This window comes from Camelus ferus, chromosome 6, assembly GCF_009834535.1.
Source record: "Camelus ferus isolate YT-003-E chromosome 6, BCGSAC_Cfer_1.0, whole genome shotgun sequence".
NCBI classification, from domain to species: domain Eukaryota; kingdom Metazoa; phylum Chordata; class Mammalia; order Artiodactyla; family Camelidae; genus Camelus; species Camelus ferus.
The window spans coordinates 15,577,656-15,649,744 of NC_045701.1; the positions used below are offsets into that span (position 1 = coordinate 15,577,656).

Genomic DNA, 72,089 nt, shown 5'->3' on the forward strand with positions numbered 1-72,089 from the left:
TTTAGAATCAGAAGGAACCTTGGGAGTGATGTAGCCTGTCACTCTCCTTTGACAGTGGAGGACACCCATGACTCACTGAAGAGATTAAGTAACCTGACCAAGATCACATAGTTAAATTAGGGTCAGTACACGGACCTGGAACAAAGGTCTATGGAACCCTCTTCTCAAACTAAGGCATATTACTCAGTATAGAGCCTCTGATGTTATCTGGAGCTTTAAGAAAGATGTACTAGAAATATAGCCCTGCTTATAATTAGTGTGTGTATTTTGGAGGAAGGGCTTCGTAGAGGTGAGCAAGGTAAGGTGCATGAAGGTGATGTTCCCAGTCTCCTGATTTTGAGATTTTTGTCCTCTCTCCAAAACTGCAAACAAAACATAATACCATACTTGGGGCAAGTGAAAAGTTATCACTTGCAATAACTGAGTGCCTGCTAAGTATCAGTCTCTAGAGCTTGCTGTTTACATATGTGTCATTTTATCCTCACGACAATCTCGTGAGATAGGTATTACCTGTAACCCATTTTACAGATAAAGGAACCAAGGCTCAGGTACACTGGACATTGCCCAATGCCAGTCCGCGAAGTGGTAGAGCTAGGATTTGAACTCAGACCCTCTCCACTATAGTATGACAACTGTACTGCTCTGCCTCCATGAAAAATTAAATTGGAAAGTACAACTTTAACTTGCTAATTGAGAGGTCACTGATGTAGCAACTGCAACTATCTAGAACATGACTGAGAACAGAGACAAATAAGTAAAAAAATCTGGATATAATCATCACAAAACACATGTACTTCATTTATATAAGACTAACTCTCAAAGAATAGGTGGTGGAGTTACATACATGTACTCGTGTAGCTTAGAACAATTCAAGCATTCCTGTTTGAAAAAGAATAAATAGTGTGGTAAAATTATACTATTTTACATAGACTATTATTTAAAAAAAAGAATCTCTGCTCTCACGGAGTGTACAGCTTCACAGAAGCAGGACATCTGTACAGAGGGAAATTGATGATCATAATGTAATGGACCGTCAGCTATACGTACATATTACACTGTGTTGCTCTGTGCGCTCTGGGGAGACAGCACCCACGCCAACTGGAAGGCCTGTGTTGGCCGGTCAGCCCACCTCCCCTTGAACAGTGCTACAGTGATGCTGAGTGACACCTTTCCTGTTAGCTGCTTATTTACAGACTTCATGCAGCTCCACCAGCTGTAATGACAAAGTAATTATTTTCAAAAAGTTAAAACACAAAGAGAGGACTCTGGCTCTCTTTCTAGGGGGCTTTGCAGTCAGCTTCCCCTGAAGGCCTGACCTGACTTCTTAGATAGAGGCTTGGAAAACTCCAGCACACTGGTGCCGAGCTCACCTCTCGTTCTGTAGCAGGGCCCCCCTAAATGCTTGTGGAGCTGATGCATGAACAAGCAACATATTTAACAGCTCCTCTCTTAGGAACGGTCACAGCATCTGACTAATCTGATCCATCTTTATTCTGATGCTCGTTAGCTTCCATTGCAGATGCTGACATTTCCTAGTTTTACCCCCAAATTATTTTGGTGCTTGTAGCATTCTATGTGCTCATCATATGTTCCCACATAATACGCTTGAAATCAGAGACCTAGTGAATGATTTACATGGATATGAGCGTATTTTAAAAAATATCTGTTTTTACTTTCAAATGATTTGAACAGATGTTTTTATGGGCACAATTTCTGACCCTTTTAAAAGAAAAATCAGTTTTTAGAGTTGATTATCTGTCACAGGTAATGGCTTATTTTTGTTTCCATATATGCAAACTCGGGTCTTGAGAAGATGGTGCCCGTGCCTCTAGCCATCTTGATGAAGCTGTGGTTCCTGGCCTGAATCACGGAGGTTTGGGGAAGCAGGAGACTGAGGAAGCCATCAGGCTGGGAGGGAGAGTTTCTGAGTTTCTAACTGGGAAGTCTAAGATGGGTGTCCGAGGTAGTACAGGCCCCAGCAGGCTTTGTTTACTGGAACTCTGATATTCTGGCTAATGATGTAAGTGCTGACTTTTCCCCTGAAAAGATAACCCTTGTGACACAGAATAACATCACTGCTTTAACACAATCTCAGCTTACTTCCCGATTCACTTGAACAAGACTCCAAGAAACACAATTGTACAATGTTGTACTCTCAAAAAAAAAAAAAAAAAAAAAAAGGCTGTGCTATCTCCTATCACCTGGGTTGCAATTCTCATAGGGAGATTAATGAAGCAAAGGCAAGAGATACCTAGAATTTTGCAAAAATTCCCAAATGCTGACCCACAAGCAACAACCATTCTAAATTATTGGCAAAATTCACCAAGATGCAGTGATATCCAGAGTTTTCCTGAGGCCATCCCTGAGCCCTTTATGCAAATTAAGTGCTCAGGAAATGTTAATTGTTGGCCATAATGAGCAGGGGCAGGGATTCTCCTTATGAGTCTTTTTAGGAGTCACCTAAAAGAATGGAGTTTAAAAACTATTTCTAGTAGTGTCTTGGGGTTGGGGAAGACCACCGTTCTCATCATAGGTCATCGAGGACCCCTGGATATGTTTGCCTGGGGCTTTTGGGGAACACAGTTGAGGGAGAATTAGGGCTCCTTTCCAGCTCCTGGTCATCTGAGGGTGTCCTCTTTTTGGGAGGCTGGGGTGAATTTGAGTCACACTTTCTGGATGTGGGCTTAGTGACCATGATGCTGCGCCTGTGGCCTAGGACAAGCTCTAGGAAGGAACACGTCGTCTGGAGGGCCACCACCAAGGACCTGCTCCTGGAACTCTGCGTGTAACTGACCCACACAGAGCTCATGGGGTCCTGCTCAGGAAGGGTGGCAGCTGAGTGGAAGGACAAAGAGCCTGTCTGAGAGAGCCCCGCAGACTCCCCAGGCCTCCGGTGCCACACCAAAGGCCCTGCTGTCTGGCCAGAGCCTGGCTGTGGAGTGAACCCGGCTCAGGCCTGAGGAGCAGGTGGGACTGAGGGTGCTAGCTGGACAGCTGGGACTTCTCTGGTGCACAGATACATTTTGTTTGAGGTGCATGGAAATTATCAAAAAATTGAGACTTTCCATGTGAAAAATTGGGAGAGTCACATAAGTATCTGGATTTCTGTTTTCTGAATAATCAGATGATCTCAGAAGTACCTGGACTACATAGCCACATGACAGTAGTCAGCTGACTGAAGCTGTGTAGTGGCTGTCCCCAAGTTTTCCACATTCATTTGTGATCTGCTTTTCTCAGCCACATTACCAACATGAATCCTGAAAACACTTGAGTTTGCAACCCTTGATATAGCTAAAAAATATTTACTGAACACCTTTTATATATCTAACTCTGAACTCTAGACTTAGGCTCCTTCAAAGACTACAGATGGCATTATCACTTGTTGGATAATGCCGTCTGTAGACGCTGGGCAGGATGCTTTTAGGTGGGGAGGGTTGGCCTTACACTGGAGCTGAATTTCCATTGGGTTGTTCATTGGTGACCTATACCCCCTCACCTCCCAACTCTTTGCCATTATCATTATAAGTGGGACACCTGTGAAAAGTTACCAGTGAGGCTGTCAGCCTCAGGGTTTGCATTTTGAATCAAGTCAGGAAAAAGACAGTGTCGTCTCATATGCTGGTGTTCATCTATTTTATTTCATATTTAAAAACATAATGTCCTTCCCCAAACAAGCTTAGTTTGCAAATACAAACAGTAGGTACAAACTGAAAAATAATTATCTCTACATCTTTTTCACTTGCAAAGATTCAGGTGTCATTTTTTTAAAGTCTCCCTTACTGGTATGCATAAAAAACCTACACCTCACAATCTTCAATCAGATTAAAGTTGGATTATATCAAGTGGCGGTTACTAGGTCCATTCGGTTTCTTTCTGGAAATACATTATAAGTTATCCTCCTGGGGATATTTAGAGTTTCAGAGTTTTATTATTTATGGCGTTGTAAATGTCCTCAGTCATAGGCACATACATTTCTGCTTTGTCATCCAAGAAATACAAGGCATCTTTGATAACGGCAGGGTTAAATCCCTCCTCTACGAGGGTCACTTTTCGGTGTTTAAAAGTTCCAGTGATCTCAATGGCGTCCTGAAAAACACCAGACAATCCACATTGTTGTGGCATTTTGCAAATGCATTAGGGTGCAGGGCAAGGGGTAGGTGTGGGGCTGCGGGACTGGCAACCCACTGGCATCTCTGGCTCATTTGAGAGCTGTTGGAAAGCAAGTTCTGTGAAACCAACACATGCTGTTCTCAAAATTTCCACTAGGGGGCCCTTTGTGGAAATATTTTCCATCCCTAGACATGAGATCCCCTGCAGGATGAGAGGGGCTGCTGACAGTGGAATACGGAGAAGAGTATGTTGCCTGGTGAGTTTCAGGTATTCCTGGAAAATCCTGATTGATGGTGGTGTGGGGCTACACACAGACAACTTTTTTTTTCAGGCTGTTTGTTCATTCAACTAAAGACTTGTTTCTTCTTCAATTAATAGGTGATAATCTGAGGATATTTCAATTTTCGTGTCTCTCAACCATCTCACAGTAAAGCAAATGTCGGTGCCTGATGGACATCAACAGAAATAACCCTATAACCTCAGCAATATCTGGTAATGTAACATCTATTTTATCAGGTCTTTAGCTACAGAATCACAGAGCTCAAAGCCCAAAATTGAGCATGTTAAACTAAGGAGTTGATGCTTCAGAAGGAAAAACAAAAATCCCTCTAGTGGTGATAGCTGAGCCTTTTGTGGTTCTTACTGGCTAATGATGCCCAATTAAATTTCATGCCATCGAAAGGTGCAGGACTTCAGTGGATTTTTCCATTCTTTAAGACTGGAAACAACAAGTAAGAGGGTCGGAGCATTTCTAATTTATGTGTCTGTTATACCTCATTAAACAGACTTTGTGAGTTATTTGCTAACACTGTTGCTGAATGAACTGCCTGTCATTTTATGGAGAAAGGAATTAGGATTTGGTTTTAGTTAGCTATATTTTCTGATATTTCTGCTTCCCTATTGAGCTACCTGAAAACGGTACTGAAAATTTGACTCATGTGGTTGCTGTGGTAGAAGGAGTGTTGTTCCCTAAAAGGCAGGGATCTTGGAGAGAGGATAACTGAGCTTGATAACGAGAGGTCTCACCTGTATTCTTAGAAACCGGGGTCTTGCATAACTGGGCAGGTAATCAGCCACATGCTTAAAGAGTTTCCTTCCATCAAATTCATGACCTTCCTTCATCTTGATTGAGGCCATGCCAATTCGACCCTCGTGACCTAGAGATCAAGTGAGAAAAAAAATTAGATGTGTTGTAGCTATTTATTTATGATACTTTGCTAGTTCAAAGAACAGTGAACTGGGACAATATTTCGGCATGGGTTTCTTTTGGATAGCTGGAATTTCTATTTTAAATAAATGTTGAAGTTATTCTAGAGTGAGTATGACCACAACAACACAACAGCAGTTTTAGGCTAGTGAATCTTTTTTATACGCCAGGCCCTTAACTAATTGTGTTTTTTTTTCCCGTGCTATCTCATTTAACCCTCACAACGACCTTATGAAGAGGTACAAATGTTATCTCCATTTTACAGATGATGAAACTGAGGCTTAGAGACGCTAAAAGACTGGTTCAAGTTCAAGCAGCAGATACTAGGTGGGGATAGAAACGGAAGCGAAGCAGGCTGGCTGCAGGTCCTGTGTATGTCGCTATCATCCTTCTTGGCAGCCTAGCTGTAAATACCCGAATGGGAAACAGGTTGAACTTGTGGGTAAAGGGAAAAAAAATTTTTTTTTTACTTCAGTGAACCATCCTTGATCCACTGTCACAAATAACTGACCTTAGGTTGTTCTTTGGGCTGCTGTGTTAGGTCTGTTGCACTTCCAGGCAGAAACATCACCTTTGAGACTTTCTTATTTAATCATGGTTCCTAGTAGCTTTGCCTCGCTGCATTTCAGAGAAGCTGCGTGACGGGAGGGTGCAGGCGAGATCTGGGGTGAGCTGTGTGTGCCCTCCCCAGCTGGTCCCGAGAGGTTGTGCTCTCCACACAGAAAACATCCTAACAGCCATTTCCTCCCCAGCAGGCAGGGCTGTAAGTGGAGATGTGCTTAGGACAATTACCATTGTTTTCTTGTGGGGACAGTGGTAATTACGTGTATCAATATAGCTTCTACCTGATCTAACAGACCCAGTGGGAGTCCAGGTCTACTTCCCTGACCTACTTAACTGTAATCAGAGATGGGGAAGGAGCCGCCCGTTGTCACCTGGGCCCCAGCTTTCAAAATCTCTCCCATGGTGATTGTGTGTTTACCCATAACTTTAAAGGCAGCAGAAAACAAGAGGAAACATTTTAAGAAAGGAAAGCTGTCCTCATTTGATTTGCCTCTTAGCTGAAGGAGTTGGGGTAGGGCACCAACCCTCTTTCTCTAGGGGCCCCTGGTAGCTGTCTCAGGGGCACCTGTCTCAGGAATCGTGAATGTCTCCAATAAGCTCCTTTTGGAGTTAAGGCAGTGGCTGATGCAACAGAAATCTTTGGCATCAACTGGCTCCTTGCTTCTCGCTCTGGCAGAGGCAATGCCCAGCTGAGAGGCGAATGGGGCTGTTGGGTCTCAGGCCCTTGCCCTGGCTCCCAGAGGTTGGTTTGGGGGTAGCTCAGCTCCTGGGGGAAGGTTTCTGTCTGCAGCAGTTCCAGCCAGGGGTTCTCCAGACCTGCAGTGTCCAGTAGGGTGGCCAACCAATCACGTGTAACTATTAAAATTAATTATAATTAAATAAAATGAAAAATTCAATTTCTCAGTCGGACTATCCACATTTTGAGTGCTCAGTAGCCATATGGTGGCTATCAGTTACCCTACTGGAGAATGCAGATACAGAACATTTCCATCACTGCGGATAGTTCTATTGATAATATAAAATTCTACAGAGTGGTTGGGCAGTTCTGGTGTGACACCCAGAAAAAGTCATCTCTATTCTAGGCCCAAACCTAGAAGTTCCCTCTTGGCCCAAAGCTGAGATCTGTGAAGACCTTGCTCAGCTCTCTGGAACTGAGAATCACCCCAGTGCACTGACGCCTTATTCCAGGTAGACTTGCTGCGCTTCTAGGCTGAAATGGGTCTGGTCTCTGGGCATGGGAAGCTAGCCATCAGTAAGTGTGCCACTGAGAGTCACAGAACCTGAAAGCTAGGAGAGACTTTACAGTGCGTCTCTTCAAGAATTCTCACAAGGTCCTAGGTGGACATCCAGCCTCTGTACACGCCCCAGTCGGTGGGACATTGTCTGCCTCAGGAGACAGCTCATTCTGTTGTTGGTCCCTCTGGTTACAGGGGAGTTCTCAGGCTAACATTTGCAACTTGGTCATTTCAACCATTCCGTTTTCATTCTGCTCACTAGAGCGACATGAGCACGCCTGCTCCCTGTTCTACCTGACAGTCTTCCAATCATCTGAAACTCATTAATCTCTTCTTCTTTGTTCTGTATCAGTGGCTCCTAAACTTTACTGGTTGTTAGATCCACTTGGAAATTTAAAAAAACCCACAAAGATTGAGTCCCAAACCCCAGAGGTTCTGATCCACTAGAACCATCTGGGCTTTAAAAAGTTTCCCAGAAGATTCTGATAGTTGGCTAGATTTTCAGAACCACTAGGCCTCCGTGCTTCTCAAACTATAGTGTTTTTAAAAAATTGTGGCAAAACATGCAATTCATCATTTCAACTGTTTTAAAGTGTACAATTCAGTGGCATTCACAGTGTTGTGCAACTATCACCACTATTTAGTTCAAGAACATTTTCATCACCAGCAAACCAGACTTCAGTGTTTTTAAGAATCATTGGAGGGCTTGTTAACAGCTCCCTGGGCTCCTACCCCAGAAGATTCTGATTTTGTTGGTCTGGGGTGGGCATTTCTAACAGAAAAATACCAAATTTTTAACAAGCTCCCAGGGGATGATGCCAGTGCTGGTGCAGGGGCCCCAGTTTGAACAGCACTGGATTAGGTCTTTCCATTCCATCTCCCAGATTCTCTTACCTTCTCCTACGCATTCTTTTGTATTGTTACCTGTTTAAAATTTAGAAGTGCACTGCACATTCTAAGTGGGGTCTGTGAGAGCCCATCATGGCGCGATGGCTGACAGCCACGACAAGGTTCTGCCTAAGTCCAACATGAGAAGTATTCTGCACCCCTCAGACTCAGACCTGAGATGTGGCTACACTGCCTCTCCTGTCATGGTCACAGGGTGGGAGAGGAAGAAGCCTCAAATAGTCTTTAAAAAAACAAAAGGACAGCACATGGTCATCTGAAATCATCATAGCTCACAACAAAGAGACTTTTGGATTTCCATTTTGAATATAGATGAGAATCCCAGATGCTGAGTTCTCGGGAATGTTAACATCCCTAGTAACTTATATTTGGACAGTGATTTGTGGGTTTTAATCCTCTCTGGCATCTCTAATTAAAATGATTTCTTTTCAGGACAACCCTCATGTCTATATCTGGTAACTATACACTTAGCACTTATGTAATGAAAATGAATTCGTTCTCTTGACAATCTTCACTGCAGGGTGAAGTGAGTGACTCGCTAACTGAGTGACTTGCCTGAAGTCAAACAGCCAGCAGATGCTGGAGCCAGTACCCAAAGTCAGACCTCACGCTCTGCACTCTGCTGGCAGGAGCAGATCTGCAGATGAAGGCTGGATGCCATCTCTCTGTGGGATGATTCTGAAACTCAGCGTGGTGTGCTAGGGTCAGGGAGCTGCTTTAAAAGAAGAGTCTGGAAAAAATCAGCTCCTTCCTGGCTTTTTCTCCTAGCAACTGCACCAGCTCTTAATGGTGCCTCCCAGTTCAGAGGCCAGGATACCATTTCCAAGCTACCAAGTGTGACAAATCTTTCCTTGAGGCATGCCAAACGCAGCATGGACCCTGCATCTCAGAGAGATCTGGCTTGCTTGAGAGCCCCAAACAGCTGGAGAACTGAACCACAGAGGAAGGCCGGGTTCAGATGTACTGACTTGGCTAATTTATAATGGCACACAGACCAGACATAAGCCCCTTGCTCCCAGGTGGCTGGGAAAGAGTGGTTTGCTTTTCCAGCTGGCAGGAGAAAGCGATGACAAACTTTGCCTTGCGGTTGAAATTCTGTTCGGTTACCATGTGAGTTTTGGCACTGATTTATAATATCTTGTGCATACCTGGCACTGACACTCCATAAACATTCACTTCTTCCACAAAATCAACCAGTCCTACTATGTCAGCGACTTCAGTGGTGGCCACATTTTCCCCTTTCCACCTAGAAGAAAAGGCAAGGTTAGCAGAGGTCACTGGTGGTCTCTGGCCCAGGCTGTACTGACTGCAGATATTTCCTCCAGAAATTTCCTCTATCGCGTGGCTGCACTCTGCTTCCTTACTTTTGGCCCCCAAACTCTCCAACTTAGTCATGGGAGAGGCATCCTGCTTGAGGCATAAAAGACAAAGGCATGGACCTAAATAATATGTGGAATTTTAATCTCACTATGTGAAACATCATACACAAAGTGATGTTTGAAATACAGGCTTGGCCTAAGAAAGGCACTGGAAATCAAAAATACATCTCAATGACTTTTTGCTGTGTTTAGGTCTCTCACTTCCCTCATTCACTAACTTTGGTTGCTATTTAATTCAGTTAGTGAATTTCTATTAAATAGAACTTCATACTTGTATTTCAGGGTCTCAGGGCAAGGAAAAAACTTTAAATCAAAAAATACTATACTTTATTTGCAGGGAAACTAATGTCAGTGTCCAACTAGGTGATACTTTTCCACTTAATAGTGTTAAATTTTGTGTTACATTGACAATTTTTTTTAGATCTCCCAGAAGTATCTTTTCAGTAACATGAAGGTGGCATAAAATAATGATATGGATCCTGAGTCATGAAATATTAGAGTTGGAAGGAACCCTGAGGGTCATCGGGACCCATAGTTTCATGGGTGAAGGGATAGAGGTGGAAAAAGGGTACCTGCCTTGGTAACACAGCGGCTTAAGGGGAGAGGCTGGCCTGGGAGCTCAGTTCTCACATTCATATCTATGCTTTTTCTACTACAGCCAGACAACTTCCATCCTTCCATCTCTTCCTTGCTCATGCACGCCAAAAGCACTCCTGTGCGTCAGGCACCGTGCTAGGTGCTGGAGGGGGCGGTGAACAGCAGACACAGGGCCTGGCCTCGGGGAGTTTACAAGGAAGGAAGCTGATTAAACAAAAGGTCATGAGGCTAGATGACCCTGCTGTTGCTGAGAATTAATTTCACGGTCTTTTGCAATGGCTTTCAAACTCCATTGTGCTGACGTGGGAGTGCTGTGGGGAACCATCTGGCTGGGGATGGAGAATGGGAGGGAGGGGAGCAGGTGGGGCTCAGAACCCCTCGCCTCCTCTTCAACTAGATCAGTTTCACATTAATTTGCATTTGATTTTATCTGAAGAAAAGCCTCATGATTGGAAGCAGTGTGAAAATCCCTGGCTGTCCTGAATGACGGCTACTAACTGAAGGTAAATGAGAGGAATTGGACAGACTGAGTTACGGAGGTGCCCCAAATCAGGCACAGGGTTTCTCTCCTGTTCTCATCTGGTATTGTTCAACCAAGTTAACTGTGCATTGCCGAGTGACACCCCATGTATTTGGCTCCTTATTTTCTGGGAATACAGGAGGTTGAATTGACATGCCAAATAGAGAGAAGGAATGGAGCACCATAACTAAAGTGGAATGAGATTCTAATTTAGGAGTAAGCCAAATTGTGCATGTGTTTGTTTTTGGCTCAGTAATTCAGAGAAACCAACCGGAATGTATCTCCAACTCTGTCGTGGAAGTAGACAAAATTTTCATGGTCAATTATTAAGAGGTCTCCAGTGTTGAAATAGATGTCTCCTTTCTCAAAGACATCTCTCAGTTTTTTCTTCTCTGTCTGAGTCTTTCCTCCAGCATAGCCAGCAAATGGTGTAAGTTGTGTGATTTTGCAGACCAGGAGTCCGGCTTCCCCTATGACAGAAGAAGGTAAATTGTTATTTTATGTGCTAGAAGTAGACAGATTTTTTTGTTAACCTTCCTTAAAACGGATGCCATACAACCGACTGGCAACAAGCTGGCTGCAGGAAGTGTCATTTTCATGCATATGTACATGTATTTCTATATACATTTCATATATATACACACACATATATACACCATGCACACACACGGTACATTATTCTCTATGACCGCACATTTGTAATTCTTTTAGTACTAATCTTTTACTGAATAATGGTTTAGACACAAAATTAGACAAATGCGTAGTAGTTTAAGCTTAAAGGTAAAGACCCTTGATGGCTAACTACAGTTTTGCAACTATAATTACACATCCCTTTCTGTATAATGCTTACCTCCCAATCAAGAAGTTGTTAAGTTAGGTTTCAAATGATAATTATATTACATGCAGTGGTAAATTATTACCTCTTGGGATTTCTGTAACTATTTCCAAGAGTGAGATAATAAACTTCTCCCCACACACCACACCTACCCTCCACCCCGCACTCTGATCAACTGTACCATGTGTTCACTTTAGCAATGATATGCTAGTTCTTAAGAGTCATTTTGTCAGGGTAAGAAAAGGGACAGGCTAACTGAACAAAAATCCACTGTACCTTTTGGAACTTTGATACAATATCCATTTCCATCTCGGACGGGCTCATCTTTCTCCACATCATATTTAATTAGTTCATACGTTATGATTTTCTAGCAAAATTAAAATAGATCATTGTGAGCACACATTCTTTCACAAATTTTTCTTTTTTGTTATGGTGTAGCATTCATACAGTATATAAAGTGCACATATCTTAAGTGTACAGCTTGATGAATTTTTACACACACATATGCCTAGGTAACTACTCTCCAGATCAAGACGTTAGACATTTTTATTACCTTAAGAAGACTCCTTTTGTCCCTTTCTGTCAAGTTAACCAGTATTCTGACTTTTGTCACCATCAAGTAGCCTTAAGCATCAAATAAATGAAATACATACATGCCTTTGTATCTGTTGCTTTCACTCAGCATAATGTCTGTGATCTCCTTTCCCTCCACGTTGGTGCTTGTGTCAGTGGTTTACTTTAGATTGCTGCTTAACTTTCCTGGCATGCATATACCATGGTTTATTTATCTACTCTCCTATTCATGGACATTTGGATTGTTTCTCGTTTTAGACTTAAAAATAAAGCTGTTACGCATGTTCTCATACATGGCAGAGGCATCATGGGTTGTGATTAATAGAAGTTAAGATTTTAAAAGTAGAGGACCCTGTCATTTTTAGGTCGCTGTCATAGAGAATGAGCAAAACCTCTCTCAGCGATATGGCCGGTCCATGGCTCTGAGGCAGCTTGAAATTCTGATAATGACATCATCAGGATATAGCTTTTAAGAAATCTGCAAAGCTGGCCAAGGTGCCCTCATTTTGAATGTACTTACTCTCTGAAGGTAGTTTACTCTTCCAATAGCACCAATTTTTCTCGTGTAATTTATAAATCCGATATTGCCTTCAGTGGAAGCATAGAACTCATACACATGGATGTCTCCAAACCTCTTGATGAATTCTCTCCACACATCTCCTCGCAAGCCATTCCCCAATGCCGCTCTCACTTTATGGTCACGATCGTTTGGTCTCTGTAGCAGGAGGGAGAAGAGACCAAATTGAAACATCTTGGGAGCCCGTACTTACGTATTAACAATGTCCTTTATGTTTCTACGTATTTATGTTGGTGATGATTTCACCTTAGTGCATGCCTTTTCTGTCACCCACACACATCCCGACACACACAATATGGGCTGACAGCAGGAACTCTGATCTAACAGCTGAAAGACTTGGATTCTCCCATTTTGAATTTTAAGAGGCAAGGTGAGACAGTTTGATGGAACTCAGTGACGCCAACATTGACTCCATAGCCAGCCTGAAGCTTGAATCATGTATTGTTTTCTTGATGAGGCTGGTGCATCCGAGTGAGTTGCCAGAAAGGAGGGCCCCACAGGAAAGTCTGTCAGAGACTGTGCAATTGGAAGTAACCATCTTCCTTTGACAATGAACAGGAAAATGGGATCACAGTCCAGGGAGAGAGAGAGAATCATTTTCCACAGCGTCACTGAAGAGCATTCACATTAGGGCCTGGCGGGACTGGGGAAGAAGACTCTGGATCACGCATTCATTTAACAGACAGACCCAGAGGCCACAAGACCAGGGAGAACTGTCCCAGTGGGCTGGGAGGGGGAAGAGAGGGAGGAAGCTGACTCCCAGTTGCCTCAGGTGGCCTGGGAGGACTATGCTTTGCTATAAATAAAAATCACAAAGGAAAAACTGTTTTGAGTAGAAGAACTGAAAGGAGAGCTCATATCACCAAGAGAGGTGGATGAGGACCGGCCACTTTCCATTCAACCACATTTATGAGGCCCTACCTATACGTCCAAATATGTCCAAACCTAGGGTGATTTTAACAATATTTTATATTAATAAGGCAATTGATGTGACGTTAGGAGGTCACAGCCTGGTGGGAGGTGCAGGTAAATAAGTATAATTTTAACTCGCAAAATCTGTGCCTTGATGACCTTTACTCTAACAGAAGACAGGAACGGGGTAGAGGTGCCAGGTAACTAGGAATTGCCTCTCCTGGGAAATGTGAATTTTTTTTTTTTTTTTTTTTTTTTTGCTGGAATAGCAATTTGCTTAAAAAAACAAATGCTCTAAATAACATTTTCTACATTGTTTCCTACTCTGTGAAATCACTGTGAAGTGATCTTGGAGTAAGTGATTTTGGAAAAGCAACAGCAGCAAGAAAACAACTGAGTTTCAGAGAAAGGCTGGCGGTTCTCTGACAAGGGGAGGACCTTTGATACTGTAGTTAAAGACCAAACCAAACAAGCCTTGACTCGCTTTCCAAGTGGGAGGAGCCAAGAGGGGTGGACAGTGTGTATGCATTTATTTTTAAGATTTTGAAGTAGCTCCTTGGTCAAAACTGAGATAGTGACGTTCTTTCAGGAGTCTGAACCAGAGGGGTGGACAGATATTTATCACTAGGAAAAACTGCCCCTTCTGCAAGTCTTTTTGAGGAAAAAATGTGTAGAGAGAGAGAATAGGGGCTTCATGCCAATGGTTCTTAACCAGAGTGCTCGGGAGACTTATCTGAGAAGCCTTTCTGACCTGCATGAACCTATTCATTCTGAGTGGGAACCTATTTATCAGCTTCGTCGGTTGTTAGGTCGCTGAATCGATTCCCTTTTATGATTACCAAATACCTATAGGTCAGGAGACCATATAGCTGCTTTGCCTGGGCTGGTCCTGGTTTATGCCCTTTGGCCTGATGTGCTTATTAACTACACTTCTTTCACTCTCAAATGTCTCTGTTTGGATAATGATTTAAAGGGTCATGCTGTCCACAAGACACTGCTCTCCTTAGCAAGGATTGTCGGCTTTCTAGAGATCATCCTCGCCCTAACACTGCTGTCCCTCACTGCCACTCTGAGAATAAAACATCACGAGTATTTGTGGAATGATTACTCTTGCTTAAAAGCAACCCAGGGCTAACCTTTCTCAGGCCTGCATGTGAAGCTCTGAAGAGCATTCCAGTGCGTAAACCCAAGACCTTGCCTCTTCTATACACAGCCTGTAATTACCCTCTCAGTTCATTTACTGGTCTAATGGGTGCTGAACATCTGTCTCTCCCATTAGACTATAAACTCTTTGAGGCCACATCTCTCTCTGTATCATCCACGGTGCCTGGACCTGTGCTTTACATAGAGTGCAAACCCTGCACTAAGAGAAGAAATAACTTCCACCAGGAAACCATCAATGTCCTGGTTCAACCGTTAATGGCCAGCACATCAACAGCAGCGCAGGACTCTAGGGTGAAGGAGGCTGCAGTGCCCTGGGTGTGTGGGAGGCGGGCCAGCCTCACAGGTGCAGCTGTCACCTGTGGGTGGCAGGGAGCTGGGCTCAGAGTTATGATATCATTGGCTCAGTTTTCATCATGAACTGAGGGATCTTATTATACCAGCAGAAGGGATTAAGGCTCTAGGCTGGAAATGTTTCTGGACACAAACTGGGAGATCCTGGAGCCTTCTGAGATGTCTGGTTCTCACCTAAGCTTTTGCTCACCAGAGGCTGAAAGTACTGGTGTTTTCCAAAAGGAAAAACAGTGTTTCCTCCTCATCAAAGCCACTCCTCAAAGGAGCTGTATTTTAGGTCAAGGGTGACCTGCTCAGTTTTCTTTAACAAAGATCGAACATTCTATTCCACATTAGAGGTGAGGTGCAATATGCAAACACACCTAGGGGACTTTAATCCACACCAGGACTGAAGGACTGATGAAGGGTGAGAGGTCAGGGTGTCCAGAGAGGGTACAGGGCACCAGCTAATCAGAGTCAGCAGAAGGACTTTTATTGAGGGCTTTGCTGTATCAGGCAATTGCCTTGCATTATCTTACTTAAGGTCCTAAGGAACCCTACCAAAATGTGAGAGGTAATCAGTTGAGGAAACAGAGCCTTGAGAGGCTTGAAATAATTTATCCAAGATCACAGGTAGCAACACAGCGGCTCCAGAATTCAAATCCAAATCTACGTGACTTCAGAGAGCACATTTTTCTTTAGTTAAAAAGATGACACATGCAGTTTAAGAATCAAATAGTCCTGAAAGCTTTTAAATGACGAAAGCTGTTATTCCACGTATTTGTCTACATCCTTTGCCTCCAGCCTACCACCCGAGGCAGACACTTAACCCTTGCAGCTGTTTCTTCTTATCTATTTCTCAATTAAATGCTTATATCACTATCTTTTGATTAATCATTTTTAGACATTATTTATTAATTTCCTGTTGTGCTGGCTAGGGATTAAGCTCTTTTCCATTTTCCCAACATCACAATTTTTGGTTAAGCCAACATTCTGTGTTCACATTATTTTGCACCTAATCCCCCACTAATGAGCTAAGTAATATACTATGAACAAATTCTTGAACAATTGTTTGTTTTTCTTGGGATCAACTGCCTCCCTGGCCATTTGCTTCATTTTCATAGTTTCTATTTGCAGTTCTTTCCTCACCTTCCGACGGCCTCTAAATACAATGTTCCTCATGGTGAAATTTGTCGGGTGGTATAATTTCCTTTTTTCATTTTTCTTCCTTATATCCTTTTGCTCCAGTCTGGACTGTTTGTTCTCCAGGCCTGGAAATACCCTTCACTTCTCTTTCCTGGATCCTGTGTCTTCCTCTTTCTTTTTTTACTCTCCTGTTTGGATGGAGTACTTTCTCTAGGAAATTCCTTAAGGAGGGTATACAGGAGGTAAGTTTTTTTGAAACTTTGAATGTCTGAAAATATTCTTATAATATACTTGATTGATAATTTGGTTGGATATTAAAATTCTAGCTAGGCAATAATGTCTACTTAGATTTTGAAGGCACTGCTCCTTGTGTCTTCCATCTTGAATGTTGCTGTTGGCAAGTCAAATGTTATTCTTATAGAATCTTTTCTTTCTCTTTCTCTTTTTGGTAGCCTTAAATCACATCATAGCCTAGCTAAAAATTAAAAAAAAAATTACACTCATTTCATTGGGTACTCAATTGGCCCTTTCAGTATGGCCCTTCAGTTCTGGCAAGTTTTCTTGTATTAGTTTTTTAATAATTTTCTCGTCTCCATTTTCACTGTTCTTTCCCCAATTTCCTGTTAATCAGATACCAGATCTTTTGGATTGATCCTCTGATTTCCTTATTTTGTCTCCTTTCATGTCCACTGCTTTAACTTTTCTCCAACTTTCTGTAAGATTTCTCAACTTTATCTTCCAACCTTTCTATGGATTAAGTAATTTTTAAATCATATGTTTATTTTTCTGGAGGTCTAATTCTGTTTTTTGAGGGAGAGGTAGCATACTATTTCTGTTTTATGGATATAATATCTCCTCTATTATCTCTGAGAATATTAACTTTAGTTTTCTGGAATTCTGCTTCTTTTTAAAAATGATCTTTCCTGTTAGAGGCTTTCTTTAGGTGTCTGTTCATATTTAGGATTAAGGCAACACAAAGATGTTTGAGCAGCTTTGTATGGTGGGGAAGGGCTGTGACCAGGTGGACTGCAATGTCTCATGATGCGGCAGTGTAGCCTCTTTTCTGCGAAAGTTTAGGTCTTCCTAAGAGTAACCCTTCTCCGATCTCTTGCCTGTGAGCATAAAATGGCTATTGGAGTTCTGAAAACTGTGCAGGGGAGGGGAGCTGGGAAGTCTCTCTGGTAAGTACACAGTTACTCAATCTCTGCTCTCAGTGCTTCACCCCTCCCAACCTGCCCTCTTGGGGTCCTTGAGTTCAAAGTTTCTCTAGGTCTTCTCCAGAGAATAAGCCTCCTGTCTCCTGTTACAGGAGTGGGAGAGAGGTACAGCAGATCTACCTGTTTCATACACAGACTTCCAAAAATCCTCCTGTTTTGAAGCCTAGCACCTCATCCCATCTTCAGTTGTATCTGGCGCCTCCAGCTTCTCAGCTGTCAAGAAGTCATTTGGCTTCCTTCTTGTTAACTGCCTCTCACGTTTCATGCCCGTCAGCCCTGCTCTGGCGGTGGCCTTTACCCTTCAGCATGTATGGCTGCAGTGTCTCAGTTTCCAAGGCAATGGAACTTGCGTATCTTCTTCTTGTCCTCCTTGTTTTTGGGAGACTTGTAAGAGGTGAAAGGGCAGAAGCTATTCATCATCTTAGGGTAATTCCTGAGTCCATGTTCTTAACATCTAATATGCTATACCTCTGCTTGGCTCCCCAAGGAGAAAAGAAAGCACCCACTGATAGGAGTGAAAGGGTGAAACTTAACCTCTCTGCTTTACAGAAGAGGTCTTTCTGCCTCCAGTGTAGTCCAAGGAACTATCTTAAAAACCACATCACTATCTCAAAACTACCTCAAAAACCCCCACATCACTCTCAGGCCCTTTCATGGTACTTTATCACATTCACATCTGAGTCCCAGCACAGTAAAATTCTTGCTCCCTGGCTCAGCTAATCAGTCTCACCTCCTGCCACACTGTTTGCAGTTTCCAGTGTGTCAGATCCTTCATTCCACAGCTCTGTACATGCTGTTGCAGCTAACCATTAAGCCTTTGTTTCCCTCTATGGCTGGAAAACAACTCTGCATCCTTCAAAACTCACCTTCTCTGGCAAACCTTCCCTGATTATGCTCTCTGTCCCTCTTTCCCCTGGCCTACCCCTGTTCTGGCCCCCACAGGTCAAACTGGTCACTCTTTCTTCTGTGCTGCTTGCTTTTAGAATAGGGGTGATGCAGAGACAGAAATTTTAGGCTAGGGTAGGACCACAGAGGTTATCTAATTTTGGAGGGAAGGCAGACCACACTAGGGAGGCAAGTTGAGTGTTCAGCTGTCTCAAGATTCTTATCTATCTTATTTCCCCCTCCAAATATCATGACTCCTAGGTATGGCACCTGGAACTTCTCTGATTCCCTTTTTCTCCTTCTCTGTCCCCCACCCAGGTCACACTCCCTGCAAGCAGTACAAAGCCTCATTTAGACTGCTTTCTTTAGCTTCACTCCCTGACTACAGTAGAGAAACATTCAGCTGTAGCAATATCTTGTCCCAATAAATGCTTTTTTTCCTGAATGACATTGTTTCTTGGGCAATTACACAAAATTGGGGTTGATAACTGTACACTGCAGGGAATGAACCAGACTGGCCTTTCATTATAAATAGGTCCTCTGGATGCTAAGGCCCAAATATAACAATGGAAGACAAGTAAATTGAGTAAAGAATATTCCCCAATAATACTGTAAAATCGCCCAAGCCAGTAGCTTTGCTGTCGATCTCCCACTCAAGCTTAGATGAGGGTGATTAACTAATTTGAATTTTTTTTTCTTCCTTCATGCATTCCATTGATTCATTCAGTGATATGTATGGAGTACTTACTACGAACCACACATTCTAAGGCCCTAAAAATGATAATATTGGCTACTGTTTGTTGGTTATTTACTAAATGTCAGGTACTTTGCTATAAGCTTTACATACATCATTTTGTCTTCGCAGCCTCCTATGAAGTAGGTCCTATTGCTTCCCTGGTCAGTTAATGGGAAATTGAGATTTAGAGTGACTTACCATCCTGCTCAACTGGTGGAGTCATAGTTCAGGCCTGCTGCCTCCAGAGTCCTTGCTCTTAAGTACTCCATGAAGTCCCTTGAGCTGAACTCCTGCCCTAAGGTGGCTGGGCGCATTCCTCCCTAGTCCTCTGCTCTACCAAGGGAGCTGTGGAATGTAGTTAAGACGAGGGAGGAGAAGCATAGTGGCCTCCACCTTCTCGGCATTGCCCCAGATTCTCGTGATGAACCCTGCCATGTCTGTGAATGGGTGCATTTGGTTCATATGCTCAGCTAGGGCAGGAGTTGCCTCCCTGACACCCAGTGCCTGGGGGCTGCTGGTAGTGTCAGCCGCTCCAGGACCAGACTATTTCAGCAGCTCTAAGGGTGGGAGAATTTCTGATTACATTGACTCAGAGACTCCCACCATTGGTTCTAGTTTATATCCACTTTTGAGAAGTCCTTTTGATACAATCTTTCTTTAAGCTCCCTTTAAATCTGTAGAATCTGAGTTTCCTATTGTGATTTTTTAAAAAATTGTGCTTAAAATATACATAAAGTAAAATCTACTATTGTAACTATTTTATCTATGCAGTTCAGTGGTACTAAGTACATACATCATGTTGTGCAACCATCACCATATCCATAATCTTTTCATCTTGTAAAACTGAAACTCTATACCCATTGAACTCCCTAACCAACCCTTCCCCTAGCCCCCAGCAACCACCATTCTACTTTCTGTCTCTATGATTTTGACTACTCTAAGTACCTCATATAAGTGGAATCATACAGTATTTGTCTTTTTGTGATTGACTATTTCACTTAACATGATGTCCTCAAGGTTCACCCATGTTGTAGTGTACTGCAGAATTTCTTTCCTTTTTAAGGCTGTATAATATTCCATTGCATGTATATAACACACTTTGCTTATCCATTCACCCATCCACATTTTAGCTATTGTGAATAATGCTGCTATGAACATGGATATACAAATATCTCTTTGAAAACTTGCTTTCAAGTTCTTTAGGGTATATACCCAGAAGTGAGATTGCTGAATTGTATGGTAATTTTATTTTAAAATTTTTAAGGAATTGCCATACTGTTTTGCACAGCAGCTGTACCAATTTACCTTCACACCAACAGTGCACAAGGGTTTCAATTTCTCTACATCCTCATTACAATGTGCTATCCTGTTTTTTTTTTTTTTTTTGATAGTAATCATTCTAATGGGTATGAAGTGGTTGTAGTTTGTAGTTTGATTTGCATTTTCCTAATGATTAGTGAGGCTGAGAATCTTTTCATGTACTTATTGGCCATTTGTGTATCTTCTTTGGGGAAATGCCTATTCAAGTCCTTTGCCAATTTTTGAATCAGTTGTTTATTTTGTTGTTGTTGTTGTTGAGTTTTAGGAGTTCTCTACATATTCCAGATATTAAACCCTTATCAGATATGTGATTTGAAAATATTTTCTCCCATTCTGTAGTTTCCATTTTACTCTGTTGATAGTGTCTTTTGAGGGACAGAATTTTAAAATTTTCATAAAGTACACTTTGTCCGTTTTTTTCTCTTGTTGCCTCTGCCTTCAGTGTCAATATTAAAGAAATCATTGCCAAATCCAGTGTGTAGTTTTAGCCTATGTTTTCTTCCAAACATTGTATTGTTTTAGGTATTAAATTTAGGTCTTTGATCTATCTTGAGTTAACTTTCATATATGGTGTTAGGTAAGGATCCAGCTTCATTCATTTGTATGTGGATATTCAGATTTCCCAGAACCATTTGTTGAAAAGACTATCCTTTCCCTATTGAATGGTCTTGGCATCCTTGTCAAAAATCATTTGCCCACATATGCAAGGTTTTTTCCCTGGGCTGTCCATTCTATTCAATTGGTACTTTATGTTGGTACCACATTGTTTTGTGTAAAGCTTTATAATAAATTTTAAAATTAGGAATTGTTAAGTCCTCCTATTTTGTTCCTCTCTTTCAAGATTGATTTGGCTATCTGGGGTCCCTTGAGATTCCATATGAACTTTAGGATGGGTTTTTCTATTATTGCTAAAACCATCATTGTGGTTTTGATAGAGATTGTATTGAATCTGTAGATTGCCTTGGGTAGTAGTGACCTTTAAACAATGTTAATTCTTCCAAACGATGAACAAGGGATGTGTTTCCACTTATTTATGTCTTCCTTAATTTCTTTCAGCAATGTTTTGTAGTTTTCATTATACAAGCCTTTCCCTCCTTGCTTAAGTTAATTCCTAAGTATTTCATTCTTTTTTATGCTATTGTAAATGGATTTTTTTTTGTAATTTCCTTTTCAGATTGTTCATTATTAGTGAATAGAAATGGAAATGATTTTTGTGTGTTGGCTTGGTATCCTAACACTTCGCTCAATTCATTGATTACTTTTAACAGATTTTTTATCCTTAGCATTTTCTATACTTAAGATTATATCATTTAAAAAAATCTTTAGGTTTTTTGAGACTTTGAGCATTTACTACAAATACTTATACGTATTTTCCAGACAAACCAGAATTCAGGGATGGGGTAAAGCAAGGGCCAACAGAAACTCCAAATCCACTGCTAGATTAGAGGTTATCCATGAACTATACACCACATCATAAAATATTTTGACAATATAAAACCCCAATCAAACTGTCTTTGTTTTCCAGCATCCAAGACAACATTAATAAAAAGGAAAGGTGGAAGTGTCTGTATGTGTGAGTAAGCCTAAAAGAACTATACACAAGCATACTTATTTTCTTCAAGTCCAAGGTGGCTCCCATTAGAACTAATAGAAATAACATGCCCTCCCTAGGAGACTTCTGACAAGGGACTGCCTTTAAGACAGAGGAGAAAAGCCAAACAGAAGGGCCCTATATAGACTTCAGAGTTTTAATAGGGAGGCATGCAATCTTTAGGACCAGATGGAATACTAATGTGAAAAAAATTCAATAATGACACTAACCGAAATTGCTGTGGAAAAGGTCCTCACCCACCTCACAGCTAATTATGACATCAATCTGTTGAATTCTGCCCCTCTAATCAGAATAATATGTCCAAAGCCCAAACATTTTGGGGGAAGAGACTACCTCCCTTAAGTCAATTATACATCTTTCAGGGGCAAGAATTTAGAGATTCATTCAGCAAAACTTGTTGATGCCTAGATTGTACCAGATATAGATCTCGGTGCTGGGGATCTGGCAACCAACAATGCCCCTGGGGCACGGAGCGTTCATTTAACTGGAGGAGACAGACAACCGAGTGATACTGCCGAGGAAAGCAGTAACCCACGAGATGAACAGTAACGGGTAGCGGGGCGTGTTTGAGAATTAGTGGGCGCGGCTTCTCCGATGAGATGACGTGTGGGCAGGGACTAAAGGAAGTGAGGAGAGAAACAACGGGGGGCAAGAGCATCTTATACTTAAGTCTCACTGCATCTGTTACAGGCACACCTCAGTTTTATTTCACTTTATCTCGTTTTGCAGATAATGCATTTCCTTTTTTTTTTTTTTTAAACAAATTGATAGTTTGTGGCAAACTGGCATTGTCAGATGATGGTTAGCATTTTTTAGTATAAAAATGTATTTTAAAATTAAAATATTTTAAAATTAAGGTATGTACACTCTTGTTTTGTTTTGTTTTTCAGATGCAGTGCTATTGCACACTTGATAGGCTACATAACATAACTTTTATGTGTCCTGCAAAACGAAAACAGTCATGGGACTCACTTTATTGCTGTGGTCTGGTACTGAACCCGCAATGTCTCTGAGGTCTGCCTGTATATAAATTGAACATAACAGGTGCTTATAAATAGCAGTTTATCAACTTAGTGATCCTTTAAGTTTGTTTTCTTATGGTAAGTGAAAGGATTAAAGAAAGTAGGATCTGGTGAATTGACTACATTATCTAGTCTAGTGGTGCCCATCCGAGGTTGATTTTGCCTGCCAGGGTACATCTGGCAATGTCTGAAGACAATTTGATTATTATGACCTAGCCGGGGAGAGGGTGGGCACTACTGTCACGTCCTGGATAAAGACCAAAGATGCTACTGAACATCCTGCAGTGCACGGGATAAGTTCCGACAGCAGAGGATGAATGGGCCCCAAATGTCAGCAGTGCCACTGTTGAGAAACCTTGATCTGGTCCCCAGGGGGGCTGCCATTTTTGATGAGAGCCTGGGCAGAAGGAGCTCTTTCAAACAACCTGATCAAGACATCCAGATACCTGAAACAAGGTTGATCCAAGGCCCTTGGATTTACTTATGTTGGGACATCTATTCTAAGCCTGGGGACAGACTCTGTCAGATGGTTTCAGAGCCACATAGGGGTTTATTCATTAAGCAACATTAGGAAAAGTTTCCTGCACCCCTGTGGGAAGAGAGGGCAAGGAGATAAGATGTGGTCCCTGCCATCAAAGATTTACAGCCTAGGGAGGATGGGAGCAGGAAGACAAAGACCAGCAATGTGACAAGGACCACAGGGGAGGAGAAATCAAATGAGGTAGGGGAAAGGAGTAACGACTCCTGCTGGGGTGGCCCAAATAGGTTTAATATATGAGGTATCATTTGAACTGGGCTTTCACAGAGTGTAGGCTTTAAACAGGCAGAGAGGGAAGCAGAGGATATGGTAGGTAAAGGGTAAGATATAAAAACAGAGTCAGTAGGGATCAATGTTATTAACAGCAACTGCTATCTAGTAAACCCCCTTTCTATGACAGGTAAGGTGCTAAGCCTTTTATCATGAAAAAACAAGTGTAGGGTAAACTGAAAACTGATATATATGAAGCAGGTGAAACCTAGCATGACCCAAAGTGACTCGAATTTCCATCTTATCTATTTCAAAAAGATAATGAAACATGGGGATTGTTACCTCAGGAGTATTGCATAAATACCGAAGCAGTTCACCAATATACTGAATGATAGTGACGTTGTATTTTCTGCAATCATCCCAAAACTGGCTGGCTGAAAATTTGCTCCGTAAAACAAAAGTGGCACCTACAGAGAAGGCATAGAAAATACTAATAAAAAATGCTGCCCAAAAGATTCCCATTTATAGTTGTCATTTTTGAACTGTAGAAATTTAAATATGAATTATATTCACAAACAAGTATTAGGTATCAATTATGTTCAATACAAGAAAAAAAAAAAAAACCACACACAGTAAGACATGTTTTTGTCCTATAGGAGCTTCCAGTCTAGTGGGGGAGAACATGCACACATCTTGCTAATAAAAGTCAGTGTGCAATAAACAAGAGGTTCCATGAAACCCTAAAGAAATTTGAGTGTGTGTGTGAAGATTAATTCTGCTTGGGGGCAAGGGTTTAGAAAGTCATATTGTAAAAGAGGTAGGAATTGAATTAGGTCTTGAGAAATGAGTGTGTAGAAAGATGAGAGAATTCCTGGAAGAGGAAAAAGCATGGACATAGAGCCAGGACTGTCCAGAAGGTTGAGTGATGGCCAAGACTCAGCTGGCCTGTGACTAGAATGGGAAAGGGTGGGTGGGTCAAGGGAGATGGACCTGAAGCAGCAGCTAGGGGTGCAATCCTGAGAGTTTGTAAGTGCCAGGTGGAGGAGCCAGACTTAATTTTGTAGGCAATGGAGAGCCAGGGTCTTGAGCAAGGAGGAGATATTCTTATTCGATGGGAGAGGTAGACAGAATCATGGTTCCCAAAGATGCCCATGTCCTAATCCCTAGAACCTGTGAATATGCTACTTTACATGACAGAAGGGACTACTAGATGTGATTAAGTTAAGGATCCTCAAATGGGAAGATTATCCTGGATGATCTGGGTGAGCCCAAAGTGATCACGAGGGTCCTTATAAGAGGAAGTCAAGAAGGTCAAGAGCAGAAGGAGATAGGATGACAGAAACAAGAGTTTGGGGTGATATGCTTGGAAGATGAAAGAAGGGGCCATGAGCTAAGGAATGCAGGGCAGGCAGCCTCCAGAAGATAGAAAAGGCCAGAAAATGGATTCTTCCCTCGAGCTCTGGAAGGAATGCAGCCCTGCTGACATCTTGATTTTAGGACTTCTGACTTTCAGAGCAGTAAGAGAATAAAAATCTGTGTTGTTTTAAACCACTAAGTTTGTGGTAATTTGTTACAGTAGGAATAGGGAGCTAATACAATGGGTAAAAATAATGTATCTATTATAGCCAACCTAATGATAGGCATGAAATGTAGTAAAGTGAAATTTGGAAAGTCCCAAGTATTTTTTCATGTTATTAGTTTATTTTTACTCCTAAATATACAAAGGACCAATGTTTTATGAGAAATTTTAAAAAATGCTATATTTTCTTTCTAAGCATATATCTCTGGTGCTTAAGCAAATGTGTCAGTGATTGATTTGTCCCTGTGAGGGGTTCAGAGTCACCCTGTCCTTGAAGGGCCCCGCAGTATGACCAGGCCCAGCGCTCCTTGCTGATTTGGGGTCTGGGACTGATGCTGGGCTACTTGTTTTATAGCTAGTCAATAAATTGATGAGGGAAAGGAGCAGAGGCTTGGACAATCATATATGTATTTGTATATACATATATGTTACTCTGTATACATATATAATTATTTAAAATGAAATGTAACATGGGAGAAAAATTAAGTTATTTAGCTTAGTTAGAAAGTTAGAGATGGCTCCTGGAAGAGATGGATATTGGACTGAGCCTTAATGTATACAAGGGACAGAAATTCTATTGAAAGGAGAAAAGATGGCAGTTCTAATTTACATGGTAAAATTCCAGAAGGAAAGAGGAGAGACAGAAAGCCAAGTATTCTGACCGGAGCTGAGGACCTGGGGAAGCTGGGAGCAATGAAATAAGATGGGACAACTGTAGAAGTTTAAATCAGATGCTGATGCAGATCAACACGCAGATTTCTGAAGACAGACGTAACACAGGAGAATTATTTATGGAATCTAAGGATCAAGTGTCTTAACCTGGGCAAAGACCTAAAATATTTTAAAGACGTTTCCTCTTTGATATACTGAACAATTATAGCATTATATTCTAGACAAGCAGGCATGAGAAAATACAGATTCTTTTACATACTTGCTTGCTATGTGTGAGCCCAACAGCCCTGTTATTAACAGGGAAATAAACACTCTTCCGGGCACACAGGGAAGTTGCAAACTTTGTATTACTGTTCCTTATGAGCACATGTGAATGAGCACTGGGCTACAATGCCTTGTTGAGAGAAAAAGCTTACCAGCTAGGATACATCCATGTAAGCCAATCATAAGCGCAGCACTGTGGTACAGGGGTAGGGTGGTATACATTACATCCTCCTCCTTAATCCCGGTGAAAACAGCAAGGCGGGTTCCATACCATATGCGTTGATGATTGATCACTGCAGCTTTCGGGAGACCTTTGTAAACACATGGAGAAGGCATGAGTGAAATCAAGAGTAGTCATTCACAGACACATGGTCTGGGAGAGAGATCTGGTTTGGGAAGATTCATCATCTAGTGATTAGAGAATTGCATGGGGAGGGACTATGATTGGTAAGACCAACAGCTGGCAATTTTTTTCTGCAAAGGGACCAGATGGTAAATGTTTTAGGTTTTGCAGGGTCCTAATTCTCTACTGCAGCTACTCAACTTTTGCTGTTTTGCTGAAAGAAGCCAAACACATAAAGGAACGAACTTGGCTGTGTTCCCATACAACTTTATTTACAGAAACAGGTGGGGGCTGTTTGTGGCCCACAGGCCATAGTTTGCTGACCCCTGAGTTAGATGCTTATTGCAGTAGTGAGTTGGAGAGAAAGGAATGAATGTCTGCTCTGAGCCTACCACCTTGCCAGATCAGTTGACCCTTGAATAATGGAGTTTGAACTGCTTGGGTCTATTTATATGTGGACCTTCTTAAACAGTAAACACATTCATGGTTGGTTGAATCCATGGAGGGCCCCCTCTAAGTCACATGGGGATCTTCAACTGCACAGAGGGTTGGTACCCCCAACTCCCATATTGTTCAAGGGTCAACTGTGTTTTCAAAATTTCACTTAATTCTCATAATTATTTAGATAAGTAGAATTGTATCCTCTAATTCAGATGAGAAGTCTGAGATTCAGAGAGATTAAATAGCCTATCCATCCCGTCGCCTTCCTTTGTAACCACTTTTATGAATTTCTTATGTACTTTTCTAGAGTTTCTTTATACAAACACAAGCTCATTTGCTCACATATTCTTGCCTTTTCCCCACTTAAAGAAAGCACACTTTTCTGCACTTTCCTCCCTTGCCTTAACAATGTGTTTTGGAGTTCTGTCCGTGTAGAAATTTCTCTTATTTTTCATTCACTTATTCTCTCAGGTGCATCAAGTCCTTTGTGTGTGTATCAATTTATTTCCACTGTTTTGCTATTTCAAATGATGCTGCAGTGAATAACCTGGTCCACATGGCATCTCACACTGTGAATGATGCTCTATCTGTAGGGTAAATTTGCTGATTTGAGACTGCTGGTCAAAAGATATAATAAGTCTTTGTAATTTTGATAGATACTGTCACATTGCCAGTTATAAGGGCTGTCCGCATTCACTCTCCTGTCACCGAGGCATGAGTGTACCATTTCCTCATAGCCAAGGTATGATTTCAAATGTTGTGATTTTTACCAATCTGAAAGGTGAAAAGCGGCATTTCAGTGTAGTTTTAGTATACTAAGTGCATTTGCATTTTCTTAACTATAATTTATGTAGGTTTTTGTAAGACTCTATTGAAAGGGTATACTTACATTGTTTCCCATGGAAGTCAGTTTAGTTGGGGAGGGCATGACGTCATTACTAAGGGGCTGGGGCTAGAGTTTAAGACCTGAGAGGGTAAACTGGCTTTGTGAAGAGGAAGGCAATTCTTTGTAGACTCAGATGCTTCAATACTTAAAGGTACCTTAGCCAGGTATTCCCTAAATAATAGCAATTTGTTATAAGGCAAAGCAGTGTAACTGGCAAATTTTGTAAACACAATTCAAAATTCATGTTCTTTGATGTTGTGTTAGTATTAATGCCCCATTCTATACTAATACTAAGAAATAAAAGAAAACATCAACAAATAAATTGTATTCACGTTGGAAAAGAATTGTCTGGGTAGTAAAATCTCCAAGTTGTATTTTAAAAAAAGAAATGCACCTCCTTTGCTGCTTTGAAGTACTTTCAGAAAACTTCCTAATTCAAACTTTGATGAAGAAATAAGAATATTTGGTAACTATTATATAATTTTGTGCTAATGACTGCCTTTGAGGAACAGGGAGAACGTTTTGTTCTCTGATTGCTTAAATGAATTATTTTAGTTAATGTTTATATGAGTCACCTGGCAAATATTTTATTCAAAGATAAGGAGAAAAGTAAAATAAACATCAACCCAATTATATTCCAATTAAATCTAAATTCTGAATTATAGGGTTAAATTAAGGAGTGCTTGTTCTCTTCTTCCTAAAATGGGTTTTATATTTGACTGCCAAAGCCCACATTGTGAAGAAGCTCCACACTTGTCTATTTAGTATTAAGACTAGAACTCCTTGTCACTAACCAAGGGCTTGTTTTATCTCAATTATTTCCCATGTCAAAGTTTATAATTTAGTTTTACTCTTCTATTAAGAAATGAGGGTAAAAGTTCCATATATTAAGGTAGCATCTTGATGTAGTGAAGCATTTGGTTAACTACATCATCCTGCCATTCTGTCGGCAAGGTGATATATAACTTTTCCACAAATAAAAATCAGGTCCAGGGACTGGGAGATCAGGTGGTGCCAAGGGCCTTTCGAGGTGGAGAGAGTGGGTACCTATAGGCTGGTGTTGACATGAAAGGCTGACAGGGACCTTTACCCTTATCTATAATGTTGATTATTTTACAGGGAGAATGTGTGCATGTTACCTGCTTAAATGAACATTTTAACCAAAAGAGGGAAACTATTCGCAAATTCAGTTTCCCAATATGAATAGGAATAATTAGAATGCTGGGGCTAGCTCCCTGCCCTCCTCTTAAATATATCTCTCAGGCTGCATGTTATGACACTTTGGTAACGTTTTCCCTGGGCTGGAGTGGGCAGACACTAAACAGCTGTGAAATGGACGAACTAGGAGGTATTGTGGCAGAGTGGTCAGCTGTATGAACTGTGGAGTCAGCCTACCAAGGTGCATTCTGACACTTCTACTTCCTAGCTTGGGAAGCATCAGCTTCTGAATCCGGAAAATAGGAATAAGAATAGTACCCGTGTTAAGGTGCGAGAATTGTACGAACAAAAGCCAAGAAGCTTCAAGAAGAGCACTGAGCACATCTGACCTTTAAGATTGTCTGTTCCATGTGCAGTGTTCCAATAACATTATTAATTGGCAGTGTTTTCTCTTAGTGGCTTATAAAATAATGGTGCAGCTTACAGTTGAAGGCATCCTAGATTTGATGAAATATACTATTTTATGCTCTAAGCCAAAAGCCATCCTACACCCACAGCACCAAACAGCTCCAAGTCAGTGTTGCATGGGAAGATAGCGATCAAAACATTTGTATAAATACAACCCATTATTGTCCTGCAGTTTTCTTTGGCGGTCCATTTATAATTGGTTATACATTATAGATGGACTGTGGATATTATATAATCAAAATACACCATCATTTAAAAAAATTCCAACAACCTATTCAGTGCCCAGTCTTATCCATTATCGTAACTATTTTTGTAGTTCTTGGTTAACCTCTTTATCTGTTTTGTTTACCAACTAGGGGGAAATGCGTGTAGCTTAGAGAAACCCAAATGGGATCATATGCTGTGAAATAAGATCAGTTTCCACAGGCAAAGAGCTAAATAAATCCCCTAAACTATTAGTTATCTGATAAGTTTTGCCAAAGAAAGAGAGCATTTGAAAACATAACCCAAGATTTAACTTCTTCATGATAGATCTGCTTCTTTGAGAATTCTCTTTTTATTTTTACCTGTGGTTCCAGAAGTATAAATGTATAAGGCAGGAGTGGAAAAGGTAACTTCGGACCTCCAGGACTCTGGGGTAGGTTCAGCTGACATCTCATCCACTTTGTCTAGGAAAGAGTCGACCCCATCTGTGTTAGAACTCCTGCTCATGTAATAGACGGCCACGTCATCTTTTTTCAGGCTTGGCAGCACCTCTTCAACAGCCTCTTGTAGTTCTTAATAAGAAAAAAAAATCCAAACAAACTAAATTAGCCCATTCAAGTTCTATTTGTGTGGTAAATTTCACAGTGATTTTGCTTCCACTGAACTTTTTGCTAAAACGTGTAGACACAGTGATGCCTATAGTTAGTTAGCATTTTTAACATGGGATTTACCACATTTGAAAATATCACAGGATCCCAGTATTTGAGGGAAGGTTGGGTTTTGATGGTTTCATAAGCAGCAGATGTTTGGTTGAAATCTGTACTTTCCATGGCAAGTGCAAACAAATGGACATATGGGTAAAAACCAAGATTATATAAATATATGACATATGCATCTCTGATATATATGTCTCACAATACTCCAGAAATGAATTTAGTTATTCCTAATATGTGCCCCATAGGACTAGTGTTAAAAAAAATTTTAAGGAAGAAGAGAAATGAAAAGAAGGGAGCTATGTTGACAAAGATGATAGAAGCCAACTTGATATAACACATTTTTTTACATATCAGTAACAAATAGTCCCACTAGGAAGGTTTAGCTGAGAAATGAGCTCCAAATTTCATAATTACACTCTCTGGTCTAAGAAAAAAAGGGCTGATTAGCATGTTTTTCAAACTGTGGGTCACAACACAGTAGTGGATTGTTAAATTCATTTAAACTGACCATCAGTCTAAACAAATAGAATGAAATAGAATTTTTTTAGAGCATATCACACATAACATATTTTTTAAAAGTTTTTCTTTAAAGGTATGTATTGTAAGTATTATTTTTTAAAGTTTTGTTTCAGTTATGTGAGTATGTGGGTACTGGATTATGCACAAATGTAATTTTTACAGTGGGTCAAGGTCAAAAAATTTTAAAGGCATTGATTTACTATGCAAACCACATTTCAGCTTTGCTGCTTGGATTTTTGTGTCCATCCAAAAGATGAGATGGTCTTTAGGCTTCCTTGTCTTGAATTGTGATAACTGAAGTGAACAGACATTCTTAATAGGAAGGTGACTCAGTAGCCCAGGGAATTACCTTGGGGAGGCTATACCTGATTCATCTTATATGCTTTGTTTTTCAGATATTTATGTATAATGTCTCCATCAAGACAAGAGATAAAATCTGGATAGATGCATATAAAAAGTTTTAAAACATTTAACCAAAGAACTCATGCACCTGATCAGTATAAATCAAATAGGACAAAAGAAATAAAATTATAATGAAAATCCACAGCCCCTTACCTCACAACTAAACATGCTACCTAAAGGCAATGACTTTCAGTTGTTTTTTAGCTGTTTCTTCTAGCAATCGCCTCTCCGTCACCAAATTGTGTGTTTTTCCTGCTATGTCTTGACCTATCATTTTTGATCCCACCCCCATTTTACCCCTGACCACCCCCAATGGTTATGATCTTCACTTTATGTTGTCTGGGTTAATGACATTTGCATCTATTCTGAGACCACAATTCTGTCTTCTGAGCTTTGTCTGTGTGTTGGCTATAGAAGCTCGAGAATCAATACCAGGATCCACGAGATTGTGACAGTGTAATTATCTGTAGATATGACTGTAGAGCCAAGTAACACACTGTAATCATCATTCCTTTCTTGAACAGTTTTCTCCTGGAGTTTCTATTGGCTCTCATTCCTTAATGTACTGCTTGCCTCAATTCATTTTCAACCTCCATTAGATCAGCTTCTCTCTCTCTTTTTATCTTTCCTCTACTCTTTGATTGGTTGCTCTCCAGTTCTTCAGCATTTTGGGAAGATCATCAAAAACATTACTGTTGTTGGGAAGGGTATAGTTCAGTGGCAGAGTGCCTGCTTAGCATGCATGAGATCCTGGGTTCAATCCCCAATACCTCCTTTGGTTTAAAAAAAAAATACTGTTGTAAAAACAGTAACTGGAGTGCTAATGTCCGATCCCTGGCCAGTGTCTTAGTTTGGGTCATTATTTCCTGCCTAGATCATCGCTGTTGCCTCCTGACTGATCTTGCCTCTAACCTCTCCGTGCTTCCAGTTTATCAGCTATGCCACTGCCCGACTTCTTGTTCCTGCCCTGATTAAAATCCTTCAATGGCTGCTCATCCCTTGTGATAGAATCCACTCTGCTTATGCAGCATGTGAGGTCCTGGGGTCGTTTAGTCCACCCCTGCTGGCTTTTCTGACGTCCACTCCTACTATCGACTCTCGTCCCCTTTTCCTCTCCCCACACTGGTCTACGTGAAGTGAATGTACCCATGTGTCTCACATCTTCCAACCTTTGTCCAGGTGGTTTTGTCTGTTTGGAAGGCTCTCCAGCCCCCCGGTCACCGGGAAAACTGCTCATCTTTCAAGACTCAGCCTCCATGACACTTCTCTCTGTGGTCTTCCCAAAGAAGCCTGCACATTGCTGCTATCAGGGTATTTAGTATGTAGTGTGACAGGCTTCAGTTCTTTTTCTCCTATATTAGACAGTGAAAACTGAGATTAAGGGATTTATAACTTGATCATTTTAGTAATCCCCCATCCTCACCAGTAGTGCTCAGTGAATGTATCTAATTGAAGGAACCTGCACAAAGTATTGTATTAGTCAGTGTGGAAGAGGATTTTAAAGGATTTAGGTATTGCAATACTGTGAGTTAATAAACCTCTAATAAAATAAAATGCAGAATGAAATCATATCTGTGATACAGGTCTGCCTTGCATACAAGTAAGGGCCCACGGAAGTAAATTAAAGACAAAGCAAAACAAAACTACTATTATAACTTAAAGAATTAAGAAATCTCTCTCCTTCCCTCCCTTGCACCTGAGACTGAGGCTGTATAGTTAAATGGTGTGTTCATAAATTACCTGGATTAGCTTCTTCCTCCCCTCCTGTCTCTCCCGACATTTATTCAACATCTATTTCAAGAGTGTCCCTATGTGCCAGGCATGGTTCTAAACACTGGATACAAAAGTGGGCAAACCAGCTACTGTCCTTGTTTTCATAAAGCCCAGGTCTAATGGGGGAGGAAACAGACAAAGAAATAATCCATTAAAATAAGCTGTCATAGGTGGCACAACAGAAGAAGGAGGTGGCGATTTGGAGGCACGTGGGATGGGCACAAACACAACCTAGAGGAATGATATCTAAACTGAAATCTGAAAGCGGGAGTTGGCAAGATAAAGATCCACAGAGATTGACTGCCTGTTTATAGCAGAGGGAGAAGCTTTTGCAAAGACCCAGAGGCAAACAGCATGGTGCCAAAGTAAATAAAGGAGGCTAACGCTGACAGGAGGGTAGAGTGGGAGGGGACAAAGTTTGGGAGAAGAGGCTGGGATGTAGGTAGGGACCAGGTCCCCAGCTTAAGTCAGGTAAATGGGTTGGAGGGGGTAAAACCAGATAGAGGTAGGGAGACTATTTGGTAGCTTAAGTTTGTTTGCACCAACGAGAGAGATTTCTCAGTTCTTTAAGTACAGCAGAGGGTAAAGAGAAGTATTTAGGAGATGTTTGGGATGTAGAATACACAGATTTTGGTTAACAGTCTTGAAGAGAGAAATATTATAGGTCAAAAGGGACTTTACTTTTTTCTCTAATTTTTTAAAAGAAAATATGCTCAGCCATTAGTGAGAAATCTAAAATTAGTAACAGTAGTAATGACAGGAAAAGGAAATGTAGTTAAGCAGGCGTCATGCTGGTTCACAGTTCAAGCAATTTGGCGAGTTCTGTCTTCTATTTCTCTCATGTTCCCACCTGGCCCTCTGCAGGCTTTTTGTTTATGATCCCTGACCTTTCAGAGAGGTCATCTCATCTGAAGAGAAGGCCATTGTCCCTGCACAACACAATGTCACTCCATGTCATCTGGGCTGTTGGTGTAGGATCTGCATTTGGACATTGACTTGAGGTTCCAGGGCACACCTCATATGTCCTATGGTAGCAGCCTCTCTTCCCTTAAACTAAAGACGCTGATGTTTAAATCAATTAATCAATAAATCAATCCACACACTTATAAACTGAAATTTGAAGGGAAATTATAGATGTGAATGAAACTCACTAACTCTGGATTTGATATTTAGTGTCTTTTCTTCATTCTTTCATAAATGTGATTGGGCCCCGTGTTTTCTGCTTCACACATGGATTTTTTTTTTTTTTTTTGGTAATTCTTATTGTAAAGTCTGCCTCCTTAAGATAAAAGTGGCAATCAACTGGGACACATAATGTCCAATAATTCTACTTGTCACAGGTTGAGCTCCCTGGGACTCCGGGGTTTGTGTGCAGGAGTCTTCTTGGGAACGACGCCTGTGGGGTTTCCAGGGAGGTAGGTTAGACAGAGGGAGAGCTGCACTGTGTTGTAGTCACACGGTGGCCTCCCTCAGTTGATCCTATGGGGACTCTGGGCCTGGGATGGCCCTTCACATTATCCCAAATGAAGCAAAGTGGCTTCTACCTTCATGCTTGCCCACCAACCAGCCTTTGGGTACAGGTTAGGGGTGGTAGTGCTCGATGTTGGGCAGAGCTGTCTTAACAGAGGACAAATCCTCTTGGCTGACCGCTGTCAGCTGCCACTGCTTCCAGCAGCTGAGGAATGAGTATCTTGGTCCTGGAGTGGGGATTTAGGCAGCACATCACAGCATTCACCACACCTTTTGTTCTTACTGATAATAAATATTTACAAATCTCATTTGTATTAAAAAAATTGTATAGTAGCTTTGCATACTTGATGTAATTTTCACAATGACCCTGCGTTATAGATAATGGCAACCCTGTTTCTATAAGTGAGGACAGAGACTCAGTGAATCTATGTATGGAAGGCTACATACAAAATGAAAAGAGTTATAGCAGGCTTCTGGGATTCCCACCATCTTGTTCCAGACATTCAGTTTCAGGTTTTGGTATGCAATGATTTTTTGGAAGATGCTGTCTACTTGACCTGCTCAGTGGATCTGCCTTTAAGAATGGTAATATGAATGCTCTCTTCTTCATCTTTTTGATGAAGAGCCCAGCCTCAAGCTTTGTGAATAGCTTGGGTATGAGAAATAGTATGGATGGAAAGTTACCTGAAGAGTGTAGATCTGTCAATTCATTAGTCTGGGTTTGAGTTATGGTTGGAAATAGAACCTCAGAGAAAGCAGTACATATTTGGGTGATGGAAAATAGACTGATTACAAAATCCCTGCTCCCCTTGAAAATCCGTTTTGTTAAAAGGAAAATAAAAAAAAAATTAGGGTAGCATATGAGGTTTCCTACCCTCCTACATCCCACAAGCCTTTTTTTAAGAAAGAAAGAAGAGAAATTTCTGAGTACACAGACCCATTCCTAGAAAGCAGGGAGAGAGGGCGGGTGTTGAGCTGAATCAGTCTGCATCAACAAGGTGGCAAGATGCTACTGGCTAAACTTGTAGCTTTTTAATAGGAAAAGCATTTAATCTAATATCTTGTTCTGCTATTAGATTGCTTCATTGAATGAGTAGCTTACCGAGTTGGTTAAATAAATCAACCCAGAAATGTTTACCAATAAAGTAAGATCTGAAAAGAGAGCAGTGAAAGGAAATGAGTTTTGATCAGAATTTCAGGATGATGTGAAATGGTTGGTGGATAAACAAGCAGGATTGAAGACTTATCTCTTCTTTATTCAGAAAGGCAACTGAAACAAACTGGTTCTAACACAGCTCTTGGAGACAGTCTGAAAATTGTTTTAAAAAATTGTTTTAAATTATAACTGATTTTGTATCTATCACAGGCAGTTTGGAATTATACTAATTAATAACCCATTGTCTAGTCTGTATATCAGACTAGATGTGGTAAGAACATCCTTTAGGTAGTCATGCATACCTCTTCCCCTCACCCCACAACACAAATCACCCTGAGGTCAGAAAGATGTTTAGTCAACGTTAAGTCTCACCAGGAGTAGTAAATCTTTAACAGGGAGATACTCATCTTACAATTATATAATTACACAATTTCTTAATATTATTATTTTTCATTTCTCTCAAAGTTCTTGCTCAGTTAAAGTATCTTGCTTTCTAAGTAGCCCTGGAATCAAGGGAAATTCCTTGTCATGAGGTTACCAATTCATACCAGGCCTTACATAATTATCATTTGATATCCACAAGCAACCATGGGACTTATCTACCAACTACCTACTTCCCTGTTTCTCTGTAGAAAAGGACCCTGTGGACAGTCCTTTTCAAATACTGGCCACTTACACTCATTATTCAGAATAATCCAAACTCTGTCCTTCTTAGGATTCAATAATGTTAATAGCTGATTTAGAGTTTATTTTGTTTTTAACCTCTTCACTCCCTTCTTGTTTCTAAAGAAAATGAACTGGTAAACATTCCCAATATGCTAGTAAAGTGCTAGTTTGTTTTTGAAAGGAGATGTGCAACTACCCTCCTTGCAACCTTTAGTTCTGAGCAGGGCAAGAAGAAAAATTTTAGAGAATATCTTTAAGCGAGCTCTCTATTCAGACCTTGGGCTACTTGTCTGGGATCCTTGAATACACTACTCATCTGATGTCTGGGTTTCCATCCTCTGCCATCCTAGGCACAGACTCTCCCCAGCCCATCCTGTGTTCATCACCAGTTCCCTCTCTGGCAATGAGACCCAGAGAGAACACTTGTCTCCCCTAGCCCACTGCCAGAGGTAAACTGGAAGGTAAAACAAGTCTGTAGGAGGGAGAGGCTGGGCCTGGGGTCAGGAAGATTGGGTCTAAATGTATTTTCTCAAATCAGGATATAGTGGATTTTTTTAAACATCATTTTTCACGCCCTCACACCCATTCCTACGGTTCTTAAACTTCAGAGAAAGAAAGCCTATTACAACCAACCAGAATGGTGGGACTCGTTAATGCAACAAACATCTACTGAGTGACGACCATGTGCTAGGTATTACTATGGCATTACTCAAAGATATATGAGAGACTTGTAAGCCTTTGAGACAATCAAACAACATATTGAAATGACATATCAAAGTGACTCCTTGGCCGGCTCAGAGAGATGAGAGGAGTGGAGATAAGATATCTCTATGCCCTGATCCTTGACTAAAGTTGGCATTTGAAAATTACCTGCTTGCATGGAAGTGAGGCCGCTACTGTTGGCCATTCCTTGGATTCTCTGAGTCCCTATTTTCTCTACAGTAGAGTTTCTTCAGTAAACAGCTTTAAAAAATTACTATTCTTTAAGGTCAGCCTGCTGTTGTCCTTACATAGTAAAGCTCTTAAATGAAGCATCTCACTCATCTCACTGTGTTGGGGACCTGATGAAAACTTCCTCTGGGCTCCTCTTACCTGGAATGCCCCCTCCCCAACTGTATTTGCCCAGCTCAGTTGTGGACGCCCCCAAGAAGGCTTCACCCTCTGCTGTTTTCCCCCACGGTGCTTTATTAGCTCTACCAGAATACTTACCATGTTCTTCTGGGTGTCACAACCATTTGTGTAAGAGGCTTAGTTTTTCTGCTGGACTCTAAGGTCCTTGAACTAATTTAGCTTCTTCTCTCCCCAACCCATCATGACAACTAGCTTGGATCTCATGGGGACTCTCTCAGTGTTTCCTGATGTGAAATCAAATTGTTGTACCATCTGCTTTTCTCCATCTAACCTTAAAAGTTTATTTGACAAGAGTTCTCCTTGATCCTGACACTAGTTTTATAAAGAAGTCCTCCTGTTTTAAACTTTCAGTGATGCAGTACTTTTGAAAGCTAACGGAAGCATTTTCTCTTATCGTGTTATTTAAAGGTGGTTCGAGTGTCCAATTTTATTTTTTACAACCTTGTAAAAACAGGTCAAAGATAATCTGGAATGTTTTATAACCTCTCTGGGTCTCAGCCTTGAAATACAGAGTATCTTTAACTGTTACTAAAGCCTTGTACAAGAGCAGTACCCACATCACGGGAGCCATGCACAGTTAAGTGGAGCCATGCAACGTAGACCTGGACAGTGAGCTGAGGAAGGAGTTACCCTTCCAAGAAGAGCTAGTTTAGCAACAATCTTAATGCTCTCATAAATGGAAACAAAGCAAATTTACTATTTCAGGGCCTCGTTTGGGTGTTCTTACAAAACAGCCTATGTTGTGTGAAATTAAATATGGTTTCCTAACTTACCCATATTCTATGTTTGGGAAGTTGTTAGAAAAACTACCAGCCCAACAAATTGGTTTCTATCAACTACAATGTTGATGCAGGTAGTAGCTGAAGGCAGTTCTTCCATGTGATTGCTTATGTCACACCCTTCTATGGAGAAGGATCCTGAAATGTACTACAGAGAGAAAATTATGTTCTCTGGGAGATGGGTGCTACTGTTTGAGTCAGGGAAGTATTTGTGAGTCTTTTTTCTCTACATATAGTAAATTCTGACCAAAAAAGTTGGTTACTCACATACAAAAATGGCAGTTTTTAGAATTATCCTTTGAAAGATTTAGTGTGAAACACGTAACTGTCATACATTCTGCCTCTAAAATCCAAAATGAACCATCAGGCATTTTAAAGGTACAACTCATCTTTTTTCTTGCTTTGGAGATAATTTTACAGCATGCTCTAGACCTCTGGAAATTCTCCATTGGAGGTTAGGTAAGGCAAATATCACGCTTTCAATTTTAGTGGTAGGAAAAATGACCTAGGGGAAAAGTTAAATGCTTTATTCTTTGCAAAGAATCAGAAAATAAAGATTCACCACCTCACAGTTTAAAAAAATGGTTACTGAAATTCCCAATAGGGTTGAGACCTGTTAAGCTTTGTGAAGAGTCCCCCAAATTCATGACAAGTGGATCAATCTTCATGATAAATACCACTGTACTGTTCTTTTGCCTAGGCTCCAGAATTTGACAGACAGTTGTGTTACGGAAATGACAGGCCAGCCAAGAAACAAGCACCACTCGGAGGGTTGGAGTACTCAGATGTATTACGCCGGCAGGCTCAGAGGGGCTTCTGCTCCGAAGCTCTGAGCACCTCCAAGACGTGCTCATGAGGTTTTATAGGGTAAAGTACAAGCTTGGGGTATTTCGCCAATAGGCATGGAACAGCTTTAGCAGCATCATTATCACAAAAGTGGGGGCAGGGAGGCAGCAAACCAACATTCCAAAGCCAAATATATCTCTTTGAAAATCCAGCTGGCTAGCAAAAAATCATGAACAGCAAACCAACACTAATTAACTTAGATTTACAAGTTAGTCCAGCAGAACTCAGATCAGTATTCCAATACTTAGATTTGTGAGTTATCTTGTTAGACCAGTCCGGCTTTTCCTTCACAGTTGGAACTTAAGAGCTCTTACTAGCCCATGAGCGCTGAGGCAGAAATTTGAAGTAAAGAATCAAACCCTTTTGAATTGTCACCCCTCCAAGATTTCTAAAATTTCTCACCTTTGTGTACCATGTTCAGATGGTGTAACAGAATATAAAGTCTCCTGGAAGTGAGAAAAAAAATTGGATTCTGCTCTCTCTGACCCTGGGCAATTGATATTACCCCTCTGGGCCTTTTTTTATTCAACTATAAAACAAGTGGGCACCAGGCTGATTGTTTCTCAAAGGCCTAGTCCTCAGACCATTTGCTTTAATATCGTCTAGGGGTAGGATGGTGCTTGCTATAAAATACACATTCCTGGGCCCTGCCACAGTCCTACTGAATCAATGTTTTTTGGGGATGAGGCTCAGGAATCTGCTTTTTAAAATAAGCTTCCCAGGTGATTCTTATGCTCATTAAAGTTTCTCTTCTAAAGTTTTTATTGAAGTATAACACACTCGTTAAGAGTTGGCGGATTATAGGCTTAGAATAGCTCTAACATTTCCTTAAAACTTTAAAGAATTCTAAGAATTAGTCCATTCAACACATTTACGCATGGGTACAGTTACTAATAAGCATGCAACTTTAGCAGTAACTGTTTCAGATCAGAGTGTAATTCTGCATGGTGTGTAATGGTCTCTCAGTGATATGGAAAAACAGAATGTTTTTCAGATGTGTGTCCTCTCTCAAAGGTCAGTTTACTTCCAGAGAGTGCCATAGGTCCCCTGGAAAGTTCAAATTTGATCTGAATGTCGAGATTTCATTGTATTCTCCAAGTATATTGACCAAAGTATAATGCTCAATGGCTGAGGACTGTTGCCCAGGCAGGAAAGGAGATATCTGGCTGTATTTCTGATTTGATTCCAGAACCAAATTCTATGATACTCATTTAAAGCCAAGCTTCTTTGTTAATAAAGCACCCAGTCCTTGACCTCCCTCACCAGGGGGCCTGGGATAATATGCAGGTAAAAAGTATTTAAATCCCTCCTGAAGTGGTACAAAGATCACTTTGCTAATAACTTCCTTCTGAATCAACTGGTGAAGTAATAGGTTTAAGAGAGCTTTCCAGTTACTAAATGGTGACGTTTTCTCTTTTCTCAGGCAACTAGAAATTGTTGGGGATTTTCTTGAAAGAACTGACCCCTTCAAATAACTTGGCTGCCTTTAAGATTGTTTCCCTGCTTTTAAACTTTTATACAAAGCCTTCACTTTCCCTCCGGGATTATTTATTTTGCACCACATGGAACAGGTGAACAGGTGTGCAGGTTTCCTGGTTTCCCACAAGTGAACAGACATCTCATCTTTCTGTGATACTAGGCAAAATCCTTAGCTTGCTTTCATTTCCTGAGCTCTGAAATGAAGTGGGTTGAGCAGAGGGATGTGTAGTTTCTTCCAGCTCTAACAGTTTCCATTCTGTAAAGGAAGGTCGCATGATGTAGGGAAAGTCATGGGCTCTGAAACTGGACTGACCTAGGTTGGAATTTGAAGCCTCAGTTTCTTCAGCTGTATGACAGGGGGTAATGATACGTTAGTTCAAGTTAGTAAAAGCATCCAGCATAGGGCTTAGCACAGAAAGACATCCCAGAGAGGTGCGATTTCCTGGCTCCCTATTCCTCCATGTCTTTTAGCCTACACTTGGTTAGGCCTCCTCCTGCAGATAGAGTGAGAAGCATCCCCTGGTCCTATTCAAGTGCAGGAACAAGCTTTCTAGGAAGGGAAAACAACAGCCCTGTGGATAACAGGTTCTCAGTTTCTTCCTGACCTGGTTACCACTGGAGCATGAAGTTGTCATTTCATGTTGAAATATGGCAGGAGGTAACTACAGAACTAAAGGTCACTGTTGCTATATATGTAATGGGGCACCATAGCAGATGCCCAAATTCTTCTCCTTGGGGATCAGGTGGGGTCACCTTCTCTCTGCAGTGAGAGCTGGAAGCAGCCTTGAAGGTCTATTACAGAGGAGGAACCTCAGGTACAGAGAGAAGTGACTTTCCCATGACCACATAGCCAATCAAGTGGCAGAGAACGTCTCTCTGGATCCTCTGGAGTTTACACTCAAGACCCTCTGCATTTTAATGCATATGTTGTCAGCACTGGGTAAGAGCTTGGATTCTGGAGGTACACAGACCTGGTTAACCCCCTCTTCCCAACTCTGTGACCTGAGGCATAAGGCTTCAACTCTCTGGCCCGCTTGGTCCCGTCTATAAAGTCTAACAGTCAACCCTACCTGTTGTGAACATTAACAGCAACACTGTAGATACAATGTTTAGCCGAGTGTCTGGCCCGGTCAATTTCCACAACAAATGCTTCTAAGGATCATTACTTAAAATTTTGAGGAAGGGTTGCCATCCCCTCTCTTACACCTCTAGTTCGGATCAGAACCTCCCTCTCTTAATCCCGAAGCCACGCTGTGGCGGATTCCTCAAGGCGCGGAGGAGCCCAGCCCCAGGGCGAGGCGGTCCCCAGGCTCACCTGGCGAGGCCAGTAGCACCTTCGCCCCGCAGCACTGGAAGCAGTGCAACAGGGACTTTGCGCGGATGTTGTGGTTGAGGCACGCCATGGCACAGCCCAGCTTGACCAGCCCCAGCCACAGCCACACGTAAGCAGGCTCATTGCCCATGAAGATCGCCACGCAATCTCCCTGCCGGAGGCCAAGGTGGTCGCGCAGCGCCCGCGCCACTTGGTTGCTGCGCCGGTCCACCTGCGCGTAGGTGAGCGTCTCATCGCGAAAGAGCACGAAAGGCTTGTTCGGGATCTGGCGCACTTTGTCCAGGAAGGCACTGAGGATGGTGTGCACCGGCCGGCGCTGCCCGTGGCCGCGCACCTGCCGGGCCACCCTGGCCAGCCGCAGGAAGTAGTTCAGATCCTGGAAGAAGTAGGGGCAGCAGAGGTTCATCAGCAACGGCAGGAGCAGCACTCCCGCCAGGATGGCGTAGATGACGGGCAGCATGATGGCGGCGGGGCCCCCCGTCCCCTCGAGGGCAGAGGGTGCACTGTGGGCGTGCAGCGCGGCGGCTGGGCTGGCTCCGGGCGGACGACGGGCGGGCTGCGCGGGGGCGCACGGCGAGGCAGGGGCGACGGCGGAGCGCCTGGGCTGCAGAGTGCGCCGCGGGCTCTAGCAGGTGGAGTAGTGTCTGGGCTGCCGGCGGTTCCGGGTGCGTCCCCCCTCTGAGCCCGCCCCCTCGTGGGGGTGCAGCCACCTGCGCTCCCGGCCCGCCCCTGCGGCCCTCCCAGGCCGGGAAGGCGGCTCCGCGGCTCTCCCAGGGCTGGGCAACCGCTCCGCCGGAGTACGGAGGTCTGCGGACAAGGTTGGGCTCCCTGGCATTGTGACCTTATCAAAATGATGACCTTAAGACGACTTAGTGGATGTTGAGAAGATTAGAGGAGATAATGCAGGTGTAGGGCTATTGTTACTTATTGCTACACGAATAGAGTGCCTTATAGAGATGACTGTCAGTATCAATAAAGTGCCTTATAGATGGGAGACTATTTATTTATTGGGAGCGGGTAACAGGTGCCACTGATAGACCAGAATCCCATCTCTCCTTTCTGGTCCCAGGGGGGTTCCGACTAGTCCCTCTTTGTTTCTCACGTTTGTTCTCCTCCACCTTCCCAGCCAACCGGCCCCCGCCCAATTCCAACCTAATTGCCCAGCGAACTCTTGTGACAAAGAATTCGAGTAAACAAAAGCGCCAGCGACTGCCGCCTCCACTTCATCCCAGCCCCCGAGGAATGCATGACAGGACGGGCTAATCCCAGTTCGCCAGCTAGCCTAGATTAGGTGTGCGCTAGCGCCACCCTTTGTCACTTGAAATCAAGCTCCGGCGAGGTTTTGACTTGTTTTAGTATTTTGTTGTTTAAGTGATTCCTCCCCTTGTATGTTGAGAATTCCCAAGTATTGTCAGTCCAGTTCAACACACACGTACTAAGGTGCTCTGTGAGAGAATAGGAGGAAATTAAGCAAACGTTACTGGCATTTCTCAGAAGCCATTTCTTTTAGTGTGAGTCTTTCTTTTAATTTCCCTTAGTGCTGCTGCTATAGAGTGAATGCTGGCTACTTGCTACTGAGGAGGCTCAGGATTTAAGAAAATCAGCGTTTTACTTTCTTCCTCTTCTGTCTTCCTGCTTTCGTCCGTCTTACTCTTGTGAGATTACCACAAGTAATGGATTTTTACCCCTGCCAAAAGCTCTGTTAGGGGCTTCCCTGTCTGTTTTTGGAGCCTTACAGTCATTGAAAGATGGCACTTTGATGTTAATTTATAGACAGGAACGGGACGCTTAGAGAGGTGAATTAAGACAGCTAGTAAGTGAGGCATGGAATTTTGGAATTGGTATCTGGCCCCGGGGCCCACTCTTTAAGCAACATGTTCTGTTGCTCTCCTAGTCTCTAGGTTTCCATTCATGTTCCCCTTTTTTCTTTAGCAATCCCGCCCCCGCTTCGACTTCCAATCTCTCCTTCCCCCATTTTTTAATGCCCCTCTTTTTATCCCTGGGACCTGCTCCTTTCCCTTTTCCTGACTTTTTCTTGGCTAATCCAGCTACTCTCTAGTGACTGGTTGCATCATTTCCCTGGGGAGGAACCAGGGGCCTTCGTTATCCCTGAAGCGAAGGCTGTAGTGTTAAAGTAGCGGTCAGGACAGAAACCATTTTGGTGCTCACCTCTTTTTTCCTGTCGAGCCTAGAACCAGCTGTCCTTTTCTTTCCCAATGCCACCCAGTCCCTTCATGACTAATCACTTCAGTATAGCATCTTAGGCCCCTTTTGTCTTGTCCTTTAACAGCTACTCTTTCTCCAGAGTGCTGGAATGCCGTGAATGCCCACTTTTTCCTCTCTTATTCTAAGGACCACTTTAGCCTTGTGCATCCCAGTTTTTCAGTTGCAAATGAAAGAGAACGAGACCCAAATTGGCTTAAACAGACACAGGCGTTTAAGACTCGGAACCTAGTGGTAGGATAGGCTTCAGGTAAGCCTTCAAGTATGGCTTAGGTGCTGGGACCTGGGCCCAGTTTCCCTTTCACCATTTCTCTGCTCCACCTCCTCCCCTCTCATGTAGGCTATCCCCTCACGGTCCAAAGATGGCTGCCAACCCCTTAGGGTTACATCTTCCCATGTCAATTTTGAACAGAAATATCAGAATCTTTTCTTTAGGAGTCCTCATTAAAAAGGAAAAAATAGAAAAAGAAAAAAGAAAAGCAACCTCTTACTGGATTATGTGCTCATCCCTGGGTTGTGTGCCCATATTTGTGGGCTGGGGGAAGACAAATGCTGATTGGTTTAAGTCAATCAGGGCTCACCCACGGTGTAGGTCAATTCCACCTATATCATGTTGTGGAAAATATCAGGGTCTTATTACAAAGGGGAGTTGGGGAGAAACAATGAATTTGGGGAGGCAGTTTGAAAATATTTGTTATACATATCTTGGAACTCTTCTTCCCAATGATTCTATCTTCAAATCTGGGCTCCACATTGTCCTCTGCCACCAGGCTAATAGTTTTTGTGGTAAATATTGCTATCATCTTACATCTCCAGCACTTAGTTATCTTCAGTGACCCCCTCATTGCCTCCCATCCTCTTCCAGTCATGGCATCTAAAGATAATTGTCATATTTGTACAGAATATTAGAACACATCTGGGCTGGAGCTGACCAGATGCCCTGGTTCTGCCTGGCACCCTTCAGGAGGGAGAAAATTAGTAGTTTAGCACATTGGTTATCTGTTCTAGAAACATCTGCTGGGAAGCTATGGTTTAGAAAATAAAGTTCAAACTTTATTTTCTGGCTCTTCTGATGCTGACTTGAACTTTCACTGTACTCAATTGACAAATATTTATTGAGTTTCTACTATGAGCAGAACATCATTAGGCACTAAGTATTCAAAAATGAATCAAAACTTAATTTCAACTACTCCTTTTCAAGAACACTTTGTTTTAATGGGTTTGATATACACTCTTCTAAAAATGCCCTGCACGTTCCTCCCTATATGACTTTGTTTTTGCCTTTTTCTACCCCTGAATTCGCCACCTCTCTAAATCCCAGCTCATCTTTAAGGCAGTGGTTCACAGATTTCTGGTTTTCTCAGTCCAACAGCATTTCAAAATAAAGTATCAACTTTTTAATTTTTTAAGGAAATTCAGCTCCCTCCAACCAACTACAGTCTGTTCTTATTATTTCATACAAGAATGACATTTTTTTGCACTACAAAGGAAAGTATAACTGTACTGTACACTTTAAAATGGTTAAAATAGTTAATTTTATGTTATGCATATTTTACCACAAAAATATACACACAAAAAAGGGAAAATCCACACAAAAAGGAAAATACAGTCCTTTTCAAAGAATGATGAAGACAACATTATACCAACATATAAAAATATAGAAATTAAAATATTTTTGAATGCAGAAACATATAAATTTTATTTGGTTTATTATAACATATACATATTGTTTCTGTGTAAGTTTGTCCATTTAGAAGTATAAATTCAATAGTGAAGTCTGAAGTAGAACCGAATCTCTTGGGCTTTGGTATAACTTAGGACTGTTTCCTCACTGAGATTTCAAACATGGAGCTTCCTCACCCCCATACCCTTAGTGAAGCTGCCCAGTCTCCACCTCTCCCATGCCCCCACATCCACTGAGCTGACTTGTTACATTCATCAAGATTCTAATCCCTTCCTTGCCAGTCACTTCAACACAACCTCCTAGACTCCTCTTTTCCTTAAACCTTCTACCCAGATCACTAGTTACTGCAAGCACCTATTCTGAGGCATCGCAGGAGGAGTTCAGGGCATAGATGTGATAACTGGAGTGCATATTGACACCTGCTAGCCTTGGTCCTGCCTTCCCTGCTGCTTCACCCCCATTCATCCATCTCTGCTGGTGTCTTAGAAGAGGCTCCCAGTGGCAGTTCCCAGCTCCTTTCAGTGTCCCCAGTCCCAACCTCAAGTGGTCTTTGAAGGTGGGTGGTCTCCCCTCCAACTTTATGGAGATGAAGTGGCCCACTACATAAAGTTCTCAAACTTTATGGGCAACAAAGTTACTTGGAGAATGTGCTGAAACACAGCTTGCTAAGCCCCACCTCCAGAATTTCTGATTTAATAAGTATTGAGTGGGGCCAGAGAATTCACACTTCTAAGAAGTTATCAGATAATGCTGCAGCTGCTGTTCCAGGGACTACACTTTGAGAACTACTGATTGAGCCCAGACACTGGTTTCCCAATGGCTCAGCATAGCCTGGGGCTTCTGAAGAGCTACTGAGGACAGTTCATCGCAGAACATGGAAAGGGGGCTCTGGGGCCCTACTCTTGCTCCAGAGTGACTCTACATGTAACTGTTTCTTTGGGCTGTGTTTTCAACTTTCTTCTGTTTCTCTCTCTAGGTAGCCTCATTTATTTCTATTGATGTCAAGGACTCCCAAGTCTAAATATTCAGCCCTAACCTTCTCCTGAGTTCCAGATCTGACTTGATGTGGTGTCCCTAATACCTCCACATGAGTTCATTTATTCAGTCACTCACTTATTAATTTATTCATTTAGCATTTATTTAAAGAGTATTGGGTGCACACTACTTCACAGTGAAGAAGGAAGGGCAGGTATTATTATCCTCATTTTCAGATCAGTGAATTGAGATCCAGGAAGTTAAACCAATGTGCTGAAGGTCAGACACAGCAAGTAAATTGTGGAACAGGGACTGTAACCCAAGTTTTCTGATTCCTAGTTAGGTACTGGTGTACAAACTGTTGTGAGTTGAATGGTGCCTCCTCCTCCCCTGAAAGGATATCTTCACCTCAAATCTGTGAATGTGATCTTATTTGGAAAGAAAGGTCTTTTGAATGTAACTAAGCTAAGGATCTCCAGATGAGATCACCCTGGATTAGAAGACACATGGAAAAGAAGGCAATATGGAGATGAAGGCAGAGATTGGAGTGATACCTCTGCAAGCCAAGGAAGGTGAAAGATTGCTGAGGGTAGGGGAGAGGCCTGGAACAGATTCTCTCTGAGAACCTCCAGAAAGAACCAGTCTTGCCAACACCTTTATTTTAGACTTCTGCCCCCTAGAACTGTGACAGAATACATTTCTGCTGTTTTAAGCCAATGAGTTTGTGGTAATTTGTTACCCTAGCCCTAGGAAATAAATACACTAAGCCACATGGTGTTTCAAATAAATTAGGATTCCTACTTCAAGACTGGGATGCATAGTGGACCAAAAAGTCCAGAAGTTGACAAAAGAGAAAAAAAGACAGAGATCTGAAGTAAGCTCCACCAATTTCATTGGAACAATAAGACTCCTCAGGTAATAGATCTCATGGAGAGTAAAATTATAATCTGTGAATCTGAGGTTTTCCATGAAGTTTAGGGTCATCTTGTTGATCCCAGAACCTAAAACTCATTGATCATTCACTGTTGTGGTGATTCACCTTTTCTCTATCACTGTCGTGTAGCTCCAGCCACATATACCCTCAGTTCTGTAAACCATTTCCCCCTGCCCAGTTCATATGTTCTGCTTAAAATCATGTCTTCTTTTACCTTATGGCATGTGATTACTTCCTCTCCCTGCTAATCTTTCAGCTTTGGCTCCCTCCTTGCTTAATTATATTCCCAATTTTCTAGCTTACATTCCTTTTTTATGGTAAAAAACTTTTTTTATTGAGCTATAGTCATTTTACAATGTTGTGTCAAATTCCAGTGTAGAGCACAATTTTTCAGTTATACATGAACATACATACATTCATCGTCACCTTCTCTTTCTCTGTGAGCCACCACAAGACCCTGTGTATATTTCCCTGTGCTACACAGTATAATCTTGTTTATCTAGTCTACATTTTGAAATCCCAGTCCCTTCCCACCCTCTGTCCCCCTGGCAATCTCAAGTTTGTATTCTATGTCTATGAGTCTGTTTCTGTTTCTGTTTCTGTTTTGTACTTTTTTGTTTTTTGTTTTTTAGATTCCGCATATGAGCGATCTCATATGGTATTTTTCTTTCTCTTTCTGGCTTACTTCACTTAGAATGACATTCTCCAGGAACATCCATGTTGCTGCAAATGGCGTTATGTTGTCGGTTTTTATGGCTGAATAATATTCCATTGTATAAATATACCACCTCTTCTTTATCCAGTCATCTGTTGATGGACATTTAGGCTGTTTCCATGTCTTGGCTATTGTAAATAGTGCTGCTATGAACATTGGGGTGCAGGTGTCATCCTGAAGTAGATTTCCTTCTGGATACAAGCCCAGGAGTGGGATTCCTGGGTCATATGGTAAGTCTATTCCTAGTCTTTTGAGGAATCTCCATAGTGTTTTCCACAGTGGCTGCACCAAACTGCATTCCCACCAGCTGTGTAGGAGGGTTCCCTTTTCTCCACAGCCTCTCCAGCATTTGTCATTGTGGACTTTTGAATGATGGCCATTCTGACTGGTGTGAGGTGATACCTCATTATAGTTTTGATTTGCATTTCTCTGATAATTAGTGATATTGGGCATTTTTTCATGTGCCTATTGATCATTTGTATTTCTTCCTCGGAGAATTGCTTGTTTAGGTCTTCTGCCCGTTTTTGGATTGAGTTTGTTTTTTTTTCTTAAGTCGTATGAGCTGCTTGTATATTCTGGAGATCAAGCCTTTGTCGGTTTCATTTGCAAAAATTTTCTCCCGTTCTGTAGGTTGTCGTTTTGTTTTACTTATGGTTTCCTTTGCTGTGCATAAGCTTGTAAGTTTCATTAGGTCCCATTTGTTTATTCTTGCTTTTATTTCTATTGCTTGGGTAGACTGTTCTAGGAGAACATTTTTGAGATGTATGTCAGCTAATGTTTTTCCTATATTTTCTTCTAGGAGGTTTATTGTATCTTGTCTTATGTTTAAGTCTTTGATCCATTTTGAGTTTATTTTTGTGTATGGTGTAAGGCAGTGTTCTAGCTTCTAGCTTATATTCTTAAAATAACAAATCTGATAGTTCAAACAAAGCACACATATACATGATTGTATGGAATTCTTAAAACAAATATCCACAGGCTGCTGTCCAGCCTATAGATTACTGCAGTTAGGGTGCATGGTCCTGGTGCGATCAGCTGTGTGTATCTGTGGAGATGCATGGAGGTTGGAAGAGAGAGGGGGATGGAGTCTTCCAATTCAAAACTTGGTTACCGTACATAAGATACTCACTGGTAGAGACTTTGCAGTTTTCCTCTAAAGGGACTACGGCCATGGTAAAACACATTAGTTAGCTTGTCATCATTCTCTTCTGTTTCTTTCAGATTGTAATGTCTCCATTGAATTCTCTCTGACTACTACATACAGCAGTCATGGATAACTAACTTCTAGTCACTAATGAATTATAATACCATGCTTTAGTGATTACTTATGTGGCAAGATTATTTGTGTAGATCCAAGTCCTCTGTCTGAAAAATTCCTTTAACATTTCTTGAACTGTAGCTCTCCTGGCAATAGATTCTTACAGCTTTTGTTTTTCTGAAAAAATATTATTTAACGTTCACTTTTGAGTGGTATTTTCACTGGGTAAAGAATTCTGGTAGGAATAGTTTTATTTTTCTGGTACTTTCACGATGTTACTCTGTTGTCTTTTGGCTTGTACAGTTTCTGACTGCTTTGTTTCTTATCTTTGCTTTTTGAATGTAATTAACTTTTTAATGATTATCTTCAAGATTTTCTCCTTATCTTTGGTTTTCAGCAGTTAGTCTAGGGTGTGTGTGCATGGGTATGGTATTTAATTTGTCCTGTTTGGGGTTCTGTGAGCTTCTGATCTATAGTGCAATGTCTTTCATAATTTTGGAAAGTTTCTTGGTCATTATCTCTTCAAATATTTCTTCTGCCCTATTTTCTCTCTGTTTCCCCTCTATGGCTTCAATTATTCATATGTTGGGCAATTTGATATTGTCTGTTTTTGGATGCATGGTTTTTTGTTCACTCTTTTTTAATTCCTTGTGTTTCAGTTTGGGGAATTCCTTGGTCTATCTTCATGTACTGAGTTTTTTCCTCAGCTGTGACAGCCTAGCTAAATAATTTTTCATTTCTGACATTATGTTTTTATTTCTAGGATTTCCATTTGACTCTTGTAGTTTCAATCTTTGCTGATATTCTCCATCTGCTCATGCATTTTTAAAAAAGTGGCTGTTACTCTAAAGAGCTCTTCTGTACAGTTGTCTCTTATGCACATGAGTGGACTCTGGCATGATCAAAGAGTTCTTCAAAGTTTAAATGCATATACGCATACACCGCCACACACTTGCCTTTTGTTTCATTATACTGTTACTCATAATAGCTAGAAAACTAGGTCTGTCCTGATTTCTTTGAAAGGGAGGAGGTCAGCTATTGAAGAAAAGTTCAGACTTTGACTAGTGATGCTGGGATCTCCTTTTTATCTTCTAGCTTATAGCTTGCTGTCTCATGTTACCCTGTTTTATGCTTGTGATATGATCCAGATAACATATAGGGAACTTCTGGGCACCATGGAAGACCTAGCCAACGAATCATGGCATTCTCTCGGGCTGAGCCTAATCATATATTAGAATTATCCTTAACGCGGTGCTCTTAGCCACCACCACCAAATTATCAGATTTGATCTCTGAGATTAGTTTTACTTATCATCTTTGCAGTATTGATCTATGGTTGGACAATACAATTACCAAAGATGCTTTAAAAATAGTATGTCATAATTGTTATTTTTAAAGGCATTCTTATATTTCTGAGATACATATTAACATATCTTAAACCATTTGAGAGATAGTTATAGACGTTGTGACATTTCCTAAAAACTTCAGCATGTATCACCTAAAAACAAAAGCATTCTCTCAACAGGCACGTGAAAAGATGCTCAACATCACTAATCGTCAGGGAAATGCAAATTAAAACCACAATGAGGTATCACCTCACACCTGTCAGAATGATTATCATCAACAAGGACACAAGTAACAAATGTTGGTGAGGGAGTGGAGAAAAGGGAACCCTTGTATGCTGTTGGTGGGAATATGAATTGGTGCAGCCACTGTGGAAAACAGTATGGGGGTTTCTCTAAAAACTAAAAATACCATTTGACCCAGCAATTCCACTCCTGGGTATATCCCCCCTTCCCCCCAAAATGAATTCAAAAAGATATGTGCACCCCAATGTTCATAGCAACATTATTTACAATTGCCAAGATATGGAAGCAACCTAAATGTCCATCAGCAGATGAATGTATAAAGAAGATGTGGTATACATACACAATGGAATACTACTCAGTCATAAAAAGCATACAATTTTGCCATTTGCAGCAACATGGATGTACTTGGAGGGCATTATGCTAAGTGAAATAAGTCAGACAGAGAAAGACAAATACTGTATAATATCACTTATATGTGGACTCTAAAAAACACATCAAACTAGTGAATATAACAAAAAATAAGCAGATACCCAGATATAGGGAACAAACTAGTGGTTACCAGTGGGACGGTTAGGAAGGGGCAATATGAAGGTGGAGGAGTGAGAGGTACAAATAATTGGGTATAAAATAGGATGTATTGTACAACATGGGGAATATAGCCAATATTTTATAATAACTGTAAATAGAAAGTAAGTTTTCAAAATTGCATAAAAATTTAAAAAATAAAAACAAACCAAAAAAAAGGCACATTCACTTTGGAAAGATCTGGCAATTTCCTGTGACATTAAATACACTTCCTACATGACCCACAAATCTGACTTCTAAGTGTTTACTCAAGAGAAATGGAAGCATATTTTGACACACAGTCCTGTACATGAATATTTGCAGGTACTTTGTTTGTAATCACTCAGAACTAACAACAACCCAGATGTCCTTCAGCCAGTGAATGGATAAACTAATGGTGGGACATTTGTAGAAAGGAATCCTACTCCACACAAAAAAGGAACAAGCTATTGATAGGGTGATAGCACGGAGGAATCTCGAGGCATTATGTAAATGAAGGAAGCTAGACTGGAGAGGCTCCATTTACCTGGCATCTGAATCAGACCCCAGGGTCAAGGGAACAGATCGGGGTTCGTTGGCCCACAGGTGGTGTGCACTTGCTCTATCAGGAAATATGACTGGGTTCTATCTCTGGAGGTAGTGGTTACAGGACTCTATGCATTTGTCAAAACCAATAGATGTTTTTCACTTGATGTAAACTTAAAAATAAACCTAAGAAAAAAGAAAAAGGAAACAAGAGCATAATTTAGCTACAGTAGAGTTATAACACTTGGGAATTTAAAAATTGATACAACTCTATTATCTGATGTATTTAGGAGTCCTTATTCAAAAGTCACCAGTTATTTCTATAATGTCTTTTATAGTATTTTTTAATCATCCAAGAGCCAATCAAGGATTACACATTGTATTTAATTATCTGTCTTTTTTGTCTCCTTCAATCAAGATCAGTTCTCCAGTCTTTTTCAGTCTTTCATGACATTGATATTTTAGGAGTCCAGGCCAGTTATTTTGTAAAATGTTTTCAATTGAATTTATTTGATGGTTCCTCAAGCTTTGACTCCGATCATGCAGTTTTGGCAGGAATATCACAGAAGTGAGGTTGCATCCTTCTCAGTGTGTCGTAGCAAGAGGTGTCCACTGCTGATTTGTCCTGTTATCATTCACAGTAAGTTTCTTCCCTGAGTCAAAGTGCTCCCTGCCAGGTTTATTGTAAAGGTATATTTTTCTTTGTAATTAATACATATTCTGTGCAGTGATACTTTCAGACTCAATAAATGTTCCTTTATGTCCCAGTTTTTCACTGAATGATTTTAGCACCTTTTGATGATTTTTGCCTGAATCTATTATTCCTATGATGGTTCTAAAATAATGATTTTTCATTTCTATCATTTCTTCTACATGCTCATTGGCATCCTTTTTCTTTTGCTCTCTTTTTAAGAATAGGTATAGACTCACAGATTTTTAGAGTTCAACATGTAATTGTTTTCTATTATTTATCTTGGCTGGCCCCTATGTCCTCTTGCAGGTCCTCATCCACCTTTGAGCACATTTTTATACACTGAAATGAGAATGTGATCCAGGATCACCTTGTACTTTCCCTGACTCACTTGGAATCAGCAGTTTTATCACAGAACACTGCTTCCTTCCATTGGACTATGGTATTAAGATACTGAGATCAGGGTACAAGGTGTACTTCTTGCTACAGGACAGTCATTGCTTCTAGGCTCTTTCAATGGACAAAGCTAAGAAATATATAACTTTAAAAACCATGAATTTGTAATAATACCCCTAATTTCTTAATCTAATTCTTTAGGGTTTGCATCTTCTTCCCACATTCCATGTCTTAAGAAAAAAAAAAAAAAAAAAAAAAAAAAAACAACTCCCGAACCAGGAAAACTGATTTCCAACATCAATATATTTATTTGCCATTCTAAAATATACACAAAAATAGTTTCAGAATTACTACATTAAAATTGCTACCTACAACAAACTTACCAGGTGAAGTTCAAGGTTTTCTTGCAGTTCTTATTACCCTTTACCCATGATGGTGGAAAGTTAGTTTTGCACTAAAAAATTACTTGCAATAGTTTTTTTTTCCTCCTTTCAAGGAGTCATGTTATTGCTGTAATTGTACTTAGGTTGATTTGTTTCTGTTTCTGTACAGTTTAGAGTCCCTCCAAACTGTTGATTTCATTTTATATTTTGAAAATATAAACATTTACAAGGTTCAAAAATCTAAACTATAAAAATGTAGTCAGAGTTGTTTCATTGTTTTCTCTATCTTTTCCACTCATTCCTATCTTATCTTTTTAGGTAACCAATCCCATTAGTTTCTGGTTTATCATTTCTGCATTTTGTTTTGCAAAAATAAGCAAATATACTTCCCCCAAGTATGTTTACAATTGACATACAACATTGCAAGTATATATTTTAAAATTTTACCTTCTTTCTTACAAAAGGTAGCATACCATATATACTTTTCATTTTTCACTTAAAATTTTTTTTTGTTTATTCACACAAATGTATCTTAATTTCAGTTTTCTCTTACATGTGGTTCTGTCAGATCACTTTTGGCTGTATAGAAATACTGCTGTCCTGCTAGCACAAGGCCCCGGATTTCAAGGATGTTCCCATGACTAGACAAACGTTTTCTCTTCTGGGTCTAAGTGAGGGCACCTATGACATAGAGAGAGGCGGAGAAAAGAATAGTTGGTGAGAGTGGTGAGGGAGAAAGTAGGGAGGAAAATATACCTTGAGAAAGCATTTACTGAAATTTCCACTAGGTGACAGTAACACCCCAGGAATAAGGTTTCTGAGTGTTCTGGGAAAGGGGATAAACCTACTTGGAAGGGATTGTGGAGCATGTCTGGTGGAGTCCTCCAGTGCAGACATCTTTTACATGGATTCACTCTTCAGATCATACCAATTTAACTTAAAAACAAAAACAAAAACAAAAAACACTCATCCTCAATCCTGTTCACCTCTCAGTAATTTAGTATGTTACTGAAAAAAAGAGACTATGACTCTGAATCAATCTATAGATGGTCTTAAATCAGACAAGATGCTATCAACAGCAAATATTAAAAATAATTTTAAGATTCAATAAAATGTATTTTAAACCTAAAGTTAATTGAAATTTCTTTGTTGAAAGTATCTTAACCCCTTTATCCTTAGTTCAGCTTTTGTTTGATCCTGATTTTAAAAACAATTAAAAAAAAGATAAAATTGAGAAGTAAACTAATTAGCAAGATTCACTCTAACTTGGATTAGGAACTGGCAACTGTTTTCAGGAATTATAGAGGTAATGTCACACCCCTGATTAGTTCAGCAGACCTTGCAAAATGTACTATTTAATATCAGTCATGGACTTTTGTGGCCCTGCTGGGCTAGAGGAACTAAGCGTCGACCACTTGCGGGCTCATCTCAGTAGTCAGGCAGGTGTAGAATTAGTTTTACTGCCAAAAGCCACATATTTGAGGGCTTAGGAACAGGCCTGGGATCTGCAGGCTAGGTGCCAAGCTGCAGGGTTCCCCTACTCTTCATTCTGTTCTTTTCACTGCTTCCCACTTCCTAGCTGGCTTCTGAGGTGCACACATGGATTCATGATAGCCCTGGATTGGGCTGGGGCATGCGGGATCCTAATTTGAGGAAGTGACAATACAATCCCCAGAAGTGACCTAGCAAAGCCAAGCACAGTAGTCATTAGTGTGTTATGATATGGAACCAACTATTTGCATAAGTATAGAGGGGAGGAGGGATTCCATCAGCTGGGACTAGTCAGTCTTCCAGGAGTAGGTGAACTTTGAAAAAAATGCTGAAGGAAATAGTAGATATGAGTTATTGGTTGGGGAAAGGTGGTCAATGTGAATGGGAGGAAAGATGTAAAAAACACAGGTAACTGCAAATCACACCATATTACAGCATTCTTCCATGACAAAATAAAGAAAAACATGGCTTAATTGCAAATGCAAAAACCTATAATGTTCACTAGAATTATTTGATAATGTCTTTCACTTTCCCCCTTTGTGTTTCTACCACCAAAATCATGCTGTAGACTTTCCTATTAGCTTTATATGTGATGAATCCATTATCTTTACCGTGTGCCCCTTGCTGCAAAAACCTGAGCACCAGACAGAAAAACTGGGGCACCAGATGCATGTAAAATCTGTCTCAGAGATACTGGTCCTCTAGAGCGCTGCTGGGGAGAGCCTGAAGATGGTGCCCGCCTCCCAGGTCTCTGCAAAGGATTGCAGTCAGCCCTCAGATGTGTGTTTAATTAGAAGCCTGCCCTTCAGGCTGCATTTATGATGAGAAAGTAATAGGCCACTTTCACAGAAAAGACTGAGCTCTGGGTCTGTTTCCTCTTGCGGTAGCCATTTAAGAACCTTTCTTTGGTTGGTTATAGACCTTTGGGACCTACAGTTATAAGCCAATTGGCCACCAGAGCCAAGTGATCTAGAGGTGTACCCTGGTGGCAGCTACAAAATTATACAAGGGTATAAACTCCTTTCTGGGAGATATCAGAGAATTGGAGCGAGGCGGAAGGAGAGCGCAAAGATGGTTTCCACTGGTCTACGTTCCCTGCGAGCACCTCTCTTGGCTTGTAGTTGTGTGTCAGACCAGAAGCCTGCCCCCCAGGGCAAAGCTCCTGGACAAGCCAATACACCGCCTTCACAGGAAGACGTGGTGGGGTGGGGAGGGGTTCAGCTGGCTGGCCGCCCAGTGCCCTGGGGGTGGTAGCCTACTAAGAACTCCCTCTTCTGTGGTTCAACACTAAGAACTCTCTCACGGGACTCAGGATCTCAATTCCCCTACCCTTCGGGGTCAGGTGATCAAGCAGAATCCCCTGGGTGGCAGCCACAAAAACTGGGCCATCAGATGTATGTAAAATCTCCCCTCCAGGAAATACTGGTACTCTGGAGCGTGGCAGGGGCAGCGGGAAGATGGCACCCACCAGCCGCAGTGAGGCAGAGGGAGAGAGTATAGATGGCGCCTGGTGGGAAAAAGAAAGAGAAAAAAAAAAAAAAAAAAAGATGGCGCTTGCTGGCTAGAGTGAGGTGGAAAGAGAGCCTAAGGATGATGCGGCCCAGCCAGGAGGCCCCTCAGGTGTGCTAAATTAGATGGCTGCCCCTCAGGCCCACGCTTTAGTGTTAGCACCTGAGCCTCATTCACCTACGGTCCAGGCGCCTCCTGATGGATGGTGGTTTCCAGGTGAGTCTGAGTCCACGGGCCCTTTAAGAGTTGCGCCCTGTGCCCCGCGGCCTTGTGGGATTCCTGGACGTGGCGTGGCGTCTCTCGGTTTTAAAGCCGTGGTGGTTGGGGGCCCGTCTCTCAGGCGCAAGTCTTACAAGGTGTGGTGCCTGATAATGGGGTTGAAACCCGTCACTCCTCAGGGAGAAGCCCAGGGTTTGCGTTCCCTCCTGACCGTGGGCGGCCGCGTCAGGGCTGGGGCTTGTGCCCGACTCTCCATGCTTGCCTTCCCTGGTTTGCCTGGTTTGTGGGCGTTGTTAGACAGTTTTGGGGCGGGGGGTGTTGTTTTGTTTTGTTTGTTTGCTTCCTTTTTCCTGAGGAAGTTGTTTCACATGTAGTGCAGGTTCACTCCTCCTGGGAGGAGGAGAACCGAAGAGACTCCTATGTCGCCATCTTGAACCAGAACCTTCCCCGCAGCTCTTTACCATGAAAATTCCCGCCTGGCTCAAGCTTTCTGATGGGAACCAAGAACCATGGACCAGGATTGTGGCGGTAAGAACCTAGAGAGCCTGGACGCTTTCTCTCTCCCCACTTTCGTTTTCCCTCTACTTTGTAGTAATTGTCTGTTGACATCCCTTAAAAGGAAAAGGGCCCGCGTGCTTATTACCTACAGGGGCAGCAGAGCATGAAGAGGGAAAGGAGGTGGCTGCCTTTGCTGCAGTTGGTTTTGGGGTGAGGGGAGGCAGAACCCAAATGTTGGGGTAGAGGGAGGCAGCTTTTGGAGAAAGGGAAAAGAGAAATAGAGGATGTGGCCCAGGGAGGCGCTGTGAGCCGAGAGTATCCCGCGGTGGGGATTTCTGACCCCTTCCATGGTGGAGTTCTAGAAGGTACTGGTGGCTTTTTTGCTCTTTGAGAACAGTCTAGTAATTACCTGAGAGAGATAAGACCTCAGTTAGTACTTCCCGAAGCTGCCTGCACACTAGAATCGCCTTAGGAACTTTATTGTTGTTTTATTTTTCTGAGAAAGGGAACATGGGAGTTAATTTCTCTTAGAGCTTGCATGTCTGAAATGTCTTCGATTTCTCTGACATGGTGGACAGTTTAGCCATACAAAGACTTTTTTTTTTTTTTAAGAGATATAGTTGATTTACATTAATATATTAGTTTCAGATGTAGAACGTAGTGATTCAAAATGTTTATAGGTTATCCTCATTTAAAGTGATAAAATATTGGCTATATTCCCTGTGTTGTACAACATATCCTTTTAGCTTATTTATTTTATATATATATAGTAGTTTGTATTTCTTAATCCTTTGCCCTTGTCCCTCCCCTCTGCCCTCTCCCCACTGGTAAACACTAGTTATTTCTCTATACTTGTGAGTCTGTTTCTATTTTGTTATATTCACTCATTTATTTTTTAGATTGCATGTTTAAGTGATAACACACAGTATTTGTTCCGTGTCTGACTTATCTTGCTGAGCATAATACCCTCCAGGTCTATCTATATTGTTGCAAATGGCAAAATATCATTCTTTTTTATGGCTGAGCAGTATTCCATTGTATGTATATACTACATCTTTATTCATTCATCTATCGATGACACTTATGTTGCTTCCATATCTTGGCTATCACACATAACGTTGCTATCAATGTTGGGGAGTGCATGAATCTGTTTATTGAGATATAGTTGATGTACAATATTATATGTTACGGGCACACGACAGTAATTCACAGTTTTAAAGGTTATATTACATTTATAGTTATTGTAAAATATTGGCTACATTTCTTGTATTCTACAACGTATCTTTCCTTGTAGCTTGTTTTATGCATAGTAGTCTGTACCTCTTAATCCCTACCTCTATATTGTGCCTTTCCCATCCCCTCTCCCCACTGGTAACCACTAGTTTGTTCTCCATAAGTGTGTTTCTTTTTTGTTAAATTCACCAGTTTGTTTATTTTTTAGATACTACATATAAGTGATATCATACAGTATTTGGCTTAATTTCACTCAGCATCCTCTAAGTCTATCCATGTTGTTGCTCATGGCAAAACCCGCATTCTTTTTTATGGCTGAGTAGTATTCCATTGTGTGTGTGTGCATCATATCTTATTTGTCCATTCATCTGTTGATGGACATTTAGGTTGCTTCTATAGCTTGGCAATTGTAAATAATGATGCTATGAATGTTGGAGTGCCCATATCTTTTTGAATTAGTGTGTTCATTTTGGGGGAAATATGTATCTCAGGAGTAGAATTGCTGCATCATGTGGTAGCTCTATTTTTAGTTTTTTGAGGAGTATCTATACTGTTTCCCATAGTTGCTGCACCAGTTTACATTCCCGCCTGTAGTATATGAGGGTTCTCTTTCTCCACATCCTCACCAACATTTGTTATTTGTATTCTTTTTAATGATAGTCATTCTGACAGGTATGAGGTGATACCTATTGTGGTTTATTTTGCATTTCTCTGGTAATTAATGATGAGCATTTTTTCATGTGCCTCTTGGCCATCTTTATGTCTTTCTTGTAGAGGTGTCTATTCAGATTTTCTGCTCATTAAAAAAAAAATTGAAGTACAGTCAGTTACAGTGTGTCAATTTTGGGTGTACAGCACAGTGTCCCAGCCATGCACATATATACTATATTTGTTTTCATATTCTTTTTCATTAAAGGTTATTACAAGATGTTGAATACAGTTCCCTGTAATATACAGAAGAAATTTATATTTTTAAAATCTATTTTAATATATAGTGGTTAACATTTGCAAATCTCAAACTCCCAAATTTATCCCTTCCTACCCTCTTTCCCCAGTAACCATAAGATTGTTTACTATGTCTCCATTTTTTTAATTGGGTAATTTGTTTTTTAATTTTGAGTTGTATGAGCTGTTTACATATGTTGGATAGTAATCCTTTATTGTCATGTCATTTGCAAATATTTTTCATTCAGTAGGTTGTCTTTTTATTTCGTCGATTTTTTTTTTGTACAAAAGCTTTCAAGTTTAAGTCCTATTTGTTTATTTTTGCTTTTATTTCCTTTGCTTTAGGAGAATGATTCAAAAAATATTGCTGCAGTTTATGTCAAAGAGTATTCTGCCTATGTTTTCCTCTAGGAGTTTTATAGTATCTTGTTTTACATTTAGGTCCTTAACCTATTTTGAGTTTTTGTATATGGTGTGAGAAAATACTCTAATTTCATTCTTTTGCTTATAGCTTTCCCATTTTCCCAGCAGCACTTTTTGAAGAAACTGTCTTTTCTACATTGTATATATTCTTGCCTCCTTTGTCGTAAATTAATTAACCAGAAGTTTGAGGGTTTATTTCTGGACTCTGTTCTGTTTCAGTGATCTGTGTGTCTGTTTTTGTGCCAGTAGCACACTATTTTGATTACTTTAGTTTTGTAATATAGTGTGAAATCAGGAAGCATGATTCCTCCAGCTGCATTCTTCTTTCTCAAAATTATTTTGGCTATTCAGGATCTTTTGCATTTCTGTGCAAATTTTTATTATTTATTTATAATTTATTATAATTTATTATAAATTATTTATTCTAGTTCTGTGAAAAATGCCATTGGAAATTTGATAGGGATTGCATTGAATCTGTAGATTTCCTTGAGTAGTATGATCATTTTAACAGGATTAATTCTTCCAGTCTGAGAACACAGTATACTTTCCATCTGTTTGTGTCACCTTCAATTTCTTTCATCAGCATCTTATACTTTTCTGAGTATAGGTCTTTTACAGCCTTAGATAGGCTTACTTTTAGGTATTCTATTCTTTCTGATGTGATGGTAAATGGGATTGTTTCTTTAATTTCTCTTTCTGACAGCTTGTTGTTAGTGTATAGAAATGCAATAGATTTCTGTATATTAATTTTGTGTCCTGCAACTTTACCATGCTCATTGATGAGTGCTAGTAGTTTTTTTGACAGCATCATTAGGATTTTCTATGCATAGTATTACATCATCTGCAAACAGTGACAGTTTTACTTCTTTTCCAATTTGGCTTCTTTTTATTTCTTTGTCTAAGTGCTGTGGCTAGGACTTACATTACCATGTTGAATAAAAGTAGAGAGAATGTGCATTCTTGTCCTGTTTCTGATCTTAGAGAAAATGCTGTCAGCTTTTTACTGTTGAATATGATGTTAGCTGTGTGCTTATCATATATGGCCTTTATTACACTAAGATATGTTCCCTGTATACCCACCTTGTTGAGAGTTTTTCATCATAAATGAATGTTGAATTTTTTTCAAAAGATTTTTTGCATCTGTTGAGATGATCACATGATTTTTATTTTTCAGTTTGTTAATGTGGTGTATCATGTTGATTGATTTGTAGATATTGAGCAAATCTTGTATCTCTGGGATAAATCCCACTTATTCATGGTATATGATCCTGGTGTATGTTGGAGTCAATGTGCTAATATTTTGTTGAGGATTTTTACATCTATGTTCATTAGGGATATTGACCTGTAATTTTTTTGTATCTTTGTTGAGTTTTGGTGTCAGGGTGATGCTGGCCTTGTAGAATGAGTTTGGAAGCATTCTTTCCACTGCAATTTTTTGGAATAGTTGGGATTGATAGGTGTTAACTCTTCTCTAGATGTTTGGTAAAATTTACCTGTGAAGCCATTTGGTCCTGGACTTTTGTTTGCTGGGAGTTTTTTAAAATCACTGATTTAGTTTCAGTATTGGTAATGGATCTGTTCATGTTTTCTACTTCTTCTTGATTCAGTCTTGGGAGATTGTACATTTCTAGGAATTTGTCCATTTCTTCTAGGTTGTCATCTGATTGGTGTATAGTTGTTTGTATTAGTCTCTTATGAGCCTTTGTATTTCCGTGGTGTAGGTTGTAACTTCTCCCTTTTCATTTCTGATTTTATTGATTTGGGCCCTCTCTTTTTTTTCTTGATGAGTCTGGCTAAAACTTTTTTTCTTGATGAGTGTGGCTAAAAGTTTATCAGTTTTATTTATCTTTCAAAGAACTAGCTCTTAGTTTCATAGATAGTTTCTGTTGTTTTTGTTTGTTTGTTTTTTAGTCTCTACTTCATTTATTTCTGCTCTGATCTTTACGGTTCGCTTTGCTCTACTGGCTTTGGGTTTTGTTTTTTTTTTCTAGTTCATTTAGGTATGAGGTTAGGTTGTTTATATGAGATGTGTCTAGTTTCCTGAGGTAGGCTTGTATTGTTATTAACTTCCCCCTTAGAACTGCTTTTGCTGCATCCTGTAGGTGTTTGAATGGTTGGTTATGTTTTCATTTGCATGTGTGCCCAGGTATTTTTTGATTTCTTCTTTGACTTCTTCAGTGACCCATTAGTTGTTCAGTAGCATATTGTTTAGCCTGTACGTGGTTGTGTTTTTTGCAGTTTTTTCTTGTAGTTGATTTCTAGTCTCACAGCATTGTGGTCAGAACAGATTCTTGATATAATTTTAATTTTCTTAAATTCACTGGGAATAGTTTTATGGCATGGTATGTGACCTATCCTTTAGAATGTTCCATGTGCACTTGAGAAGAGTATATTCTGCTGCTTTTGGGTGGAATGGTCTATATTTATTTATTAAGTCCATCTGGTTTACTTTGTCATTTAAGGCCTGTGTTTCCTTATTGACTTTCTGTCTGGATGATCTGTTTACCGATGCAAGGGCGGGTGTTAAAGTTCCCTACTATTACTGCGTTACTATCAATTTCTCCCTTTACTTCTTTAATATTTTCTTTAGGTGAAAATACTTGTATTGGGTGCTCCTGTGTTAGGTGCATATATATTTAAAATTGTTATCTCTTCTTGGATTCATCCCTTGGTTATTATGTAATATCCTTCTTTGTCTCTTTTTGCAGTCTTTGCTTTAAAGTCTATTTTATCTGCTAAGTTTTGCTACCCTAGCTTTCTTTTGATTTCCATTTGCATGGAATACCTTTTCCCACTCCCTCACTTTCAGTCTGTGTGTCTTTAGATCTGAAGTGAGTCTTGGGTAGGTAGCATATATATGGGTCTTGTTTTTTGTCTCCATTCAGGCACTCTGTCTTTTGATTGGAGCATTTAGACCATTATTATTGATTTGTATGCATTTATTGCCATTTTGTTAATTGGCTTTGGGTTGCTTTTGTAGTTCTTTTTTTTCCCTCCCTCCTCCTTCTGCTCTCTTCCCTTGTATTTTTATTTATTTATTTATTTTTGGTGTGGCAGGTGGGCGGTAATTAGGTTTGTTTTTAGAGGAGGTACCAGGGATTGAACCCAGGACCTCATGCATGCTAAGCATCTTCTATACTGCTTGAGCTATACCTTCCCCCACTTTTTCCCTTGTAAGTTGATAACTATAGCATTAATGTTGGATTCTTTTCTCTTTTTTGTGTAAGTGTCTATTACAGATTTTTTTATTTGTGGTTATCAGGTTTATATATAGCAATCTATATATATACAATACATATGTATTATTTTATGTTGCTAATCTTTTAACTTCAAATATACTTTGACAGCTCTGCATTTTTATTCCCTTCCCACCATGATTACTGTTTTTGACATCATATTTTACATCTTTTTGTTTTGTATATCCCTTAACTACTTATTTTAAATATAAATGATGTTTACTACTTTTGTCGTTTTTTATTCTTTTATTTTACTTATTTATTTTTTGCCTTTTTATTGAAATATAGTCAATTTACAGTGTTCTGTCAATTTCTGGTGTACAGCACAGTGCTTCAGTCATACATGAATATACATGTATTCATTTTCATATTCTTTTGTCTTTTAACCTTTCTACTAGCTTTGTATATGGTTGATTTACTAACTTTACTGTATATTTGCCTTTACAAATCAGCTTTTTCTTTTTCTAATTTTCATGGTTCAAATTTTGGCCTATTTTTTTTCCTAAGAGAATTCTTTTAGCTTTTGCTTGTCTGTAAAACTTTGATCGCTCCATCAAATCTGAATGAAAACCTTAATACTAGAATACTTTGGTTGTAGGTTTTTCTTCTTTCATCACTTTAAATATATCATGCCACTCCGTTCTGGCCTCTGGAGTTTCTGCTGAAAAGTCAGCTGATAACCTTGTGGGAGTGCGTTTGTACATAACTTGTTTCTTTTCCCTTGCTGCTTTTAGTATTCTCACTTTATCTTTAATTTTTGCCATCTTAATTACAGTGTGTGTTGGTGTGGACCTTACTGAGCTGATCCAGCTTGAGGCTCTCTTTTCTTCCTAGGCTTGGATGGTCTGTTTCCTTTCTCAGGTTATGGAAGTTTTCAGCTCTTCTGTCTTTAAATATGTTCTTAGCTCTTCTCTCTTTCTCTCTTCTCCTTTTGGGACTTCTGTAATGCAAATATTAGTATGTTTGATGTGCTAGAGGTCTTTTAAGCCATCCTCATTTTTTAAAAATTCTTTTTTCTGTTCAGCTTCAGTGGTTTCCACTACTCTGTCTTCCAGCTGACTGATCTGTTCCTTTAGATCATTTAATCTACTGTTGATTGCTTCTAGTGTATTTTTCATTTCAGTTATTGTATTATTCATCTGTTTGCTTCTACTTTAGATTTGCTAACTCTGTTAAATACGTTTAACTTCTCACACTGTTTGTCCAACCTTCTCCCAAGTTCTTTGATCATCTTTATGATGATTACTTTTAACTCTCTGTTGTGTAGATTGCCTGTCTCCACTTAACTCAGTTCTTCTGGGATTTTATCTTCTTACTTTGTTTGGAACATGTTCTTCTGTTGCCTCATTTTGACTAGTTTTCTGTTTTTGTTTCTGTGTGTCTGGTAGGTTGGTTACATTTCCTGACCTTGGAGAAGGGGCCTTTTATAGGAGGTGTCTTTTGTGTGCTGGCAGCACACTCCCCTCTGGTCACCAGAGCTCTGTGCTTTAGGGGTGCCCCCTATGTGGGGTGTGTGAGTCCTTCTGTTGTGGCAGGCTGACTACTGTGGGTGGTCTGGTAGACATGGCTGGCCCCTGGTCTGATGGGATGCCAGTTCTTGCCTTGTGTGGAGGCTGCTGACCGCTGGTTGATGGGGCTGGGTCATGAGGCAGCTGGCTATGGAACTCTGGTGAGTTCCAGGGCTAGTGCTGGCCCCGTGGTGGGCAGAGCCAGGTTTTGGGGTGGGTGGTTGCAGGGCTTGGGTTCCTTCCTTGATGTAGTGTCAGCCTGCTGGTGGGTGGGGCCAGTTCCTGACATGGTTGGCTATGGGTCCTTGGGAGGGGGTGGTCCCAGGGCTGGTGTCCACGTGCTGGTGGGTGGGGCTGAGACCCAGGGCTCCCGATGCTAGTGCTGTCTCACTGGTGTATGGGCCTGGGTCACAGTGTTACAGGCTGCAGGGCCTTAGGGGTCTATGAGTCTGGTGTCAGCCCATGGGTGTGGGGTGGGAGTGTGGGACTGAATCCTGAGACTGCTGGCTGAAGGGCCTAAGGTGTCCCAGAAGGTTTTCTTGGCCTGCTGGTGGCCATGGCCAGGCCTGGGTGGTCCTGGGTCTAGTGCCGGCCTGCGGGTTTGTTGGCTAGGTCCTGAGAAGGCAGGCTGTGGGGCTGCTGTGGTACCGGGGCTGATGCCTCCTCCTCGTAAAGCCAGGACCTGGTGTCTCTGCTGCAGGGTTCATGGATCGCTGAGCTGATGTCAAGGCACTGGTGTGTGGGACTGAGGCCCAGGGACTCTGGGACTAGTGCTGGCTCAGAGGTGGGTGGAGCCAGATCCTGGGGTCTCGGGCTGCAGGGCCCCTGGGGTCCTGGAGTGGGGTGTTGACCCTCTCTGGTGGGCAGGGCTGGTTCCTGACACAGTTGGTTGTGAGATCTGGGGTGTCCCAAAGCCTGTGTAGACCTGTTGGTAAGTGGGACCAGATCCTAGGGTGACTGGTTGAGGGGCACAGAGGTGTCTCAGAGCTATTGTTGGCCTGCTGGTATGGGGTGGGAGCACAGGGGGTTCTAGGGCTGGTCCTGCCGCAGTAGGCTGGGGGCTGTGGTGTCCTGGGGCTGGTGGCCACTTGCTGGTGAACATGACCAGGGCCCAGAGGGTCCTAGAGCTGGTGCCTGCCCTACGGTGGCTGAGGCTGGTCCTGAGGCTAGAGCGGGCTCACTGGTGGGTGGTCAGGGCCCAGGAGGTCCTGGGACTGTTGCCTGCCCACTGGGCGGAGCTAGGTCCCAGGGCTCTGGCTGTAGGTCCCTGGGAGTACTGGAACTAGTGCCTATGCACTGATGTGTGGGGTCAGGTCCTGGGCCCTCTGATGGCAGGGCTGTGTCTTGGAGTGGCTGTGGGCTCAGTATATTTTAAGATAACCTGCCTGCTCTGTGGTGGGGCTGTGTCCCTACCCAGCTAGTTGCTTTGCTTGGCCTCAGGTGTCCCACTACTGGTGCCTACAGGCTGGTGGACAGAGGTGGGGCTGAGTTCTGAGGCTAGTAGCTAGAGGGAGGATTCCAGGGTGGCACTTACCAGCACCAGTGTCCACGTGGTAGAATGAGCTCCCCAGAGTGGCTGCTGCCAATCTCTGTGTCCCCATGTTGAACTCCAGTTGTCTCTCAGCGCTCTGGAAGACTCTCTAAGATAGTGGGTAGATCGGACCCAGGCTCCTTTCAAATTACTGCTTCTTCCCTGGGTCTCAGACTATGTGAGATTTATGTGTGTGCCCTTCAAGAGTGTAGTGTCTGTTTCCTAAAGCCCTCTGGCTCCCTTAGAAGTAAGCCCCTTTGGCCTTCAAAGCCAAGTGTTCTAGGGACTCATCTTCTTGGTGCAAGACCCCTTGCGTGGGGAGCCTGATGTGGGGTTCAGATCTCTCACTCCTTGGGAAGAACCTCTTAATTTTAATTCTCCTGTTTGTAGGTCACCCACCTGGGTGGCATGGGTCTTGACTAGACCACAACTCTGCCCATCCTTCCCATCTTGTGGTTCCTTTTTCATGTCTTTAGTTGTGTACCTTTTCTGCTAGATTCTAGTATTTCTTATCAACACTTGCTCTGTAGGCAGTTACAAATGTGGTGTGCCTGTGGGAGGTGGTGAATTCAGGGTCTTCCTACTCAACCATCTTGGCCATTCCCCTTGCCTCAGCATCTTTAAATAGTACAGATCCCCAAGTCTGACCTCAGGTCCACAGAATCAGAGTCTCCAGGAGTGCAGCCAAAATGTCTGTTTTGAAATGTTCTGCTATTGATTCTCTTGCAATTTTTTCAGGTGGATATTTAGGAATCATTACTCTAAACATATTAAAACTTATATGTAAGCAATTTTCCCCAGAGAAGCAGAATGTGTTAAATCACTCCATGTATATTTTAAGTTCAGGAATTAGAATAAATGAAATCATGTTATGACTTTAACTTATGATAAATATTGATCTACTTTGGCAAATAACACTTACTGAATAATGACTTTTATAGCACTCTTAAGTCTTCCCACATGCTTTCTTCTTTTTTATATTCTCATAACTAGTCTGTGATGTAATCAACCGACGTCTATTTAATGGGTTTCTAGTGTTGATCGGGGATGGTGCTGGGTAGACAGGGAGAATGACTGTTGCTCCCACATTACTCATTAGGAAATGGATTGTATGTGACTTAACTGAGGTCTGCGGACCAGTCGTTGGAAGAGTCAGGACCTGCGGTAATATCCTGGCTCCACACATGCTAGGCTTTGCTGCTTGGAAACTTATGAGTTCACCTAGTGTTACTATGGTTACTCTGAGGGATCTCCTTGGTATCAGTGATGGCTCAGTGTATTCACCTTTTTTGCCCCTTTGTTTTCTTTCCCTTATATTCAAGCTCCCAATAACATAAGAAAAATACCTTCTATTAACTTTCTCAGCTAGCTCCTAGCTCATCTCTTTTTCCTTCTAGGCTTTTAGGACAAATGATCTGTAACAGCTGACTTTAGCATCAGTTTTCTCTCTTAGTCTTTATAGTCCTTTCCTCTCCTCTTCACTGTTTTTGATCTTCAGTACCCTCAAACGGTTATCATTTTATTCAGCAATCTCATGTGTTGCAACCATCACAAAAACTTTTCCCACTCCTGCCAGACAGACAGATTTCACATTTTCTACCATGTACTCATCCCAGACATGACACCCACCTTGCCCAGAAGCTCTTTATTCTTACTTCTTGCCAAGCAATATCACCAATATCAAACTCTTCTGAAAGCAGTGTGGAGTTGAGATAAAGCACAGCCTTTGGCGCTTTTCCTGCCAGGACTAAGAGGAGATCTTTGTTTACTGTTCACCTTGAGAATATGGTAAGGTTCCTGGAGGTAGAACCCAGACAATTTTGCCTTCCCCTGACGATAAAAGTGAAGAGGTTTCCAAGTTCTCAGTCTCATGCTAGTGCCTACTCAGGCCTCTAGTAATTTGCCCATTTACCACTTAACTTACCAGTTTATGGCTCCAGTGGCTCCTACAGCTTATGGTACCCAGCAGAGACTGCAGCTTAGGAGATCCCAGATATGAGGGAATAGCCGACCATCTCAGTGACAACAGTGGCTCTGGCAGAAGCAAGGCAGCAATGACCCCAGAAACAAAGAAGCAGTGAGTGAAGGCTCAGAGCCACACCTCTTACAGAGAAGTGGAGGCTGAAAAACACCCACTCTCAAATATAAGCAGAGACAGCTCACGTAAGAGAAACCAGAAACTTGTGTTACAGTGCCACCTACCAGGAAACAAAAGAAAGTGCTCTAATTTCTAACCTGTCAGTTAAATTCAAATGCACTGGCAGAGGAACAACTCATCAAGCACCATGAAGAACAACAGTAACACTATACCAGAAAAAGAAAATAATTTTTTCAGAAAACAAACTTAAAATCATGGAATATTGCAGTCTGACTAATAGAGAATTCAAAATATCTGTCATGAAGCTCACTGAGCTACAGGCAAATTCAGAAAGGTAGTTTAATAAATTCAGAAATAAAATGAATGAACTGAAAGAATACTTTACCAAAGAGAATGAAACTCTAAAAAAGAACCCCCCAAAAATTCTGAAATTGAGGAAACCAATAAATGAGATGAAGAATGCACTAGAAAGCATTGGAAACAGAGCAGACCATATGTAAGAGAGAATTAGCAAGCTCAAAGATGGACATCTAGAAATGATACAAGTAGAATAGGGAAGAGAAATAAAATATAAAAAAAGAGGAAATCCCACCAGAGCTATCTGACTCTTTCAGTTATGAAGGGCAGCATTAGAGATGGAGATGAGGAAGAAAGGAGCAGAGAGTTTACTTAAAGAATAGCTGAGAGCTCCCCAAACCTGGAGAAGAAACTGGGTATACAAGCCCCTGAAAATAAGAGAACATCTAATTACCTCAATGCCAAAATACCTTCTCCAAGATACATAGTATTAAAATTGTCAAAAGTCAAAGAATTTTAAAGGCAGCCAGGGGAAAAAGAATGGTAACCTCAAAGGAAGCCCTGTTAGTCTCTCAGATTTCTTAAGCTCTACAAGCCAGGAGGGAGTGAAATAACATTCTCAAAATACTGGAAGATAAAAACTGTCACCCAAGAATATTCTTTCCAGTGAAGTTATCATTCAGTTATGAAGAAGAAATAAAGGCTTTCCCATACAAACAAAAGCTGAGGGAGTTTATCACCACTAGACCTACCTTACAAGAGATGTTATGAAAGGCACTCTTCTGTTAGAAACAAGAAGGCAGAAATACACAGAACTTAGAGCAAGGTGACAGACAGAACCAGAAAATTGCAATTCTCAACCAAAATAGGTTTTTAAGCATTTTATTATAGCATAAAGGTTAAAGGGAGAAAAAAAAAACCAGAAAGATAACTAGAGCTATTTCACTTTGATAACAGACTCACAACATGGTAAGTGACACTTTGAGACAACAGAAAGATAAAAGGGGAAGAGGAAAAGGATGGAGCCCATATAAGTAAATGAAGTTAAGAGGCTATCAGTAGAAAAAAGACTATTTTATCTATGAGATATTTTTTAGAAATCTCACGGTAACCACACAACATAGAGCAGAGACACAAAGCATTAAAAAAGAGGAAACTGAGAAAATATGGAAAGCCACCAAAGCAAAATGGCAGACAGAAACATAAGGAAATTAAAACAATGGAGCAACCAGAAAACAAAAGATAAAATGGCAGTACTAAGTCCTCATCTGTCAGTAGCCACTCTAAATACAAATGGGTTGAATCCACCACTCAAAAGACCCAGTGGCTGGATGGATTGAAAATCAAGACTCAACTATATGCTGCCTCGGGAGACCCACCTCAGTTCTGAGGACAAACATAGGCTCAAAGTGAAGGGATGGGAGGTGATACTCCAAGCAAATGGCAGTCAGAAGAAAGTGGGTGTTAGACATACTTATATCAGACAAAACAAACTTTAAAAAGCTTTAAAGCTTAAAACAAAGTTTAAAAAAGATAACAGACAAAAATGGACAATATGTACTGATAAAGGGATCAATTCATCAAGAAGACATTGCAGTGGCCTTAAATGAAATCTTAGACCATTTGGATTTGATAGGTTTATACAGTGCATTCCATACAAATGCAGCAGAATACATATTCTTATCAAGTGCACATGGAATTTTCTTGAAGATAGACCATATATTGGGACACAAAATGTCTCAAAAAATTTAAGAAGATAGGAATCATATCAGGCATCTTCTTAAAACACAATTGTATGAAACTAGAAATCAACTACAGGAAGAAAAATGGAAAAATCACAAATATGTGTAGACTCAACACCATGCTACTGAACAACATGCATCTGAGCAACTATTTTGGTCAATGACAAAAGCAAAGGAGAAACCAGAAACTACCTGAAGACAAATGAGAATGAAAATGCAACATACCAAAATCTGTGGGATACAGAAAAATTGGTACTATGACGGAAGATTATGGTAATTGAGGTGTAAGCCTACCTCAAAAAATAATAACTGTCTCAAGTAAACAATCTAACCTTCTACCTAAAGGAATTGGAAAAAGAAAAACAACCAATACCCGAAGTTAGTAGAGGGAAATAATACAGAGCAGAAATAAATAAAATAGAGAAAACACAGTAGAAAGGATCAATGAACCTAAGAGCTGGATTTTTGAAGAGATAAACAAAAGTGACAAACCATTAGCTAGACTCAGTAAGAAAAAAAATAGAGAAGGCCCTATCTGATAAATAAAATTAGAAATGAAAGAGGAGAAATAATAAATGGATACCACAGAAATACAAAGAATTATAGAGAATACTGTGAATAACTATACACCAACAAATAGGAGGATCTAGAAGAAATGGCCAAATTCTTAGAATCATACAACTTTCTAATACTGAATCACGAAAAAATAGAAAATCTGAACAGACTGATCACTAGTACAGAGATTGAAACAGTAATAAAAAAAAAAGCTCCTCAGAAACAGAAGTCCAGGGCCAGACAGCTTCACAGGTGAATTCTACCAAACATTTTAATACCTATCCCTCTCAAACTATTCCAAAAATTTAAGAGGAGGAAGCATTTCTTAATTTATTTTATGAGGCCAACATCACCCTGATAACAAAGACAACACAACAAAAGAAAATTACAGGCAAATAACTCTATTGGACATAGATGCAAAAAAAAATCCTCAACAAAATATTAGCAAACCAAATTCAGCATACATCAAAAGGATCATAGGCCATGATCAAATGGGATTTTTTGCTGCGATGCAAGAATGTTTCAGCATCTGCACATCAATCGGTGTGATACACCCCATTAACAAAATGAAGGACTAAAAGCCATACAGTCATCACAATGGGTGTAGGAAAAGCCTTTGACAAAATTCAACACACATTCATGATAAACTCTCGAAGTTGTATAGAAGGGATGTACCTCAACATAAAAAAAGGCCATATGTGACAAACCACAGCTCTGTTCATGACCTTGGAGAAGCAGCCTTATGTAGGAGATGCATTACGGGGCCAAGTAACACACTCCTCTCTTGTCACTAGAGCTGTATGCTCTAGGAGTGCCTGTTATGTGGGCTGCATGGACCCTTCTGTTGCTGCAGGGCTGACTCCTTTGAATTTGTTTTTAGGGGCTGCTGGCTGCTGGTGCACAGAGACGAGTCCTAGGGTGCCAGGCTGCTGGTGGGTGGGGCTGGTTCCCCTTGTGGCTGGCTGCTTGGTCTGGGGAGTCCTGGGAC

General features: G+C 41.0%; 1 protein-coding gene across 1 annotated transcript; it reads right to left on the reverse strand.

Moving 5' to 3' along the window:
• Positions 1–3,609: 3,609 nt before the first annotated feature.
• Positions 3,610–42,546, reverse strand: SLC27A2 (solute carrier family 27 member 2). The gene is made up of 10 exons (XM_006181300.3): positions 41,863–42,546; positions 29,973–30,182; positions 26,263–26,421; positions 23,938–24,062; positions 12,447–12,641; positions 11,630–11,720; positions 10,790–10,988; positions 9,171–9,268; positions 5,137–5,267; positions 3,610–4,086 (listed from the first exon to the last, which is right to left on the reverse strand). Exons 1-10 carry the CDS (start codon positions 42,338–42,340, stop codon positions 3,910–3,912), a joined length of 1,863 nt encoding a protein of 620 aa, XP_006181362.3. The 5' UTR covers positions 42,341–42,546; the 3' UTR covers positions 3,610–3,909.
• Between the last annotated feature and the right edge of the window lie 29,543 nt (positions 42,547–72,089).

What these genes read in the sequence shown, in the direction of transcription:
- SLC27A2 (XM_006181300.3), bottom strand. Translation starts at nt 42,340, where the DNA reads ATGCTGCCCGTCATCTACGCCATCCTGGCGGGAGTGCTGCTCCTGCCG. An exon ending in GAGTAAACTACCTTCAGAGA is followed by an intron (nt 11,721 to 12,446) that starts GTAAGTACATTC and finishes TAATTTTGCTAG; the next exon opens with AAAATCATAACGTATGAACT. An exon ending in TTATGGAGTGTCAGTGCCAG is followed by an intron (nt 5,268 to 9,170) that starts GTATGCACAAGA and finishes CTTGATCTCTAG; the next exon opens with GTCACGAGGGTCGAATTGGC.